Below are 72,089 nucleotides of genomic sequence, written 5' to 3' on the forward strand. Positions count from 1 at the left end.
TTCACTGGTGCCAGTGTATTTATTCTCACTGACTTGACTTGGAGACGTGATGTCGACTGGAAATAAGTTATTATACACTCATCTGCTATCTAAGCAAAGAGTGAAAATCGACATGAACGACAAGGGCTGGGTTATATCCTTTATACAGAAAATTAAAGTGTGATCTGGAAAGTTTACCAAAGTGTGGATAAGCCCATCATTTCAGCTCCACTACATTTACATATCACATTGGTGGAGACAGTTTGTTTTGACAGGGCATGACGTGAGGTGTTTCGCTGTGTGTGTTTGTGCGTGAATATATTTCCATTAAAGGGATAGTATAGTATTGGTGAAGGTGAGGATTGGGCTTTTAACTTTTTTTTTGCGAGATACCAAGAAACCACCTATGAAATGGTACATAGCATACCATTTTACGAGGAATTCAAAGTTTATTTAATGAAAGTCGTTTTTGGAACGGCTGAGACATCCAAAAACAAGGTAAAACAAAGTGATCGTAAAGGGATAAAAGGTGGGCCCCGTCTTTTTAGAGGTTCACTCTGTTTTTGATATCTCGGCCATGTCAAGACCTATTTTCATCAAATAAATGTGAATTTCTCTTGGAATTACATGCTCTTTCATATTTCATGTGAGGTTTCTTGTATCTCATCCCAAAATTTTAGAAACCTGAAGTTAGGTCTCAATGAAAACTACATGATTCCTAATTTGTTATATCTCAATATTTCGCTTGATTTTCCTTTTGGAAAGCACCTGAGAATAATCATCTAATTTTTCATAATTTAATCATTTTTCGTATTTTCTTTAAAGCAATATGCCTAGTGAACACTCTGAAGGCCATATCAATACAAAATATACTTCATGAAACAAGAAGTGTGCTTGCCTATTGAATGTTGTGAAAAATGCTTGTGTTTGTGTTGTATTGAGATGAGTATTGATTGATACATCCATCCATCTGCACAAAACACACATACACACACTCCCTTACACACACACACACACACACACACACACACACACAGTGTAACAATATCATGTATACATGTATATATATTTATTTATATTTACATATGCCAAAGTGGTTCATCATAACCCATAACCTTGCATCGTTTGCATATGTTTGAGCAAAATTATGAAGATCTTGTACAGGTAGAGTATTAGAATTCGCCAAACCCACTAAACTCGTTCTAATGCTGGGGCATCAAACCACAACTGGCATTTTATTCAGGCTCATTGATCTCAAAACACAAACCCTAAATTGGCTCATATCCAGGGATCCCTTTTTCACAGGTCAGAGTTTACTTAAAGAAGGCATTCGAGACCAGCAATAACAGAGTTCTTTGGGGGAAGCTCAGCTGGCCTCCATGTTTCACACCAGGGTGTCCCTATTCAGTATGTATTATTATGGCAGTCTGAGCAAACACAATTTTGGCTGCATCAGACTTTGGATTTGAATAGAATAGAAAGCTTTACATCAAATTAAGACTTCTCTTTGTAATGTATACAAAAAGAATCTCTACGCATCATGTCCTTTTGTATATCGTACACACCGGTCTCTCACTGTGCAGCACGTGGAGCCCCCTGGGATGAGATAGGGAAAATAGCGCCATCTCAGTGGCATTACTGGGAAAGACACAAAACATGCTGCATTTTGTACGTGGTTGTGACTATCTACAAGAGTGTATTAAGTTTTCACATACACCTGCGCCATTAGAGACAGTGTTGATACCAATCTGAAACTTGTGCACCATCCACGCACACTCCAAGTTAAATATGTTCCTGGCAGCAGTGTTTTGTACGTTTACAATTGTCTGTTCAGGAGATGAAAGAAGTAACATCAACTTCCCACCTCCCTGCATCAACCTTGTAGCTTGCATCATGGTTCAAACAAAGCTATGTTGGTGCGTGGACACATATGAATGTTTTGCAAAACTTATTCTGCAGCGTGCAATCTTCTGTAATGAGAAAAGAAGAATTATCCCTCTTGAAGAGAAATGTTAGTGATTGCCCAGCTTGGAGACAATGAGAAACGGATTTGTGTTAGGCAAGGCCCAATTTTTGTGGTTTAATTGCAAAATTTGCGATAATATAAACACCGTAATACACACTGCAAATACCATAGGTCCGAGATCTGATAGTTCAGTAGTCAATCAACCAGACTCGGCTGTGTCTAACCCCCTGATAATTTGTCATTTCCTACCAGTAACCATCAACATGAGCATTCCAGTTTGATTTTGTTTTCCCCCTTTAAAATTATGATGACATGATGAACTGCACCTTGCAAAATTGATATCACTTGTCTGTAAACTTCATATATCACTTGAGCAGGGCAAGCAAACACAAGGTGCCATATTACCACATGTTCACTTGGCATTTATGGCAATTAAAAAGTGCTTCTCACACAAAAACAGCGTAAGATTCACATGGCAACATTACAGCCAGCGCAATAAGGCACAATCAGTAAACATGCACTGAGTTTACCATAGAAAAATCTTTATTTGCAAAATAACACAACAGCAGCATATATTTGGTATCACACATGAAAACCTGATTTTGTAACACACGGAGTTACTGGCTAAAGTTGGAGCGCGAGTATTACGGATATCGCCTGTAAAAATCAGGAAAAATAGATTGCCTGTGTGAATTTAAAGCATACTGTGGCACTGTCAAAGTCCCTCAAACATCAGAAAACACTGTATAAAACATAAGCATTTGCTTTGTCTCTATAACATATTGTCCTGAGCATTTAATGGGTCAGCCAAAATAAATTAACAGTTGACAGGTGAGTCTTCTGTCCACTGCGAGCTGTTCGTTTGTAAGTTATAAATAATAAATCAAACGAGTGCAAACTAACCATTTATTCCCTGGCAAGCTTTTTTGTTCATCACACATATATGTAATAGAAGAATGAAGGTAAACTGTATGTACAGTCAAAGAATTCGTCATGTCCAAAAAATAAAGAAAAGCACTGTGAGAAGAGTGTGTAACATTAGGATCAATCTTGTGCATCATTTGTTCTTTTTCTCTTTGCCCAGCTCCCTCCCTGAAAGCCTCCCTTTAACCTCTTACTCTCCCTCTCTCTGCTTCTCCTATTCTCTCCCTCTCTTTCAGCCTTGACCAGTCATTACCGTCTAGAGAATAATCTATGTGCATCCTCAGATGTTGTTCATGTGACTAGGAATAATAAAATTCATTGGAATGTAGTTCAGCATAAATTATAGATAGTGTCAAAAAGAGGCACTGTTCTCCATTATGTTATAGTCTGTGAGCAAAAATATCTTTGACATTGAATAGTGTACGACCAAATTACATAAATAACTATCGAATATTGTCCAATAGATGATGACATGGAGCTGCATCTCATGGGCTGAGGTCCGGTGAGGTGCTGCGACTTCGGCTCAGCGCAGAACTGCGGACGGACCTGGCACTGTGGACGGAGCTGGCCACCGAGGCTGAGCGGTCTCGGTGCAGTACCTCGGAGTGGACGTTGGGTCTCAGACTGCCCACTCCCAGGATGGCCAGACTGGACAATGGAAGACGAGATGTTGCACCCAGTCCTCTGAATGAAAAAATCAAATGAAATGAAATGAAGATACCCCAAACAAAGCTGATTGAGGTTATCAAAGACACCTTTCTACTTTGCACTGTGACTCGACTCAAAGAGTGTAGTTGAATCAGGCAATTTAGATTTTGTTTTGATTTATTCTTTGTATGGGCACTGCTGTATGATCACATCAATTTTTAGCAATTTCATCAAACACAGACATCTATGGCATTACACAGTATGGCTATTTTGTACAGTTTCTGTAATTTTTACTACACATCTGAAATATCATTACTTGAGCTACATATCAACTTCCTGACAGAATGATTGCCAAGAATGAGTATGAATAAGCAAAAAGCTTGATTGTTTGGTAACTGCTCATACAAAGGGATATTCTATCCCTGTTGCAAATATGTTTAAATTGTCTTATCAGAAGACGGTAGTTACATTGCACAAAACTAGGCACAGATAAATGTAAGAGGAAATTCAGACTCTTAAAAACTACAATGACCTCTATCTTTGTGAAAATCAAGTGTGGAAATCAATCAGAGATCATGATGAATCTTCATTAGATTGACTTAAACATCTGCACAAGTCAAAGTACCTCTTATTTTTACAAGTGCGGTGTAATGTACATCTCAATGCATAAGCTTTTTGTTTTTTATGCCTGTATTCCTTTTCATTTCCAACATGGATCCACACTACTGATACTAAAGACAGAAGAATGACAGGAAATGTTGGATTCCATCAAACACCACTCTCCTCACCTGTTTGACCCTGTGAACTCTGACCTCAGCTTGTCCAGCTGAGCCTGGAGCTGTTTCTTGTCATGGACCAGTCGTCTCTCTTTGGATGACCTTTCAGCCAGCTGCATATGATATATCAATTAACACATTAAAAGAGGGTATCAGATGTTGATCGACAATCACTCATACCAGACACCATGCAGTGGCAGGGAAAAAAATACTTTGTGGGTAGATTTACTGATCCCATTATGGTTTTATTATTTACGTTATTATATCTCATTGTAAAAGTGGAAATTTTTGCAACGCTGAAATTTTCGTGCATTTCCCACAAGCAGAAGCTACAGCAAAATGAAAGCATGCAACTATTTTTGTTTTAAAAATGTACCAGTATTAAACGTTTTGATTCTGCAGAATTAAAAACAAACATAATTCATCTTGCCCAGCCCAGTGCATAAATCACTTGCAAAAAAAAAAAAAAAAAAAAAAAAAAAAAATCAATTTTTACAGTATCAAAAATGGTTTCAACCCTTTGCTAACAGAAGCGAGGGTCACTTCTAAAGGAGCTCAGAAAAAATGGAGTAAAATGCCATCTTTAATGTATGTGACTAGAATGTACCATACTGAAAACTCAACATATACTGGTACAATGGATTTCATAGTCGCATTGCATAGGATTCCCAGTAACAACGTATCCTTGCTATTGCAGTTAGAAATTTTACTTATATTCAGTTATTAAACTTTTCATCATCATCATCATCAGATAATCACATATTGTAAGTCAACACAACTAAAAAGTCCAAAACTCTCTCCTGATATTCTGTTATGTTATCATGTTGACTTCTGTGTAAGTCGACAAAATTTCTCTGGTTCCATGCATGTTGACTTATGCAAGGTTTACTGTATATCATTAGGTACAACTCCTCCCAAATTGACTATCATGCTGAATAGAGAGTGCATTTCTTTCTTTCTTTTTTTTTTTCTAGAAAAACGAAATTAAATGAAAAGTCCCAACCTTAAAGCAAAAGTAGAATGTGAGAAAAAGTTTGTCAAGACTTTTGTGGTACCACTGTATACAGACAAGATATGTAAATTGATTACTAATACACAATCGCAATGAAGCATCAATCTTTGCCAATACATAGCTAACTAGATATATCGCTACGGCTACTGATATGCCTCCGCCATAATGCATGGTTCTCCTAATAGGTCTATAGTACAATGTCTTGACAATGTGTGATGACAGTTTCACACAATTGGCAAAATATTAAAATGACAGGTTTGACACAAATGTGCTGAATGTTCACTTTCCTAGAACTAGGTTCAATTGGATGAATGATTAAAATGTCAGAGTGCAGGTATTTGTGGAACTGATGATTTTTACTTGACTTTTGACCCTTTTATAAGTTTATGCATTGAGTAATTTTCAAGGTATTGAGAAAAAGTATAATTTCAGTATCAAATGGGAAAATAGCATTTTATCTAAACCTGGCCTTTGACCTTTGACCTCACAGTTCCAAAGAGAATCACTGTTAGGTTGAACATGCATAAATATGTAAGTTTCATGATGATACCTTGAGTTACTTTCGAGATATGGAGGAAAAAGTGCAATTTAGCACTTTCACTTGACCTTTTACCTTTTGACCTTTGACCTTTTGGCAAGAAACTTCCCCAAAAATATATATTGGGTAATACATGCCATACATCAAGTTAAAAAAAAAAATAAACCTTCAGGCATATTGCATTTTAAGGAAAGTAGTGATATTTTGAGGAGTTGACCTTGACCTTTGACCCCCTGACCTTTGACCCATGACCCCCAACTTCCCTAGATAATCACTGCCTATCGGTACAAGCATATATACTAAGTTCCATGAAGATACCTTGAACCATTTGCGAGATATGGAGAAAAACATGAAATTTCAATTTTTTTTTTCCACAAAATAACCTGTGACCTTTGACCCTAAAATCCACACAAAGTATTATCCCCCAAGGATATACCCTCATACCAAGTTTGATGTAAAACCACCACACGGTTCTTGAGATATCGACAAAAACAAAACGGGACGGACGGACGTACGGACGTACGGACGGACGGACGGACGGACGGACGGACGGACGACCCGAAAACATAATGCCTCCGGCCACTTCGTTGCGGAGGCATAAAAAGATATATGTTTCATGATGGATACCTTTTTGGTAACTTCTGTCGCTTGCTGTTCGGAAGCCTCAACTTTCTGTCTCATCTTTCTGTTCAGATCCACCTGATTAGCCAGCTCTTGCTCTGTCTGGAAAGTCACAAAAGAATAGACCAGTTCGCAATTCCACTTTGCGCATGAGCAGAAAAAAAATGTCATTTGTACCAAATTCACTGAGATAAGCATCTGTGGTGGGAAGATTATTCATAATAAAAATGATGCTTATGAATAGTGCTTTCCTGCACATCCACCAGACACAAAGCCTGATATTTGGCAGTATTGATAGAAAAAAAAAAAACTTAATGGCCCAAATTCACGAAGGTGGTACAAATGAAACCATGGTTTAAACCATGGACAAAAACCATGGAGCGCCAAGTGTCGCACGGAATATTTCGTCACGAAATTGGTCATTTCGTCGACAAAATGACTGTTTCGTTAACGAAATTATCATTTCATGGACAAAATGTTCATTTAGTTACAAAATGTTGTCATTTTGTTACAAAATATTCATTTCATCGACGAAATTACTGATTTCATACCGAAATATTCTATGCGACACTTGGCGCTCCGTGGTTTTTGTCCATGGTTTAAACCATGGTTTCATTTGTACCACCTTCGTGAATTCGAGCCAATACATTCAGGGGAAAGCACTAAAATAAATGCTTCCCCAGGTGTTAATAGAAAGCTCTTTCTGGTCATCTGCTCTGTGCAAGCTTATTCTTTGTTTGAACATAAATTTCATAAATTGTTATGTCAGGCAAGCTCATGCACTATGCTGCTTTCAGAACAAGTGATGTGCCTAGCCAACTGCGAAAAAAAGAAAAGTCATTTGCACCAATGTGCACATGAGCTAATTACAACATCTCTTATTCTGTCTGCTGTTAGGCTGGGTCTAACGGAGACACAGCAGTGCCACTACTGATTGAGTACTGAAGTGTGACGTTATAAACCATAAAATGCCATGGAAACTGGGTTTAAACAACCTCACATAGCCCAAATATATGTGAACACAACGGTTGGTAACCATGATCATCCAAAAGACGGTGACATCATGACTTAGATATTCTGTTACTATTACTGTAGCTGAGGATTCAGCGTTGATAGGTAGTGAAAGTTCCCATGTTTCACAGCCTAGGTGATGCTGCTCCGTCATTCAAGCCCCCATCCCTGTATGCATCAATCTATTATCTCTAGATCATCTTCTCTCATCTTCTCTCGAATCTCAGACTCATTTTGAAATGTCTGTCCAGAAAATGAAGAAACAGACTGGCCCTTATGTAACTGGGACACAACAAATTACTGTGATCTAAATCCACATATTTGTTTCAACATGTCTCACACAGACACTGTATTCACAAATGAACTTGGACATTGAAGTTATATCTGCTTCTTGGGTTTGACTAATTCAGCATATCTGTCATACTTTAGTCAAGTGCTCGCTTAATTTTACTAAAATACATCATTTTTGAACATATATGACAAAATAAAGTTAAAGGCAATTTTGAGCACGAAAAAATACATCCTAAGCGAGAGACAGACAACAAGAACAGAATAAATTCAAACTCAAAGTGGGAGAGCAGGAGATATTACAAAAAAGGTCTCAAAGCGAATGGAGAGTTGGAGTCATTGCATACTGTGATAAAAAGATGTGTACTTGGTGATGATGGGTGAAAACTCACCAGTAGTCTGTGCTCCTTGAGTTGAGTCATTTGGTTGTTGAGATCCTCGTTTCTCTTCTTATGCACGGCGAGCTGTGATCTATGGTGGAAAAACATGATGGCTTGGTGAAATTCTGTGTCACATCTCGGCAGACCAATACTACCCACCTCACACTGCACTGTCATAACATTCCCCATTTCCATGGGCTTGTATCCACGGATCAAGGTACACAACATCAATATTAGAAATACTTCTGGTTACTGATTTGAATTTGAATATCTACTCAATTGTAGAAGGTGACAGTGGGAGAAGAGTGTAACAGCTTAAAACTTGTTCTTAATACTGTTGAGCATCAAGAAGGTAGTGCCAAAACACATATTTTGTTGTTTGATTTTTTTGTTGCAAACCCTGCGTGAACTACATTCATCTGAGACCACTACGCAATGATGGGGGGGGGGGGGGATCCACAAGGAAAACCAAAGCTAAAACCAAAATTGTTTGGGGTTTTCTCACGCTAAATTCTTCTTCTCAGAACAGTGATACCACACCTGACACTCCCTATGAATATCTATTATTGAAAAAAAAAAGTTGATATTGCATTGCATTCATCACAACAAGGGCAGTGAGATGGCTCAGTTGGTAGCGCGTCTGCCTCACGATCAAGCGACCCGGGTTCGAACCCGAGTCTGGACTAAGCAATGTTGTGTGTAAGCATACCGTCTCCTCTAGCAAGAGGCAAAACACTCTGTCCCTCAGATAGGACATAAAATGGAGGTCCCGTGTATGAGAGAGTAACAACTCATGCACGTAAAAGATCCCGCTTCATTCATTCATCGCAAAGAGCAGGGTGTTTAACCCGGTGAAGTGGTCCCACCTCACATCCAACTGGACCCCATGGAAGACCAGCTTAATGTAGCTGAATATGGGCTATCCAGCCATCTTCTCAGATGGAAATGAACAAACAAACATCTCAACCCTAAATTTTGACTCTACAGAACTAAATGTCAGAGGCAATGGATTACATTCAATGGAGCTGCAAGCAGCAGTAACTCTGCCAGAAAGATTGTGAGGACATGAACATGATTAAAGATGCAGACTTCACAGATTGCTCTATCTGTGAAGTCCTAAACCTGAGACGCCATGACACCAGTAAAACACTTGTTTTTTTATTCATTTTGATTTTTGCCATCTTTTACCAAAAAGTATGTCTATTTTCGGATGTACTCATTGCTTTGACATATCCCTTTCTGTGCGAGGGATTTTGGACAGTATGTGCAACACTATTGGGCCCAGCAGTACTCAGAGCACAAAAGCATGTGACTCGGATATGTGTGTGTGTGTGTGTGTGTGGGGGGGGGGGAGGCTTTCATGCTTATATATATAGTCTGTAATTACACATTTTGTGCAATGAGTGCTGAGTCACATTTGTGAGGATTTTTTCTTCCCATGACGGCCTGTTTGCTGTGGTAAATAAAGTGCAGACAATTCAAGCCAGCATAATAATCAACAATGTCTTTTATGATGCAAACAATGAAGGAGGTCACCTACCCCCCCCCCCCCCCCCAAACACACACATTTCCCCCTCAGTCGTGTAAACCAGAATACCTCCACAGCATGCTTCTGATGTGACTGCACCCAATAACATATGTAATTCAGGCTTTAAAAAAAAAATGCATGCATGAATAAGGGATTTACTGGTATACCAGGAATAAAGCAGGTTGTATCCAATAAGACAGCTGAAGAAAAAAAAGAAGGACCTTACCTTAATTCGTTACTCTTGGCCTCAAACTTTTGACCAAGTACTTTACATTCCTCTTTCCATCTGTATGGGAAAAAAAAATGACAAAAACGAAGGATAACATGAAAGAATCAGCTCAATTTACACAGCTTCCAGACCACTCATTTCCACACAGGTGGTACTTTCATGGCTGAACAATGACTCAGAATGAAGCAATGTCACAATGCATGCTTTGACTGAAAATATTTCTTCTCCTGACTGTCCATATGCCCTAATTATACCTATCAAAAGGTAAAGATTATGCAGGCCTCTCAAAAAATCTATCACAATGGTCTCCGCGTCAATGGGTGGTACAGAACTTACTGTATACGCCAAATATTTCACAAGGTTTTTATCTTCGCGAATTTCGCGAGTCAGGTGCTAGTCGCGAAATTAAAGACACGTGAAAATATTGACTCTGATCCTGATGTGAATGTGACGTACGCATGTACACTTCTCCGTTCAGTACAGGCCGCCACGATCGCGAATTTAAGCACTCGCGAAATCGTCGGGAATTCCAGATTCGCGAAAATTTAGACTCGTGAAATATATGGCGTATACAGTATATTACGGAGAATTCACCCCTCAATGTGCCGGTGACTTTAATACGGTTCACTCACTTCTGACATAGTGCTATGTTCATGTTCATGTAAAAACACATAGTGGAAGACCACATAATCATAATCATACATATTCATTGTGAGTGTATCTAAAGGTAGAATTAAAAGATATATTTTTATTTAAGCCTTTGGTATTTATATAGGTGTTTGCTTTAGGTGCTAAATTCATAAGCGATTCTTAAACCGGAAACACATTTTAGAAGATTAAAGTTCCTGTTTCCTTCCTCAACTGACAAACTGTTGTAGATTTCTTCCTGATTTTGTGCAGATTTCATGAATATCACCAGTTCCATTTAAAGGGAAGGTATAGTTTCGGCTGAGATAGGGATTCAGGTTTTAACTTTTTTTAATAGAGGTAATTAGAAACCACTTATATGAAATATTAAAGAGCATACAATTCTAAGAGGAATTCAAAGTTTATTTGATGAAAATTGGTTTTGAAATAGCTGTGATATCCAAAAACAAAGCAAACAAAGTGGTCCTAATAAACGGTGGGTCCCAAATATACCCACTATATCATCCCTTTAAATTTTCTCAGATCCAGCATAGGCAGTACAAGTTTGCTAGGACATGATTGGTTAAAGAGTGATGTGCCCTCTCAGTTTACACCCCAGTGTTCCCAACCCTCTGCAGGCATGACTGGAGACCAAGACATTGACAGGGACTCACTTGGCACTCATCCGCTGCTGGGATGCCAGCATCTGTCTCAGCTCTCGGCTGGACTGCCGCCCACTCTCTTCAGCCCCCTCCAGCCGGGCAGCATACTCCGTCCTCAACAGGTCCATCTCCTGCTGCAAACCTAGTATCTGTGTGTGTGTAGAAACAGGGGGTGTTTCATAAAGCTGTTCTTAAAGTTAAGAACGACTGAAGAACAACTGGAACATGCTCTGATGTGCTATACCTATCAGAATTTCAATAATTCAGCGCAAGAAGTGATCACCAGTCATTAAGCCGTTCGTAACTTTGATAAGAACAGGGCCCTGTTTCATTAAGCTGTTCGTAAAGTTATGAATGACTGGTGATCAGTTCTGATGTGCTATACTTATCAGAATTTCAATAATTCTGCACAAGAACTGATCACCAGTTCTTCGTAAGTCAAGTTACAAACAGCTTTATGAAACACCCCCCTGGTGTATAAGCATGGCCACTGATATTCAGGTCTGCATAAAATGAGGATGTGTAGAAATACATACAAGATAATATAGTCCAGCTCTTTTTCAATCCAATTCAATTTCATTTGGATGCATAAAACGGTTCTTTTATGGTCACATCATCCACAAAATTGATTTATGGACGAATGGATGGACAAATGGACAACCCATAAACATATCTGCATAATATCCACATTATGAACAGACTTGACATCTGTGAATGCAATTTCAAATTAGCATGGATAATTTACAAGGAACGATCAAAAGGTCACCTTTTCACAGCACAAGGAAGCATGGAAGCTTTGTAGATCTCCTTAGCAATTGTAATATTTTTGGAAAAGAAATATGTGACCGTGCACCTCAAAACGAACATAGTCACACACACTGATTTTGCGTGAGGACTGAAAATAAGTGAAGTGGGTCAACCTAGCCGAACTTGACTTTTTCATATTTTCTGAAAGAGAGGGTCTTCTTTTACATTATGCTAAAATTTGGTATCATAAGACGGGCAGGAAAGTGTGTTTTTTATCAGTTTATCTCGAACAATTTTGGTAGAATAGTGTGATTAGGTGTGTCTTTAGAATCCCTTTTTCATTTCTGAAAAACCTTGTCCACACTCTTCACTTTCAACTCTAATAACTTTTGAAAGGATAGTGCTACTGCTTTGAAAGTTGGCATTAATTATGGACAGAATGTGTTAATGAGGCATGCTTAATTTCAGTTTAATCTAATGATCCCTTCATTGTTGTTACTCTGGTGGTTTACTTCCTGTTTTGTGTCCCATTCATCACACAGCCAGCACGGTTTGGTAAAGACTAAGCACTTGAATAGACACTGTACTTCAGAGCCTCTTTTCTCAGTTCCCACTTTTCCTGAGTTTGTGCTTTCTTTCCAATATTTAGATAGGTTAGGAGAGTCCATTTGATTTGAGTTATACATAATTTTAAAGCTTAAAGTCTGCTCTTTCAGAAAATGGTCTTAACTAAAAATTCATGTCTGGCGACTTTTTGTTTGTTTTGAGGTGCAGGGTCACATATGAAGTTATAAGCTCTGAAATGGCATAATTTCTATTGTGAAGTGACAATGTTCTGGTTGTGCTAAAAAGGGAAAAATTAGATGCGATCACACTCTGCCAATGCCTGCTGCACAATAACTCCACACTACCAGAAGTGCTCAAGTCGACATCAAAAGTGTGACTCCACTTGACCTCTGCATGTTGCACATGGATGCGCAAGAATATCTCATTCATTTGGGTAGCATACTGCCAGCGGACAGACCCGATCACTAGCAACAAAATGTTTGCAGTTATGTACAATACAGAGAATTGGGGGCCGATGAAGGACAGGGAGGATGGAAGTCTGGGGCCCGTCTCACCTCCTTGGCCGACATCCTCTCGGCCTCATCTCGCTCTCTCCTCATCCCCAGCATCCTCTTCTGGAGCGTATCCATGTCCTCCGTCAGCCTCAGTTTCTCCTCCGAGACGGCCATGCATTCCCTGGACAGCTTCTCCAGCCTCTCCCGCAGCTGGTCGGACACCAGCAGGCTCCGCGTCTTCTCCTCCTCGTGGCTGAAACAAAGAGAGAGTCTCAGTAGATTAGGGGAGGAGAAGCCTGCCACTCTCTAGTGAATCATGTCGTCGGCTGTTGTTACAGCTTCAAGCCTAAACATGTCACATTTGTGTACACTCACGTCCATTGCAGTGCCCCCTTTGTGTTTAACCCTTTGGGTGCTTCAAGTGCAATTTGGCAAAGAAAACCCCATAGGCATGGAAATCTGGAGATCCAAAGTGCGTTATCATTTTCAACCAAGTGCCATGTCTAAAGGCTGGCAAATATATATATTTTCAGATTCTGATGTAAAATCTGACAACTCCTGTGAGTGAATTTGGCTATTGACTGACACCTGGAAAGGACATGGTAAACAAGGCAGATCATCTACTGGATTTATGACTTTTGTTCAAATCTAACAGGGCATAACGGTAAGCATTTCCAAACACAAACATCAGAATTTGAATCCTTCTTTTAGTGGGTTTTCATTGGCAAGATATGTTAAAGTTGAAATGGGCTAACTACTCCCAAAATTTAATGATGTGACTCTTGCAACAAACATGATAAATAATGCTAATTGAATAGTGTAAGTTTCATCAAAATCAGGAAAAGAAATCTGGAAGTTATGAAACTTCAGTAAGTTTCACACATTTTCATAAAACATAAATAAAGGTCACAATGATGTCTTTGACATTTCTTCAACATCACACACACACTCACTGCCCCCCCCCCCCACACACACTTAAACACATATAAAACCTAAAGTTAAAGATGCACTCCCATGTATGCCAGAGAATTTTTGTTAACGTGCCCTGGTTGCCTGTATTACTTTTACTCGATGGTGCATGATGCCTCGTCAACTTTGCGCAAAGTGCAATGACCTCAGGGCAGGACTTACTTGCGTTCCTGCCTCTGGATCTCTTTCTCTAGCTGCTGAGCCCTCAAGGTAGCCTCATCCTTCAGTCGCTCCAAGGCAATCACTCGGTTCTGTAACTCATTTAAGCGCTGATCACCGGTGGTTGCCGTTCCCTCCTTGTACACCTACACAAAAAATCATTTCCTGTCTTGTTACACCATGATCAATATTGAAACATAGTCTACACCTGAATTTTAGAGTGACAGGAATATCAAAATCATATCTAAACAGATCAAAATCAGGGGCTTGTATTATTCATATACATAATGCCATGATTTATTCATTTGGTACTGTACCAGCTCTAACATTCTAGATTTGATCATGTCCACTAAAAGTACCGTAAAGTTCCGTGTATAAGACGCACTATTTTTTCGTCAGAAAACATTGAAAATCGGGGGTGCGTCGTATACACGGGTACAGTCGAATCACGGAAAAAAATCTGTCATGTACACCCAATTTTATAAGGCCAACTTGGGGCCATGTATGCCCATCGACGTTTGGAAGGTAAGCAATCACTAAAACTTACGGATAAATGAGCGATCTTTCAATCGGGACACACACAAAAGCTGCAAATACGAGATAAACTTACGATCGGCCTTGTGCAGTAACGATGTATCAATCTGGCCATAGACAACGGCTGTAACAGCACTGCTGTATGCTACTGATGTCAGTCTACCAAGCTACCAACAGCCAACCTAGTAGCTGGAATACGCGATGTACAGGTATCATTACTAAATTACCAATACCGTAAAACTTATCAATGTACTAGTATCAATATGGCCATAGACAAAAGCTGTAAAATACGGAGTAGGATCGACACTATGTCACCGTAAATATGAACGATGTGTGAAGCATGCATGCACATCCGTGTCGTTCGTTTGCTCTTCATTTCACGAGGCCAGCTAGGATAGCATAGCTACACTGTAGCTAGCTAGCTAGCTAGCAAGCCTTTGGCAGAGGCAGGAGCTGCAGCAGAGAGGCTTTTGCAATGGACTCGCGTGCACACAGCGATTGGATCGTAGCGCGCTTGCCCGTTGCGCGCTGTGTGTGCAAGTCCATTGCTCTCTGTGTGCGTGTGCTGAAATTATAGTGAGCTGCCTTTTGCAAAAGGCTAGCACTGTGCATACAAGCATGGTACAAGAGACACACATGTTACTGGTAATCCCTCCAGGCTAAACAACAGTGAGTGTAATTACCGTACGCACCGTACATCTCGCCGTATGATCCCTCTGCTACACTTGTTGATGTTTTTCTTATTTTTCGTAATGAACCTTCCAGTCTGACATGCGTCAATACGCGAGACACCCTCTGCCATGTATGACAGCAAAGATTGTACTGTACACTCATGAGTACGATGTGCATGACACATGTACCATGATTGAAAGGCCAAATAATAGAAAGTGAGTACCGAAACAAGTCTCGCATTTTGCGTCTTCCATATTTTGCCGATGTCCGATGAATACCGTTAAAAGAAAGTATAAAAGGAAACGAAAAATAGAGCAAATACATGCTGCATTCTAGGGAAATTTTGAGCTGAAAAAATATGTATGACACACGCAATATTTGCGTGGAATTTTTTTTTTTTTTTTAAATTTTAGGTCCGAAAGTAGGGGTGCGTCTTATACACGGGTGCGTCTTATACACGGAACTTTACGGTATACTTTGATCTGCTTTTCCAGACGAGTGGGCATACTTGCAAATAAATTCAAGAAATGTTACGGATAAAAGCCAACAAATAGTATGACAAATGATATATGAAGCATACTGTACATGAAACTACACATATTGTCTGAAATTCTGAAACTTACATCACAATGTCATGAAAATCTTTAAACACAACTCAATGAAGAGAGTTGAAAAGGCCAGCAGTAGCTGGCAAATTGATAATTTTGATTACAGTGAAGCTTTAGTAATCTAATCTGACCAAAAACTTGAAATTTTCAGTTGGCAATATGAAGTTCAATGAATACATGCTTGGAACTAGTACATGCACAAACATTACACACCATGTAAATTAACAAAACCAACAAATCTTAATAGGAGAAACTGTCTAGACACATCAGAGCTATAACTTATGACGTTCAAGACTCGGTGGAAGTTGACTACAAATTAAAATATCAAGAGCTGGCCTTATTTGCCATCACATGAACCCTCGAACTGAAGGTGAATTGTATAATTTGGGACACATGTACACAATCCTAAGTTAAGCATAGAACTAGAAGAGGAAAATGCTGAGATCACATTAACACAAGAATTACAGCAATGATCTAGCTGCAGGCAAGTCATAAAACTCCATATGACTTCATTACCTGCTCCAACTCGTGTTCCACTGCTCTCTTCTCCCTGATGGCGCGGTCAATTTCTGCCTGCTTCTCTGCATTCTCCTGCACAACCCAATGAGAAACAGCAATGCAATGGACTTTGTAGACTGGCTGCAGTACAGTTCAAAGAAATATTCCATTTGTGCATTTATGACTATAGATCTTCATACCATCTATGCTTGATAATAAAATGACAAGGAAACAAGATAAAAACAAGTGAGAAATAATGGCATAAATAGTGAGTCGACAACCAAGTTTATTACTCACATTTTGAGGCAACGATAAGAATGAATAAAAAAAAACACACCTGACAATGGAAAAATTAAGTATAAAATCAAAACATATAGATCAGTTGGTGGTATCATCTATTGCACAAAAATGTGTTAGAAGTTATGAAACTAAAACAGTGGCATAAATATGAAGGCATCACTGATATATAAAATTAGGACAATTTCGACTGGAAGTGTAAGACTGATTATATTTTGAATTTTTTGTGTGACAAATTCAAGGTCTGGTCCTTTGGAGTCACTTTCAAAACCTCATGGCATGTACAGACTACACACACAGACACAGACACCGACACGGTTCTTCAGCAAGGCAAGAGCTCTGCTCCGCCCTGCCCGCCAGTGACAGATGACAGATGGCAAGGGGAGGGGAGAGAGGGAGACCTCCTCCGTCTTACCGTCTCCAGGGCCTGTATCTCCTCCATCAGCTTCTCCATGTTGGCGTTGCACTGCTTGCGGACGCCCACGACCTCCTGCCTGGTGCGCCGCCCCGCCTCGTTCACCAGGTTGCCCAGGGCCTCCTGGAGTCTCTTGACCTCCTCAGCTCTCTGCTGCTCCCTGATCAGAGCCTGTAGTGGGGCAAGGGTGGGGGAGGGGCAAACCACCAAATGAAGATGATGGGACAACTACTATTGGTCTGGAATTCCACCTTCGATTTCTAACAGGAGCACATGTAAAGTACATATGACTACTAGAATTGCCTTACGACCAAACTATGACTCAAAATTTCTTACAGCTCATGATAATGTGGGGGCACTGTGACATAGTGGATAAGACTAAACTCCCAAATGGAGGAACCATCATGTCCATCTCAACCCAGGTGAATAAATTGGTACCTGGGAATGCTAGGCCAACAATAATTGCAGTGCCATCTGGTAGAGCAGTGACAACACTGAAGAGGTTACTCTGGATAAAGAAGATCTTCTTCCTCCTCCTCCATCATCATCATCATCATCATCATCATCATCATCATTATTATCATCATCATCACCATCACCATCACCATCATCATTATCATTATTATCATTATCATTAAAACTTGTAATGTTTGCTCACCTGATCTTTCTCTAGAAGGGAGTTCTCTGCCATCTGAATGCTTTCTCTCACTTGGACTGTTGCTTCATATTCTCTTGTTTCAGCATCAGTACTATCAAAAGTCAAGGATGATACAAACAAATAATCTCCCTATGAATGTGAAAGCAGGCGACGAAACAGATGAAATGTATGTGTGAGTGCAGAGAGATGACATGAATGAATGATACAGGGGATATCCATAGAAAAATATAAAACGATTAAAGCTTATTCTATCATTACAGCAAACTATCACAATATCTTGCTTTTAAACACTCCCAACATACCCAAATAGCTTGATATATAACTTACTGAACATGTGGTAAAGGGTGTATTGTCATCAACTGATCTTAAAAGTAATTTATCAGTGAAAGATGCTACCACATGAATGATGTACATCAATACACATACATCTGTCGCCATGGGAACCGCATCATCAGGTTGAGACCTACCATCTCTGATGCAAGGCTTTGACCCTGTCCTCCAGCTCCCTCTTGGCTCCCTGCAGCCTCTGGGCCTCTTGTCCCATCAGCTCCAGTTGATGCTCCATCTCCTTCACCCGGTCCTGCAGGCCCGGTATCCTGGTCTCGGCAGACTGGGCGCGGCTCTTCACTTCCGCAAGCTCCTTATCCTACCCGGCAGACATCACAATCTAAAATTTAGCATTTTGTGGACTGCTTGACAGTGATTTTTATTTGCTTTGTTTGGCAGACATTACAATCTACACTCTGGTATTGTGTGGTGAATGCCTGACAATGATTTTTTTTTTTTTTTTTCCATTGGTATTGTTTGCCACAAAAAAAAGATAAAATAAAACAAAGAAAAAAAACTTAAGCCCTGCCAATTGAGCTCTCTGTGTGTTTCACACAAGACTGCCTTCATATAGATTGCATAATGCAGTTGTTAATGTGTGTCACTATACACGCAGTGACAGGATAATTGACAATTCTACACAAATAACCAATGATAATAATAAATAAGGACCAATATATTTTCAGCTGAGATAGCTATGTTCAGCATCATTTGAACTTGCGCTGGCACAAACCTCTCTCTGTCGAGTGCAGGTTACCTTTACTGAGGTTCTGTTGCTATGGGTTGCACATCAGTGAGTTGCACAAACTAGGAAGTATATGGTCCCTGAATCTGGCTCTGATTAACTCTGATTAACTTGCCGATTTACTTCTTTCCATGTAGTGAAGTATTCTGTAATGTCCGATCATGATGATGGATAGATCATACTGATAGCAACAAGACTGTAGTAGCATGATTGGAACCCGCCAGACCTATTCACTCTGCCAAATCTTATGGTTTGTAGTGGACTGGTTTATCCATTTGACTTGAATTCGAACACATTTGTTTGTGCATCAGTACAAGACAATCACAAAAATGTGATCCAAGTTTACTGTAGTTATATATGTGCCTATGGACAAAGCTTTCAGAAGGGTGGACGTGAGAAAAAAATCTTTGCAAGCAATGGGTGTTCAAGAGAGGACCGGTCTCGCCCGCTCACGCCCTTCTCGCATGTACCTTTGACTGGAGTTGATCCTCCAGTTTGTTCTTCATGCTGGTGAAGTCGTTCAGCTGGATGGATGTGGTTCTGAGGTCAGTCTTCACGGTTCGCAGCTGGTCTCTCAGGCCACTGAGTTCTTGCTCCTGTGTGCTGGCCACCTCTTGCAAGTGTCTGTTGGCCTGTGGAAGGGATTAAATAGTGGAAACATAGCAATCCCATCACGCATCAGCAGCATGGCAATCCCATCATGCACCATGCATCAGAAAGATGATAATCACATCACGCACCAAACCTCATCACAAACCGTATACATCATATCACAGGTTTTCCTTTTTTGTGTGTGAATTTTGCAAGAAGGGAAAATGGTAACATAATCATATCTGATCATTTCCTTACTTTGTTTTAATTTGCTTTCAATATTCATTTAAAATACTATAGAAATATCAAATATTTGCTGACAATTATTTGTAATATGCTATTACCCAAACATGTGTGTTCATATTGTGATATTAAAATATTTGCAACTGGTTCTTACCGACAGTAGTACAAATGTCAGAAGGGTGGTGCATGTATCTCGCAAAGAGAAACTTAACCCCAAACTTAACAAGCTGTTTGCTTACTGTCTCCAGTTTGTAGATGTTTTCCGTGAGCTGCTGATTGTCCTTCATGAGGGCCACACCCCTGGTCTGGATTGCCTGGTGGGTAGACGCCTGGGCCTTGGATGTGCCTAGCACCTCCTGGTGGCAGAGGGGCGGAAGATGATTGTGTGTTCAGTCATATTCTTACTTTCTTCCAATGGTTTAGAGTCGTACAGTAGAAGGAGCAGCGAAATGCTCCAAGCATCTACATAGTACTATTATATACTCCTGGACCTCCATGGATCGAATGGTGGCTGCTGATAATGCAAGTATTTCATGTCACTTGAATGATACAAATTTTCTGACAGAGAAGAGAAAAATCATCATCTTCTATATTCATGTGGGGAAAGTCTGCCAAACCTAACACAGATTTAACTCTTTATGTGCTGCAGTGGAAACCCCCTGTGTGCCATATTATTCTAAGACACCAATGTAGCCATGCTTTGGCAAACATTCTGTTGTTGTTGTTTTTTCCAAATCTATGAAACTTTCATTGATTCCTGATAAGCTGGACATGTAGTGAGCACAGTTGTAAAGAAAATGCCAAGCCTTGTCCAAGTGGACAAGGCTTTTCACGAGCCAGGGGGCTAGATAGGGTCTACAAGGACCAAAGGAGACCTCGTGGCTACTCACTCTGTGGTCAGCGGCCAATCGGTCAAGCTCCTGGACAGTCTCCTGCCACATGTCGTTGGCTGTCTGCCGCTCCTGAGGCAAGACGTGAAATGTTGTGATTAAAGATGGTTTGTACCTTTCCTAACTTACATGTCAGCTATCAATGTATAGGTAGAGAATAGAGTTAAACTGTGTCAGCCTCGTTCACCTCTCTCTCTCTACATTCATCAGATCATCCAGGGATTTGGCAAATGGTTGCCAATACTATTAAGGAAACCATAGCACACTGGAAGTCTTTCTTTCCTGCTTTGAGGGATACCGCTGGTTAAAGGAAATTTAGTATTGCAATTTTGTGACATCTTGATATACTGTTATGCAATCAAACCTTGTACAACAACTGTATCATTGATGTAGAACAGAACTAAATGAGAAGCAGACCAGATATCACAAAATCAGTACACTTAGATTCATTTTCACTGACAGGGCATTACAAGCAACAAGAGGAATGAGTACTAAATGTTATGCCTAAATAGGCTGTGATACAGTGCACTCCTGTTATAATGAGCACTGCTATAAAGAAATTTCCTTTACAATGAAGCTAAAATTCAGGTCCCCAAAATATTGTCTATACATCTTTATACCGGTATATTTCATTTGTACACTCATAACCAATTTCTAATATAACAAAAGAAAACTGCAGGTCACGAGGACCTTATTTTAACCCGCTGAGGACGAGTCCCCGAGTATACTTGGGCAAGTGTCTACAGGAAATGCGTGTTGTAGCAAAATCAAACCGTCCTCAACGGGTTAACGTTACAGGCTTGTCTCATAAAATGCTGCACAATACCTTTTCTAAGAGTTCTATCTGCCTGCGCATGTTATCAATGAGTTCCCTCTCAGCAAGCTCCTCAGCCTGTTCCCCAAGGCCTGTCTGTACAGCGGCCAGCTGGCTCTCAACTGCCGTCTTCAGTTCCTCTCGGAGACTGGAAGTGAATGATGAACACTCCTCTCAGAAGTCATCCATGCTATTGCTCGATTTTGTACACTTACAGTAGCTTTGAGAGCAAAGGGCCTTCACATAGGACACAGACAGGTGTAACCACTGTAGGTGTTTAACCCATAGCATGCTTTAATTAGGATTATTGGCTTTCAGCCAGCACCAAGGTGCTAATTCTCTAGTGCCATATTTGATGTCCAGAGACTTTAGATGATAATACTGTATATGGTGCAAGCAGTCGACTCTGGCTTTAAGGCTTCTTCATTAGTAAATGAATAAAACTGGAAGGGTCTGGAATTACCACATTCATGTGATCACTCGCATGTACGATATTGACACGTGAAATGACTGTTTGCAAACTGCACAGATACAGGAATATGTATGAGAGGTTCAGTTTAGGTTCTGTAATTTCATTTTATTCACTTGTTTTTCTTGATTAGCAGTATGTATGGCTAGATGAAGTATTAGACTTTTCAATATAAGGAGCTCAATAGATGGTATTTACAACATGCTCTTTTTCACACAAATAGTTAGCCTTGGACAAGTCAACAAAAGCACACACATGCTTGTGTATCTGCATCAAATGCTCTATCATTCGAGCCAGCTCCCCCTGACCCGAAGTCCCACAGGTATGAACTGATGTTTTTATGAACTTAGTGCCAGAGGTTACATGAACAAAATAATGTCTTTAATATGCAACTAACCACGACAGTACACAGTGATCAGCTCTCGTGAGCTGTTGGTACATGGGATATGGTGAGGCATGATGTTACTGTACCAGGATGATACTATGACATCATGAAAATACCAATCAGATTCCAAACCATCATCTAATGCTGCTTTCCTGTTGTAGCATTGGAAGGTTTGCATGGTGATTTCTTTCATATTTCACATGGTTTCTCATTATTTCACTCAGAAATGTTAGAAACCTTAAAGGCACATAGTCCCGGTGGTGTAGAGCTTATATGAGGAACATAGATTTGCAGTACCACCATGTGCATGTAATCCTTGAAGGTACTGTTGCTTGGCAAAACCCATCTCCTTTATTTTCCTTTTATACGTCAGAGTCATACTTCAAAGTTACTTAACCCGTTCAATACAGAATTCTGAAATCCCCATAGACTTAATACACAGGCCACCAGGTACCCGTATGGAACGGGTTAATTTTGGAGCGACATCTTAAGATCCTTTGGACAGTACTGGTTCTCTACACAGAAGTGACATGAAAAGAAATAAGAAAAGAGGACTACCATCACACAATTGAGTGAGATGAACAGCTTTAACGGGGCAGGACCCCTGACACAGCTCTGTAAACTGAGTTTGGGTTGTATAGTCACTGAACATACCTGTCATTTTCCAGCACAAGTCGGTCAACTTTTCCACGCAGATCGTGAAGTTCGGCCTGCATGTGGCAACATAATCAGGACACAACAGTCACAAAAGGGGCCTGATGCATAAAACTTGTTACCTGAGAAAAACTCAGGATGATTTTTTAACAGAATTTTTCCTGTGTGAAGACAATGGCAGAATTATGCTAACCTGAGTTTTCAGTTCTTACCAGAGTTTTTCTTGGGTTAAACTTTTATCAAGTTCAGCTAGTCATGGTAATAGAAAGAAAAAAACAACAACACACACAACAATTAGTTATAATGAACAGACAAGCTGAGAGCAATGCACCCAGCACACAATCATGGTAGTATAAAAGATATGCCTCTCATTTGCCTGAGTTGGCATCTTGGGCAAGGCCCCCATACTTTAAAAGGGGGATGAACCCATTAAGTGGCTTAAGCAAATGCAACAATACTGGGAGAACACATAGTGAAATTTGAGGAAAATCTGACAATCCCCTCAAAAGATATAAAATTTAAAGTTTGAGAGCTGCCATTGCTGGATGAAAAGAAAACAGCAAACAAAGGACAATAGCAGATCCTGATGTTACGCATGGACAAGAAAAAGAATTCCATAAATTTCAGTTTATATGAAAAGTACACATTTCCTCCATAGTGACATATGTTAATGTTTAATATATAATTCCCACTGTTTTCTCAAAGGGGTATGTCAAGCACTTTCTAATAATGCTAGCAAAATAAACATATGCTCATTGTTTATATTTTCTTAATGTCACTATTGATACGTGACATCACAAAATGTTGAAGTCTTCTCAACCAGCAATGAGGGCACCAAAACTTTTGAAATTCTAGACTTTTGAACTGATTGTTCAATTTTCCTGTTAACTTCACTGATGTGTTCTGCTAATCTTGCTGCATTCACCCAATCCATATATTTGGGTTTTATTTTCCTTTAACACACGGTTGCACATTTGCAGTGAATTTCTGTTGCCCCAAGAAAGCAGATAAGTGGGTTTGTAACTCTTTAACTGTGGTGGATGGACACAAAGAACCAAGGCGGGGTTTCCCCCACAGCACTACAACTTGCACTCTCACCTTGTAGACCCGAGTCTGTTGCTGCATCTCACCAATCTGTCGGTCATATTCAGTGATAAGCGGACTCAGTATCCTGAGGGTGAAACAAATCAAGTACAATGTATATCATTGCCTCTCTTGTTCATCAACAGATACAGTTGTATCAGTAAATTCTCAGATTCTCTTTTGTACACCAAGTCCCCTCAGCTATCCGGATTGTTTTGTACCAGGGTATCAGTGAAAAACATGCTAGATATTCTAAAGTCTGTAACTTAGTAAGCAATTTAATTTTCTAATGGCCTAGGGAAGCACATTCGGCAGATTTATCTTCAATTTCTATCATTTTGCCAATCTGACAAAACTCCTCATGTATTTCAAATGCAAGTAGATATCTTAACCTGTGAAAGAAAGGCATATAGAAGCTTCTTCAACATGCATATACATGTATATATCAAGCACAACATGCCAAGCTATTTCACTGGCATTTTGATAAATATTTCCACAACTTGACCATGATTCAGACAAACTGTCTTTAGGTGAAACAGGAGTATATGATCCACATTCACTAGAGCCTTTTCCAAACTTCAGGTCAAAGCGCAAATTAGAAAGCACGTCCAGCAAATCTGTCAATCAATGAACAAAGTTCAGTTAGGTTACACCATTCACGGCCAATCCAAAGTTTACCTGAGGCCATGTCTCATAAAGAACACATGTATCAATAATAACCTACAATCTTTTCCAGGTCACATTTTGATACTCACGTTTGATTCGTCAGCCATGGTGCAGCAGTGTCTCCACGGTGATACAAACTCTCCTGGGACAAGAAGAACATCATGAACTTGTTATCAATCATTTTTTTTTTTTAAAAATAAAGAATTCCCTCTTGCAATTACATCGTATAGTACTCTTTTATTTTATTATTATTATTTGTAATGGTATACCACATGTACTGTTCAAGTCATGAATATTACTCTCTTCCTAGCATGGTATAACCCCTATCATAACATACATTTGTAATTGGCCTAGCTAGGAGTGACTTAGCATTTTCAAATTGTGACTTTTATATTGTAAGGGGAACTGTGACAAATAAGTCTACCTCTTAACTCACAGCTTCTGGGAGTCCAGACTGCTGCGTATGTAATCTACAAACTGTACCTCAAAAATTGCCATACATGGGAAGAAAAGGATTAAGTTATCATGCCAGAGAGTCCTTTTAGGATTTGACACATCTTGAAGATACTGTGAACCTGACATATACATGCACTTGTAACAGTATTAAGACATATAATTAGTACAGAAAATCAAACTTTTCAATGGAGGGTTAAGAATTACATGAAGGTCAGCAGCTGGTGAAAACAAATAAATATGGGCGAATACCATAAACATGAAGACTACTTCACACATCCATCATTCAATACAAGTGAAATGGCGATGTCTTAAGGGACACTTTAAAATATTTGCTTTGGTTGTGTGAGAGTGAAAGGGGTCATCAGTATGAGATCTGGTGAATCTCTTCAAGACACAACTAGGACTTGATTTTTTTTTACTGCAAAACTAAGGCAAGCAGTTTATTTCTTCAATATCTCACCAATGAATCATACATATCTGGTCATTTTGTGCACATGAAAATAAAGAAGCACTCGTTGAAGATGTTCCAGTCATTGACAAACTTTTACAGTTTTTGACAGATTATCATTATTATTTTCTTTTAAGAGCCTGTAGTGTTCTGCTGGATGATACACAGCCATAACTTCCTTATATTCTTCGATCAATTCATTTACCCATTTTTACTGATTTGCTGGTTATCATTTCAAAGACAATTGCTGCTACACATGAGTGTACATTTCTTCATTCTCAAGACCTACCCTCTCGCTTTCTTCCATGGGGCCATACTTTTCTTGATAGCGCTGGACAACAGCACTGAGGCGATGAACTGAAAGTATGGAATCAGAAGATAATACAGAATTATACACAAGGTATCAAATAATATATCGTGAACCATGCCCCAACAAAGAAAACATCATCATGTGAGCTTCGTTGACACCATGGAGCTACAGCTCCATGTTGACACCAACTATTATCATGCACTTAAAGACATCTAGTAGTGTTCATCACAAAGTAGCCTTTTGGCAGAAATTCACATGCACTTTAAGTTAATGTACACACTTCTTAGAGAGACTGTTCTCTCAAAGTACAGTTTTCAAAGATAATCTATATTGTCTGCACATTGAATGTATTAATACCGTGAATCTTGACATTATAAAGTGTATAACTGAGTTGACAGTCCTATTTTCTTTTAAGGAATATGTAAATTCATATTTCTTGATAATGTGTAAAAAATAAATAATACACTTTGTTAAATTTCTGTTACAAAGTGTCAAAGCCTACCACAATTGTAATCATTATATATGAAAGAGATTCAGGCTCCCAAGTGGTGGGGTATGGGGGGGGGGGGGGGGGGGGGGCTGAGGTGACATAATCCACCATAAGAAAGTGACACTAATGTATGCCCTACTGACATAATCCACTATAAGAAAGTGACACTAATGTATGCCCTAGTTTCATATCCTTTTAAACAATTATACAAAACCAAATTGCACCAAAATCACAGAAAAAACCTAATGATAATAGCTTATTTCCAATCACTCACATAAATTTGCACCAATCTGGTTATTGGTACAAATGTAAGTTTTCAAACAGGAGACGTCAACTTTCATGTCGCACACTGCAATCACTCACACAGAGTTACACAGAGTTGAGCGATGACATCGACATGGCCAATATTATCAACACTTCCCTACAACTGATTTGGTTCAATGTCTACACAAGTACGGTAATTTGAAATAGGCTATTGATAAGTATTTCCTATGATTTTGGTGAATTTGGTTACACAGCATTATGATACATCACAGTCTCTCAACTTTAACTTTTTCCCCCTTGTGCCTTACATGGGCCACCAATTTTAAATCTTACATTGTGATGGTCTGAAAAGAATGCAATGGCCCATGATACAGGGAAACATAGCAACTGATTTTGAATCCTAGTTGCCCTTTCAGGCCACCCAAAGATGAACTTTTTTAAAGAATCTGGTGGTCCAGCATCAATTTTTGGTGGCCCTTGCCCACCACTACAAAATGTTGAGCCCTGCACATGGACACGAAAGTGTGGTCCACTTTAATAGCGCCTAAGGAAGTCTTGCCTCATTTCTTTTGCATTACAACTGCTTGACAAATGGTTTACAAAATGCACTGCCTTCTCAACACTGCTTGCAGGTGGGGGAAAATGGAGACTGAGGAATCCCTCCGACGTACTGTACATGGTTGCAAATTTTGATTTTTTACCTCCTCCAAGCGAAGAGGTTATGTTTTCATTACTGTTTGTTAGTTTGTCTGGGTGTGCGACTAAAAAAGTTGTGCACAGATTTGGATGAAACTTGCAGGAAAGGTTGAGAATGACTCAATTAGAATCAAGGAACAGATAATCAAATTTTGGTAGTAATCCGGAAATTTGTATGGATTTTATGTAGGATTTTCAATATTTTGGCAGGTAGGGTCAATGAACTTGGGATTTCAAGCTGCAGATTTTTGAGGTTTTCATATGCCCATTAAAGTGCGTGCTCCATCTAGAACATCTGCTCGGGCTAGGTGCATTTCAGTTTGTGCAGGCAGCATTTTAGAACTTGCAGCGATCGCTTGTGAAGTTTTGAGTGACGACATGATCATGATTCATTGATCAATTGAAACTCTTCATCAATATTGATGTTTCTTGATGACCAATTTCGTTCAAATTTAAGTGAGTGACTTAATAAACTATTTTAGTAGATCTAAATTCTAAAGTAACTGGTTAGACCCAACGTTTAATAGACTCCAACTCCAGTCCAAGTTCTGTTATTTTGGTGCAATTTGGTTCCATAGAATTCGAGATACCCAACAGTTAACATAGAGAGTCTAGTAGTAGTGACTAGAGGACGTAGAACTAGCTCTAGGCTAGACAGAAAGATCCGTCTGTCCGGAGGACTCTTTTTATATTTTGCCATTAACGCTGTCCTCCGTAGACAAGGTAGGGAGGGGATCCGTGAAGCCAGACGCAGTCTCCGCGGAACATTCCCCGACGGACAGATACAGACCGATCTTTCGGTCAAGCTCTAGGCCTACTAACCTTTAATAGAAGCTCAACATAGTACAAAAGTAAATTTAGGCCTACACTATTTCACACAAGTTTAAAACATAATTATGATAAAAGTATAGCGCAGTCAGTCATGTCACAGCAGTGCCAGTACTAGTGCAGTGCAGTGCCAGGAATTTCATGCCATGCTACATCACATGCATTAATTATTCACTTTCACGGGTTCTCCTCCGAGGAGCAGAGAAGATTACGTGGCATTCAGAAGACTATCATAACGTTAGTCTTCGCGGGACATATTCCCGCCCGACGATTTACTTAGTAGATCCAGGGTCTAACAGACAAATGATCTTTCTCGATCTCTAATGCGCAGTCGTGAAGTAGCCATGATATAGTGCATGATATAGTGCAAATGTATCTCCCCTTTTCAAGAAAGGTGATAGATCGAATCCTGCAAATTATCGTCCGATCTCCCTCACTTCAATTACATGTAAATTATTAGAGCATATTATCTATCATCATATAATATGCCACCTTGAACAACATAATGTTTTATTCGACAAACAACACGGGTTTAGGAAAGGGCTTTCCTGTGAAACACAACTTACTGGTCTTATTAACGATCTTGCAACAACTCTGGACTCAAAGGGGCAAGTGGATATGATCATCATGGATTTCAGTAAAGCGTTCGACACTGTTCCACATGAACGCTTACTACTTAAACTTTCCAGTGTGGGCATTAGAAACAACATCTTAACCTGGATTAGAAATTTTTTAACACAACGGCATCAGAAAGTAGTGCTGGATGGCAAGTCATCCGCAGAGGCCAAAGTGTTATCAGGAGTTCCTCAAGGCACAGTTTTAGGGCCACTCCTTTTCCTTGTTTATATTAACGATCTACCCGGAGGAATTAAGTCAGACATACGACTTTTTGCTGACGACTGTATTATTTATAAGGAGATCAAGTCACCTGAAGACCAATGTAGACTCCAACAGGATCTAAATGATGTCATTGCCTGGGAAAAGAAATGGGAAATGAATTTCAACAAATCCAAATGTTACTCTATGATGAGTATTACACACAAACGCAAACCTCCCAAGTTCACATACAAGATGAACGATATGCCCCTTGCTGAAGTGGAACACTACTCATATCTGGGAGTCGAGATATCTAAAGATCTTACCTGGTCGCGTCATATACACAAAATATGCAACAAGGCAAACAGCATGCTGGGGCTCTTGAGAAGAAACATTCACTGCTGCTGTCCTCCTGAAGTTAAGTCAATTGCTTATAAATCACTGGTATGCCCAAGATTGGAATACTGCCATGCCATCTGGGATCCTTACCACAAGGTACACATATCATCAATTGAAAAAATCCAAAATAGAGCTGCACGATTCGTATCCAGCAATTACAACAGAGAGACCAGCTCGTCTTCCCTGGTCCAAAGACTTGGATGGGAGACCCTTGAAGACCGTCGTATTAGAGCCAGACTTACAACCATCTACAAAGAAACCCATGGACTGATCCTAACTGCGACCAGCAGCCCCAACGTACAACGTACAGTGTTGGGGCTGCGCCGTTTTGGCATCGATATTTTAATGTTGTACCAAACGGGTGCCGTTCCGGCGCTGTATTTCCTTAATTTTTCAACAAAAACTACTGGGAATACTTACATGGGTCGACTAAACCTAAATGATTCACATCGGCGACTGTTTGATGCATTTCATTGCTTATGATGCAGAAAATGCTGTCTTATAAGGCAAATATCTTCAGCTCACCGATGCTCACTAAAACTCACAATCACTTGCACATGCGCACACAATGCATTCAGTGCAGTGCATTGACAGCTGTATTACTCGCTACATGATGCATATTCACCGTGCGATGATGCATTATTCATATCCTTCTGCGTCCGTAACGTTGACGTCATTGTTTACGCATGCGTAGATGCGTACTGATGGATATACACGTTCAAAATAGCAGCAAAGCTCTCCACTAGGGCAGACCGCCTACTCCTAAAAAATGTGGAAAATTATGCAGTTTCCAGATAAATTGGTGAGAAGGACCAAGGCAATGGGGTAGTGTATATTTCATTTTATATTGTCACTGTGTTTATGATGAACATTTAGCCATGGTTTATTTGTGAAGTTGCCGTATATGTGGCAATAGGGAGTTGTTCGTGATTCTCACTTGAACGAAACTGCGGGGTAGCCGCCAGGACCCCGCCGCAGAGCGGCGGGTCTCCGGGGCTAGGACTGATCCCAAACAATGTAGAGAAATTCACCCACAAAGGAAACTATCATACTCGTCGACTTCATGGAGAATTTTCCTATGAGAGGCCTAAATTCAGCAAGGATTGTCTTAAGTATTCCCTCTACACTCGCACTATTCCAGAGTGGAATCTACTACCAGATAGTGTGAAAACGGCCCACAACCTTGACAAGTTTAAAACAGATCTATTAAACATAGATGTGTTTAGCATAACCCAAAAAGCACACTTCAAGATTTAATTGTTGCTGCTGCAAATGACCTCGACCACTGTACCGTGATAGCCCACCAGGGCGTTGTGTGCAGTATACAACCAGAACCAGAACCAGAACCAGAACTTGTACGAAGACCCCCGGGCCCCTTCCCCGGTCCCTCTTGCTCGAATCCGCTTGTTTCTGCAGAGTCGTAGTACCGTACGCTACGCGTACAATGCATAGAGGGGCCGCGGAGCGGAGCGGACTGAGCCCTGCCCTGCAGTTGCAGGTTCTAACGTTATTTAGTCATGCTATCTCAGTGCAATTCAAACTTACCTTGATCTCGAAGGAAATCGACTTCCCCGAGATCCATGGCAAATGCGCGTGGATCGACGTATTAACTTTGAAAACTTAATGATGTATCTCGGTTGAATCCATGGTTTTCCTCATTGCTTGCTAGTCACGGCCGTACAAATACGTTCATTTGAAACATTCCGCCATTTTGAGGTGACAGCGTACTTCGAAACAGTTGCTATTGTGACGTAAATGTATAAGCCACGCCCCTGTGTTTCTCCCTTTGGGCCGGATGCATAAAAAATTGCAATCATTGCTTGTGAGTAGCTATAGCCCGATGTTTTTGAATCCGTAAATGCATAAAAAGAAGCAATTATCTATTGCTTGCAAGCAAAAGCTTTTGGTAGCAAGCACAAGCAAATGAAACTTGCCGCCCACAAGCAATCACTAGTTAGAGACCAAGCATTTGCTTAAAACGCTTTTAAGAACTTTTGCTTTTTGCAGTTCAATTAATTATCATCACAAAATCAGTGTTATAATATAATTTGGGCGAAAAAAGGAATTTCTTGCCACGAGAGAATATAAAGAAACAGAAGTCATAACGGTAATATTGGCGTCTGAAGAGCCTGCTTCCAAAAGGAGCTAAATCCGTTGAAAAATGATGGATTTAGCGCCTTATGGAAGCAAGCATTTCATATATTCTCAACAAGTTAATAGTGAACAAAATATGAACTGCGTGTTTGACACCAAAATGCAGCATTTTAAGGACAAAGATTTTAAGGGTCATGATCAACACACGCAAGTACGCAGCACTGGTATTCGTGTAGGTCTAAAGTGATCAGTGTCGTGAGGTTTATGTTGACACGCCCAAGCATGTAACTGTCACTGCATCATGCATGTTTATTCCGAGAATCTCTTGAATGTTGGATGAAACACGAACTTATTATTATACAGTAGATTGACAATTTCAGCCTTACAAGCTCATACTTCAGGTGCGGGTTTCCGTGGCTTTGTCTCCATCCACAAATTTAAAGCAATTAAGATCGCAACTGCTGATCTAACTTAACAAACATGTCGGAAAAAAGGAACCAGTGAGACTCGAACCTGTCATCTACTGCTTTCCGGGCTCTACCGCCAGGCTGTCCCTGGTTGCCGGCAGTGATATGACACGATGAACATGGAACAAATGCCTAAGCTCCGAACTTCCGACATTGTTATGTTAAAATAGTCCAAGGCGGACAAGGAATATTAAACGAAAGAAAGCTAATAGCTGTGTTCAGACGGAGGCAGTTTTGGTCGGAGTAACTTCGGAGGAAGGGTCGGAGGAAGCTTGGCCGGAGTAACTTCGGAGGATAGGTCGGAGTAGTGCCCGCCTGAACAAGGTCGTGGTAACTTCCTCCGATCGGAGGAACTTACCACGACCTCTTCCTCCGAACGAGATACTCCTGAGTTTTCTCAGGAGTATCTCGCTACTACGACTAGCCGGTCGGAGTAAATTGCCCGTGCGGACAAGCCCTCGGAGTATCTATGAACTTATTACATACCTTACGACCTAGGTAAAACTTTCTGGGTCAAGTCGCAATGTTGACACTTTGCGAGTACACGTGTGCGTGTAGTGCAATTCTAACCTAGTCGATCGCGACGAAGAAGCTCGTGCTCATGCAGAAATTTCCATCAACAAGAATGGAGGAGACAAATGCCACTGCTTAAAAAAAAAACAACAACAACAATCGCATGGTCGACGTGCGCCGCGCTACCACTTCCGGAAGTTACAACGACCCTCGCACATAAATTGGTCGGAGTTTCTTCCCACGACCGTCGTGTGGACACAAGGGTCGTGGTAAGATATGCATTAATTTGAATTTTAATTTCCGTGCCATAAATTTTTACTCCGACTAGAAATACGTCTGAACATGGCTACTATTCAGTATATAAAATGAAGAAACTCGCACCAGCTGAACCTTCACCCCTCTGAATAATATCTGTCTTATGTCATCCTTTTTATGAAAAAGAAAAACGTTTTTGTTAATGAGTTATATAGGGTAAACGACAGTCGAAAACGAGAGACTGAAAATGTGAACAAAAAGGGGAAACTAACATTTAGCCTAGAGGAGCACTCCCAAAGAGCAGATCTCCACCAAGCAGCCATAATTGATTAAAATATCGCAATTTCGTAGGCAGTATCTTCAACACGAACATAGCACCTTTACGTATTATAAAGACATGATCACGCATCAACACATCGGATGAAAATCTCATCAACCATCTTGAGTTATTGGCAGATTGTACTTACTTTATGTCCTTCATGGCCCCTATGACCTTTAACATGTGACGTGATGGCCTACATGTAATCATTTCTTTCTTACCCCTTGTCATAGGCGCCGGAAGTGGGGGGGGGGGGGGGGGGGGCAGGGGGGGGGGGGGGGGGGCAAAACGCATTTTTGCCCCCCCCCCCAAAAAAAAAAGCCCCCTTCCCCCCCCCCAAAAAAAAAAAAATAAATGAACAAATAAATAAAAATAGATATGTATATAAATGAATAAACGCGAAAAAAACATAGCTACAAACGGCAGTTTTTGGAATGTAAAATGTCAAAATTTCCAAGCTCGCTCGCTCCGCTCGCTCGCATTCAATCGCTATGCCATTCTCCTGATGTTGCTGCCAGTAATTGCCAGCAGTTGCGCCTGGGCCGCCAACTCCCCCCCCCCCCCTTAATTTCCAAGCGAAAAAAAATATATAGCTACAAACGGCAGTTTGGGGACTGTAAAATGTCAAAATCAATCGTCAAATTTATTCGTTATGCCATTCTCCTAACGTTGGAGCCAGTAATTGCCAGCAGTTGAGCTCGGTGCGCCTCCCCCTTAATTTCCAAAGCGAAAAACATAGCTACAACGGCAGTTTTGGACTGTAGAATGTCAAAATTTTCAAGCTCGCTCGCTTCGCTTGCTCGCATTGAATCATTATGCCATTCTCCTAATGTTGCTGCCAGTAATTGCCAGCAGTTGCGCCCGATGCGCCCCCCATTAATTTCCAAAGCGAAAAATATAGCTATTAATACAAACGCCAGTTTTGGGACTGTAGAATGTCAAAATTTTCAAGCTCGCTCGCTTCGCTCGCTCGCATTGAATGGTTATGCCATTCTCCTAATGTTGCCGCCAGTAATTGCCAGCAGTTGCGCCCGATGCCCCCCCTTAATTTCCAAAGCGAAAGATATAGCTACAAACGGCAGTTTTGGGACTGTAAAATGTCAAAATTTTCAAACTCTCTCGCTCCGCTCGCTCGCATTTTATTGTTATGCAATTCTCCTGATGTTGCTGACAGTATATAATTTGTCGTTTCACACCGTCATTCCATAATCCATGTAAGGAAAACTTGCAATGTTGCTCAATGACTGCGTTGTTGAATGTATCACATTCCGTAATGTATTGTAGTCCCATTATTGCGCACGCACACACGCACAAGCATACACACCGTCAAAATTACTTTTCCACAAGGTGCCCACCCCCAATGTTTCGACCCACCGTACGCCACTTTGCATATTATATATATATATATATATATATATATATATATATATATATATATATGTATACACACACACACACACACACACACACACATATATATATATATATATATATATATATATATATATAGATGTGTGTGTGTGTGTGTGTGTGTGTGTGTATTGTGTAACATAATTTGGTTTCGTTGTATGACTTCGTCGTGAAAGGACGTGTTCTCAAGCGGCCCTCCACCACAACACGCGTTCGATACCGTATAAGCAAGGAACTTGCTAGAATGTCTCAGCCACGCCCCTACACTCGGGCTACATCATCAAAGCAGCACACGCCAGGCGGCGCGGGCCCGGGGGACAGGGCTTCCTCACCGCATGGTCAGGGCCCCAGCAATGCAGAGCTTCAAAGGGACATTGCTAATCTTTCAACCACCATTAGCTCAAAAATAGACAATCTGAACCATCAAACAGACACGAAAATTGACAAGTTGAACGAACAGATCAGTGACATAAACAAGCGGTTCACTGAAATCGAGAAGTCCCTCGAGTTCAATGATGCTAAAATTTCGGATGTGGAGAAGGAGATACCAAACGTGCGCAGTGTTCTGGAAAATGAAATAAAAAAAAACTAGAGGAGAAAATGACGCTTATGGAGATTTATAACAGAAAGATGAATCTTCTCTTCTATGGGGTCCCAGAGCAGAAAAACGAAAACATTCTTGTGACGCTCCAAAATGTCTTTGACAAGCTTGGGATGGAAGACGGCAGAGCCAAGAATATCAAGTTCGCGAACGCCCACAGGCTACCGGCTCGCAGGGATACTGGGAGACCCGAGGAACCGCAACGCCCGCCGCGCCCCTCACCGATCATCTTAGTTTCTCTCCATGACAGACCGGGATGAGGTGCTTTCGGCTTTCGAGCAGCAGCAGCGTCAGCCCCAGAGAGCGGCGCCGGACCAGCGAGCGCCACCGCCATCTCGCATCACTGTGAGAACGGATTTGCCGCCTGCACTCAAGATTCGCCGGAGGATTCTAGCGAATGCAGCATACAAACTTCGGAAGGAAAAAGGTGTTTCGACAAGAATCAAGCTGCAAGGAGTCAAATTGATTCTTCAAAGCAAGGAAAAGGGCACAACTGGTTGGAACTTGGTTGAGGAATAAGCTGAATGAGGAATCCGCAAGTATAAACAATTCCTTCATATTACTCTGAATGATTTGGAAAAAGAAATTAAAAGTTTTTACTCCAGAGAAGTGTTTTTAAGTGTCGACTGTCAAATTGATTTGAATGTCTTGCGAAAAGGATAGAAAGCGCTTGATCAAGAATGTAAACTTTATCCGTTAAGTCTGTTCAGTTGGAATCTCACAAACATGGCCTAATTTTTTTTTTCTCAGCCCTAGAGTCTATGATATAATTAAAGGCTGTTTTTAACATGGAGGAAATATAATGAGCCATTTCTTGTTCTGTGCAAGTTTTGTGTTATTCATAAGGCTGAAATGACTGGACGAAAGAAATTTCCCAGAGTATGTAACTCAATTGCACCAAATTTGTTTCAGTTTTCTTGGCAGCCGTAATTTAAAGGCTGTCGTTAATATAGATGGTATATAGCATGCCATTTCTTGTTTTGTGCAAGTGCTGTGGCATTTCAAAGTCTGGAGAAGAGGTTTTCCAAGCTGAAGAAAATAGCTAATTTTATCTAGACTATGTCATTAAAGAAGAGGTATGGAATTTGTCCCAATAAGAAAGGACGGGACTGGACCCTGGGAAAGAAATTTCCCAGAGTATGCAACTCAATTGCACCAAATTTGTTTCAGTTTTCTTGGCAACCGAAATTGAAAGGCTGTCGTTAATGTAGATGGTATATAGAATGCCATTTCTTGTTTTGTGCAAGTTCTGTGGTACCACGTATTCAAAGTCTGGAGAAGAGAGGTTTTCCAAGCTGAAGAAAGTAGCTAACTTAAAAAAAAAAAAAAAAAAAAAAAAAAAAGGTTGTAAGGCTTGGTACCTCGGTATCTAGACTAGAGGGGGAAAAAAAAGGGGGGGGGGGGGGGTTTAAGGGTCAAATGATTGGACGAAAACCAAATTTGCTTTAGTTTTCTTGGCAGCCGTAATTTAAATGCTGTCGTGCTGTTTGTGCAAGTTCTGTGGTTTTTCAAAGTCTGGAAAAGAGAGGTTTTTCAAGCTGAAGAAAATATCTATGTTATTAAAGAAGATGTTTGGAATTTGTCCCCATAAGAGAGACCTCGGTATCTAGAGGGAAAAGGAAGAAAGAGAAAAGGAGGTTTTAGGGCTCGGTACCTCGGTACCTCGGTATATAGAGGAAAAAAAAAAGTTTTTAAGGCTGAAATGACGGGACTGGACCCTGGGAAAGAAATTTCCCAGGGTATGCAACTCAATTGCACCAAATTGTTTCAGTTTTCTTGGTAGCCGCAATTGAAAGGCTGTCGTTAATGTAGATGGTATATAGAATGCCATTTCTTGTTTTGTGCAAGTTCTGTGGTACCACGTATTCAAAGTCTGGAGAAGAGAGGTTTTCCAAGCTGAAGAAAATAGCTAACTTATAGGGGGGGGGGGGGGAAAGGGTTTTAAGGCTCGGTATACCTCGGTATCTAAAGTAGAGGGGGAAAAAAATAGGGCTTTTTAGGGGGAAATGACTGGACGAAAGAAATTTCCCAGAGTATGTAACTCAATTGCACCAAATTTGCTTTAGTTTTCTTGGCAGCCGTAAATCAAATGCTGTCGTGCTGTTGTGCAAGTTCTGTGGTATTTCAAAGTCTGGAAAAGAGAGGTTTTTCAAGCTGAAGAAAATAGCTAATTTTTTCTATGTTATTAGAACTATCCAGAGACAAGGCTGGGTCATGCCCCTTTTTGGTGCATGGTCGTTAATTCTATGGCATAATTATGAAATACTGTGCAGAATGTCACATGACAAGTTTCAAGGTTAAAGGTTTTGGTTTTTTTTTTGGTGGTAATATCACTTTTGGATGAATAAGAGGGCAGACGATGCAGACAACAGGACATTACTGAAGGTATGAGTAATCAATAGAATGGTCTCTTATGCCTGTTCTTTTTTTTTCTTTCGGCAGACGTAAAAGCTGACTTCAAAATCAGACTACTCCTCTTTTACATCATGAGCATATGATAAGCAGACAAAAAAAAAATGGCCATATAGGAACACCATTGCTTTGAAATATATTCTATTTTGTTCTTCACCTTTGACGTGAAAATCAAGCTAGGATTTTTATAACTAGGAAATGTGTTGAATATTGCCTAGGGTGTATAGGAGAGGTTTTATCTGCCACATCTTGGTATGTGATTGGGATGATCCTAATGAGTAAACTTATTTATTGTGGTGTATAAGTTACTTTACCTGAATCATGCACGGACCATGTCTCACTTCATGCCCTGACAATTTCGTTTTCATTTCTGGAATTAATGTGCATACATTTTTTGTAAGTCATGGGAAAAAAAAAAAAAAAAACTACTGAGCTTTGTGAATGTGATTTGTAGAAGCTGTGAGATTATTATGTTCATTGACATTTGAAGGGGTCTTTATAAACTTTACAACTTTGATGCTTTACTCCCCAAACATACAGCGGGTGTGAAGTAGCTCCTCACATGTATGTTAATGTTCACAAACCAGATTTTGGAGTCAAGAGTTTGGCAGTTATTAATTCATTACCACATTGCAATAGATGCTCAAATATGCCCATGGTTTGCTATGCATGCAAATTATAATCAAGTCTGTGGGGTGGAAGATGGAAGTTGGTTATTTTGTATGCGTAATCATGCCCTTGGAGAGAGAGAGAGAAAAAAAAGTTAAATTCAAATGGTTCTCTAAGGCTACCTAATTGTGAATGAGAGTTTTGTCTCAAATTTGTGGAATTTTAAGGCCCGTACTATATGCAAACTTCTGAGCCCTGCTCGTAGCAGTTTGTGAAATGGTATGCCCATTTATGTTTAAAGGGATTTTATAGCCTCAGCTTGCTGCATTATCCCCAGAACATATACAGCGAGTGTGAAGTAGCTCCTCCTCACATGCTATGATCAAGCCAGGTTGGGGCGCCAAAAATGTGGGCAGTGCATTCATGCATTACTATACTTTATTGCAGTCTGCTCAGACTTGTCCATGCCTTGCTATGCGGGCAAATTAAAATTAAGTTTGGTAGGTGAACTTGTTTGGAAATATATCTGGTATGCATAGTCCTTTTTTGTTTCAGTCAATTTCCAGTGGATCTCCAAGTCCAGCCAAATATGGTTGAGAGTTCCGTCTCAATTTGTGGGTTTCTAATGCCCTTTGATGCTGAAGAGGGCCCTAGCCTGTTTTTTTTTCCTTTTCTTTTCTGCTGTGCAGCGGGTATAAAGCAGCTTCATATATAGCATGTTCACGGAAGAGCTAAATTCTGGCGCAAAAAAGGGGGGTTCTAGTGTTCAGGCATTACCATCTTGCAGTTAGCTCAGATGTGTTACATGGTGAGGTATTTTGTATGCAAACTACATTGTACAGTTGAGGACGCGGCGAAAGTCTTTTCTGCTGTGCAGCTGGTGTAAAGCAGCTCAGTACATGGCATGTTCACGGTAGGGCTAACTTCTGGCGCCAGAATGTGGGCAATTGTTCAGGCATTACCATATTGTAGTTTATAGCTCAGATGTGTTCATGGTTATGCATTTTGTATGCAAACTACATTGTACAATTGAGGATGTGGTGAAAGATGCTTAGACACTTATTACTTAAAAGGACTGTGTACAGTGGTGGTTGGGGTGGGGTTTCATGTTTTGAACATTACTACGTGAGATAATGGGAGGCCTCTTGTGGGGTGTGGGAGGGCGTGTGGTTTTGAGAGGGTTTCAACGTTTTTTTTTATGGGAGTTGGTTTTCGGGTGGCTGAGATACCCCCCTGGATATCTCAGCCATCTCGAGGCCGTTTCTCGTCGGTTAGGCTTTTGGTACCCCTTGGAATTGCATGCTCTTTGGAGTCTCATAGGGTGGTTTCTGGATGTCTCGCAAAACGCTAAAGGCTGAATTCTCGCCCCGACCGGGACTGTACACACCCTTTAAAGGTTAATGGGTTGTTTTTTTTCTCTCTCTCTTTTTTACGTCAAATTCTTATGGACTTTCAGTTCACCTATAGCACCGCAGATGGAAGTTCCGTCTCAATTTGTGGAATCTAAATTGCATACTTTTATTTATATTCAATAAAAGGGAGAAAATAGTTTCTTGGCAGTTGTGCATGACGGGTTGAATGTTTAAACAGACAGTCCTGTAGTTCTAAACTGGACTGAACCAGTTTCTTGCAGATATTATGCATACCATGAATGTAAATTTTCAGGCTCTGGGGGTGGTGCTTAAGTGTGACACTAATTTCACACAACGTTTGTTGCCCATTGATCTGGGTTTTGGTAGTGTGTTGCACCACACCCAAAATGTACCCGGTACGGATTCTTGGTTCGGCAGGTTTCATATTCATTATGCATGACTTGAATAATCTGTTGGCAGTTAATATAGGAAGTCATTATCATCCACCCGGGTCAAATCAGTGCATGCATGTTACGCAGGAATTTTTTTTTTTTTTTTTTTTTTAAGGTTATGTTGGGGTAAAGTATACAGATTTTGTAGAAACTCATTTTCTGTACGGAGATGCATGGTGGAGGGCCGCTTTCAATCATCTCCTTGCGTTATGGAAAGTTGGTTAGTTGTTTTGGTTTGGAGGTTTATTTCTGTAATGTTTGAAGTTGTGTACTGGGTAGGTATATGTTGTACATGGGTATTAGGCTTCTGTCACCGAATTAGAGATTGGGATAATTTAGGCTGTAATAGGAGGGAGGGATGGGGGTATGTTAGGGTATATGCCAGGGATTGTAAGGTTAAGGGCTTTGGTGTGGTTCGATGTCTGATACGTTGTATGGGGTGTTGTTGTGGTTGTTTCTGCTCACATTCAGAAGCATGTATTAAATCGGCAGTTTGTTTGGATAAAAACAAGCCCCGTATTGATTGTAAGTGGAGGTGCCCGGTATCAAAGTTAATGATGTTACAAGATTTTCAAAGGAGATTGTATGGTGTTTGGGCAATAAGGTCACAACATTTGGGAATAATTATTTGTTTAAAATGGCGGGTTTAACTTTAATTTCTGTAAATGTTAGAGGTTTACGGAACAGGAAAAAAAGAAACAGAATTTTTGAATGGGCTAAAAGTAAAGGAGGGGATGTCGTATTGTTACAAGAAACGTATAGTTCACCCGATATCGAAGATTTGTGGAAACGAGATTGGGGAGGTGAAATGTTTTTTAGTCACGGCTCAAGTCACAGCAGAGGTGTTCTAATTTTAATAGCTTCTGGTGGTAATATCAAAGTTGATCAAATAAAAGTTGATGATATGGGTCGTTATATTTTTTTTAAAAGGAAACATTTTCGACTCTCAGTTGTTATTAGGTAATGTTTACTTTCCAACAAGAGATAAAACATGGGAACAAACGGAATTTCTGGGAAAAATAGATGCACTTATATCAGATTTCTGTCCTTGTGAATGTTCTCTTATTCTAGGAGGAGATTTTAATGCAATTTTGAATGAAACTTTGGATTATATAGGGCCTAAAACACCTTCAAAGAGTAAATTTATAGAGAATTTGAATTTTTTTCTTAAGAAATATAGTTTATTAGATATATGGAGGAAAAGAAACCCGGACAGTAAGCAATTTACTTTCAAACAGTTAAACCCTTTAGTACAAACTCGTTTAGATTATTGGTTCATATCAGACCACATGGTGCGATTAGTAAGAAATTGTGAAATTATGACATCTGTTACTCCTGATCATTCCGGTATTAGATTAGAATTACAATTTGTTCCGGAAAGTTATAACTGTAGGGGTAAATCGTATTGGAAATTTAATAACAGTTTGTGTAATGATAAAGAATTTGTAGAAGGAATGATAACGGAAATAGAAAGTATTATGAAAACGTGGGAAGATGCATTTAATGATAAATTAGTTTTTTGGGATTTCTTAAAAATGAAGATGAGTGAATATGCAAGAAAATATTCGAAAGGAAAAGCAAAGGAAAGGCGAATGAATATTGAAAAGTTAGAAAAGGAATTAAAAATTTTAGAGCAAGATTTATTAACTGCTGCTGCTTTTTTAGAAATAAATACACAATATGTTGAAAAGAAAAAAATGTTGAGTGAATTATATGATAGATCATTGGAAGGACTTAAAGTTAGATCACGAGCAGCCTGGTATGAGAACGGGGAAAGAAATAAAGAATATTTTGAACAATTATTAAAATCAAATAAAAAGAAAACTATAATATATGAATTATATAGTGAAGATAATTCTGTTATAAAAGATAGAAATGAAATTTTGAAGTTAATTCGAAATTTTTATGAAACATTATATTCAAAGAAGAGGGGTGCAGTAAAAGAGGTTTTAAATGAAAGTTTTTTTTTTTTAAGTATTCCAAAGTTAAGTGAGGAAAGTCAACAATGTTGTGAAGGAAAGATTACTATAGATGAATGTTATGAAGTTTTAAAAGAAATGAAAAATAATAAAGCTCCAGGTAATGATGGGCTTTCGGTGGAATTCTATATCATTTTTGGCCATATTTAGGCAGGCATTTAGTTGAAGTATTGAATGAAGCGTATGATAGGGGTAATTTATCAGTATCACAGAAGCAAGGGACCATTACATTAATAGAAAAAGATGGTAAAGATCCTCTTTATATTAAGAATTATAGACCGATTACACTTTTGAATGTGGATTATAAAATTCTTTCAAAGGTTTTGGCGAAGAGAATGAAACAAGTTTTGAGTGAAATAATACACATGGATCAAGTGGGATACATGGAAAACAGAAATATTGGGGAAGCAATTCGATTAATAGATGATATGATTTTTCACTGTCTGTCACATAATATAGGTTGTTATTTAATAGCTGTTGATTTTGAGAAGGCCTTTGACTCGGTATCTCATTCGTTTTTATTAACCGTTTTGAAAAATTTTGGATTTGGCCCTTCTTTTTGTTCTTGGATAAAGACATGTTATACTGATATTAGCAGCTGTGTAATGAATGAGGGGTTTTCAACCGGTTATTTTAGAATAGAACGGGGTGTGCGTCAGGGTGACCCATTATCACCTTATTTATTTTTAGTAGTTATTGAAATTTTGGCACATGCTTTGAGAAATGAGACTACTTTGAGAGGGATTGATCTTGGTGATTTTGAAGTAAAGCAGATACTGTATGCCGATGATATGACAATTTTTATAAGAGATAAAGAGTCAGTTAGGTTACTACAAAACTTATTTCAGATTTTTTCGGAAGTCAGTGGTTTAAGGGTTAATATGGATAAAACGAAGGTTTTGATTATTGGTAAGGATGAAGTGAATGTAGCACAATTTCTGTTTGGAAGTATAGTTACAGAAATTAAGATTTTAGGGATTACATTTGCTTTAGAAAGGAAGAGAATGGAGGAAGTTAATTATAAAGAAATATTAAGTAAAATTAAAAGACTTTTAGGTTGGTGGAAGCAAAGAGATCTCACCATCATGGGGAAAATTCACTTACTTAAAACTTATGCTTTATCTAAATTGATTTATGTGGCGTCATCCTCTGTTGTTCCAAAATGGTTATTTGATGAAATTCAAAAAAGTTGCTTTGATTTTGTGTGGAAGGGCAAGGATCGCGTCAAACGAGCCATTATGTATCAGGATTACAAGGATGGTGGATTGAGAATGATGAATTTTGAATTGTTTGTGAAAACTCAGAGAGTGATGTGGGTAAAAAGACTTTTGTATGGAGAACGAAATATGAGTTGGAAAGTATACTTTGATCACAGTTTTAAAGCTGTAGGAGGTAGAATTTTATTTCTTTGCAATTATGAGACTAAAAAACTTTCACTTAAGGCACCATCGTTTTATTTAGAAATGTTAGCTGCCTGGGAAGATTTATATAACTGCAGAAGTTTTGAAGAAGGGAAAATTAATCCAATTATATTTAATAATAAAGATTTTTTATTGAGAGGGAAAATGATATTTAATGCAGATTTATATGAGCGGAAGGTTTATCACTTAGAACAATTATTTGATAAACAATCCATAAGACCAATTAGTTATTTTCAAAGTTTAGGTTTACAAAGTGAAAATATTGCTTATGTATGGAGTTTTTGTGAGTCCATTTTGAAAAGTGGGAAATATGATGGAATTTTATGCAATTGGTATGAAGTAGATGTCAGTGATTTTAATATACCTTTAAAGTTTTTTGGTCAAATTACAGATTTAAAAAAGATACAATCCAGGAAGATTTATTCACATTTCGTGTCTCTTTTAAAGCAGTCTTACTGTTTAGAAATTAGAGATGGACACCAAAAATTTGTTTTCGCTGATAAAAGTATGAGAGATATTTTTATAAGGCCCAGAAGTTCAACTCTAATTGGAGACTTAAGAGAATTTCAATATAAGTTATTACACGGGGCGATTTATACTAAGGAACAGCTCCTAAAATTTGGTTTTGTGGCTGATAATTTATGTTCCTTTTGTGGAAAAAGCTCTGAAACTTACTCGCATTTATTTTGGAACTGTGAAAAAGTTAAATCTTTATGGCATGATTTCATTGAGTACTTTCAGTTAGAAGAGTTACGTAATTTAGCTTGGCGGGATATACATATTGGTTTAGAAGGAACTTCTCACAGAATCAAACTGTACAACACTCTTATTCTTATAGTTAAACATATGTTATATAAAGCGAGGTCACAGTTAATAACACCGACATTGGTAGAATTAAAAAAGGCATTAATGCAATGTCGAAAGGAAGAGAATGATATTGCCATAAGAAGAAATAAACCGGGTTTGCATTTGCTGAAATGGGAATGTTTAAAAAATTTGTAAAGGATTAGTTTATTTATGCACCCGTACTTCTCCCCTTTTGTGTGTGTTTGATTACTGACTTCTTTTCTTTAGATATTTTTGAGTTCAGAGATAAGTATTGTGTATATAGAATATACATGCAGGTATGTGGATATGTATATTGTGTGTATGATATGTGTATGTGCATGCATGTATTGTGTGTATGCAGCATATATCCTAAGCATAATTAGCATAATTATTATGTTCTGAATGCGAGCAGAAATAGCTGTGTGTTGTGGTGAGTGAATGTGTGTGCAGGGGGTGTGGAAGTGTGTTTAAGTGGATGTGTGTGTGTGTGTGTGTGTGTGTGTGTGTGTGTGTTTAAGCGGATGTGTGTGCAGGGTGGGTGTGTAAATGGGTGGGTGGATGAAAGGTGGATGAGATGAGAGGTGGATGAGAGGGAGTGTGTCTGTCTCGGGTAAGGAGGTGGATGTAGTGTAGAGGGTGGGGAGGTGGTTTAGAGATGAGAAGGACGTCTTTTTTTTTTTGGGGGGGGGGTTTAAAGTTTAAAGTTATGAGTAGTTGAGGGTTGGGTATGGTGGAAAGGTGGGAATGAGGGTGGTTTATGTTGTTGTTGTCATCGTTCTTTTGATATAATAGAAATTTCATTTCCTGTTTTTTTAGTGTTTGGCTAAATTGCTCACAAATACATATATGAATTCTGCTTGTTTGTTTTGTAGTTAAAAAGGAATGATCGGATAATTCATTCTATTTCCTCTCTTCTGTTTGATATCTGACTTAAAATGAATTGAATGATTATTCTTGTTTTATGTGTAGCCCAGATGGCTACTAGCACATATAATAAAGAATAGACTAGAAGAGGATAGAAAGTTAAAGAAAACAGAAGCATTACAGTTGTTTTCCAAGTCACCCTGTGACGTCAGTATGAATCAGTCTTTTCCCCTTCTTGGAGTTTATGAAACCCTTTATTTTGCTTCCAGCTAGACTTCCTTTTTTTTTGTCAATTCTCCTCTCCCAAGAAAAGTTATTGGTCCTAGGAATTTATGAGTTTGACATTGGCTATTTTCTCCAGCTAGTGGTCAGTTCTCCGCACTCTCCATCCCCAAAGCCCCAATCCAAATTACGGGAATGACGTGTTTTTGCCCTCTGATCCCTAAAACATGAATGACCCTCTGAGCTGGAAGGTCGTTCTCCAGCCAGAACTTCTCCTTTATTTTGATGTACTTTAGTGCAGTAGGTCAGACAGGAATTCCAAAGACAAATTCAGGGACAACAACCCAGAAAAATGATGACGATGACGTTGGACGTCATAAGGACACTAACATTTATTTGTTTTATGATTTTATTATCCAAGAAACAATAAGTCTTGACCAGTGTTTACAGAGAAAGAGGAAATAAAGAAACCAAAAGACAGTGGGCGAATTAATCAGAAATTGAGATGAATCAGACGAAATGGAGTTCCACAGAAACAAATGGGAGGGGCTAATGTAAGATCTGACCAATAAGAAATTAATTTCCAGTGAAGATCACACCCCAAAATAAGATTTAGCCAATGAAATACTTTTAGGGAAAGGATTCCAATAGTAAATTTATTATAAAAGACCATGTTTGAGGAGAGTTAGATTATTGATAGAAAAGAGGGGACACAACAGAGGAGCTGCGTGATTACAGAGACCACAGAGATAGAGTCAGAAGATCCCCTTCCTTATCCATCATGCTCCCCTCCATATTAATCAACTAAACTCTATCAACGCTGCGAATGTGACGAGGATCTTGGTTGGACTGCCAAGAGTCAACGAGCTAACTGGTGAACAAAGTATAACTGGTTGACAACGACAAGTTGAGAAACTTTACACCACGACGAGACAGAACTTTGGTTTACACCAACCTGGGGTGTAATGAACTCCAAATAGTCGACTGGTACGTGTCAGTAGAGATGTTGAAGCGTCCTGTCAGGTTGCCACAACGTGTACGGCAATGGTGATGAATCGTTTAAGGAAGCAGTGAAAGCAGACCGGTTAACAGACGCCCCAGCCCTTGGACGAGCTCGATCGACATGCAGGCGAGAACCTCATCCCGCGACCATGCCGACGTCGAGAAAAGTGGCCACACCCATTAACATCATTATATCCCTACTAACAAAATCCCTCCCCTTCCCTTAAGAAGTGTTAAAGAAGTAAAGGTCTCCAAAGGTGTAGAAGAGTTAAGTGATCAGTGATGGGTTCGATTGTGTAATTAGAAAAGAAAGTTGTTTATGATTAAGTATCTGTTTCAGACCTACGAGAAGGCAGGTCGGTGAATAAAGATGCTATTAGCAGCACTGACATTCTCTATGTAAATTTATTCTCCCGCTTTTTATATTCACTGTTGTTGTGAAGCAATATTTAGTCTCTTTCTAACTTGTGGAAATTTGTTGATGATTGGTGTCTATGTGATTAGCTAACCCCCGACCAGTACAGAGAGAAGCTAACAGACCAGACCAAAATTTATCCGCCTCTGTACAACATTGGTCGCCCCTTGAGACAGTTAAAGGGGTGTGGGGGTTGCACGGAACTCACCGACCTTCTTTCCCGTTTATCAGCACGATGCTCTTTAGTATTTTGTTTTAAGTGTAACAAATATACGTAGAGTGCACCTCTGAATTGGTATAGTGTTGGTTAAGTCCTTATATTGTATTGTTGTTGTTGTTGTTTTATCCAGATATTTTGATTTAGTTTTTATTCATTGTGGCAATATGGCAAACATGAAGGGTGACTGTACTGTGTACGTTAAAAATCTCCCAGAGAAATGTGACAAAGATTTGAATGATTTCTTTAAAATGGACGTAGTTGAGATTTCCTTTGGGAAAGATTCGTTGACGGGTGAGATGACTGGGTCTGCATACTGCAGCTTTAAAACTGCACAGGATGCAACCCAGGCACTCGCCCAAAACGGCAAAGAATTCAAAGGAAGAAAAATAGAAGTATGTGAGATACCCCGTTCCGCTCTATTCTTAAGAGCAACATCCCCACTAACCCCCCAAAATGCCCCGTCCCCTAGTCCTAGCACTGCCCCCGTAATTCTCCAAAACAGTGCACGGCTACCAAATTTTTCGGGAGATACAAAAAGGGGAGGATCTGACGTCACATTTGAGATGTGGAGGTATGAGGTTGAGTGCCTCCAGAAAGACCATGATAATATGTCACTAGGGTTGATTGTTAGAAAGTCACTGCGTGGGGAAGCAGGCCAGATTGTCCTCCACATGGGGCCGGATGCCTCAGTGGATGAAATCATAGCAAAACTAGAGGGGCTCTACGGGACAGTCGAGTCCGGTGCTGTCCTCCTGCAGAAATTGTATGACTCGAAACAACGGGAAGATGAGAGCATTGCAAGCTTTTGTGCCCGCTTGCAACTCTCATTTGATAAGGCAGAAAAGAGAGGGGGAATTCCCGCGCAGGCACGAGATCAAACCCTGAAAGTTGTGTTCTGGAGGGGACTGTCGAACCAAAAGGTGAAACAGGCAATCCAGCACAAATTCGAAGTCGTGAATGCATTCGATGAGTTGATTAGAGCGGCGCGTGCGGCTGAACAAGAGGCCATAGATTTTGCTAGTTTTCATGCCACAGCCCCGAGTCCTGTAACAAAATCCCGCCCCACTCAGAACACCCGGGTAGCTAGCTCATTCTCTGCCACAAATGTGTCCAGCAAAGAGTCTGAACTGTTAACGAAAATTGGGGAGCTGACTGAAAAGGTAGCCAGTTTGGAAAAGGGAGCTCAGAAGATACCCCAACCACAGGCCCAGTTCACGCCCCAAACTCCAATTAACACAGGTAACCCCCAAGCGCCCCCACAAACCCCGTGGCACAATAGGTGCCGCACATGCGGCAAAGCAGGGCACTTGAAACGTAACTGCCCTACCCATGTCCCCACAAGTCCCCCTCAAATTTCCTGGCAGAATAGGTGCTATAGTTGTGGAAATGTAGGACATTATAAACGAAATTGCCCCACTCGTCCCCCTATCAATCCCGTGCAGTCACATGCCCATTCCTTCCCCAGGTACCCCCATGGCCCAGTCAATGCCCCGGCTCCCTTTCCCTCGTCTCAGTCCCAATACATTTCCCCACTCATGTCCCAGCCAGTAGATCCGTATTTAAACGGAATAGGACCTCTGTCGCGGGGCGGACAGTAGGTCAAAGTCAGGGTCACAAGCCGAAAGGGCCCAGAACAAATGCCCATAAAATGCCTAAGCTTGTCGGAAATCCAATGGAGACTAATGCAGTTGTAAACGGTAGACCATGTAGATGTTTGATTGATACCGGCTCTCAAGTGACCACCCTCCCCTTGTCGTACTATAGATCACGCCTTCGACATATCAAGTTACAGGATTTGGATGAGAACTTGAGAATTGAGGCTGCAAATGGTCAGCCAGTCCCTTACGTAGGATACATTGAAGCTGACATTGAACTCCCCGGCTCTCTACCTGGTGATGCTAGAATGACTGCCCCTATTTTGATTGTAAGAGATACTCCTTACAACAAACGCGTACCCCTAACCGTTGGCACTAATGTAATCCTAGTTTGTATGGAAGAAGGTAGAGCAACTCGAGGTAGGAGCGTAAACAGTGGCAGTGTGAACCCAACCTGGCAGGCTGCATATCGTAGTCTATCACATAGTGTACATGTCACGCCTGACCGGAGTGGGAAAGTAGGCACGTTCAGACTGTGTAGTGGCAAAGCTGTGTGTGTGCCTGCAAATGAGATGATTGTTGTACAGTGTGAATTGGTGTCTGCCCCCATTCATTTTGAGTGCAATGTGCTTGTAGAAACTACATCTAAGCGACAACTTGCTAGGGAGATACTAGTCGAGTCTGCCGTGGTGACAGTAGGTAAGAGAGAGGGACGTAATGTAGCAATAGCCCTGAAGAATCATGCCCCATACCCAGTTTGGATCCCTAGGAAGACAGCTGTGGGGGATGCATATTTGTGCTCCGTCCAAGGTCCCGTAATGTGCAATAGCCAGACTTCCAGTGGTAGTAACCATGGGAACGGGAAATCCCCTCCCAGTGCGGATGAAGTGCTAGGTTCCCTAGATTTCTCCCAGTCCCCAGCCTCAAGTGATGAGATTGATGATGTGAGACATGTTTTGAGAGAATACCCCTCTGCATTCAGTACGGATGAGTTTGACCTAGGACATAGTACCATAGTCGAACATAACATTGAACTGACTGATGACCGACCCTTCCGTGAACGATACCGCCCGATACCGCCTTCCCTGTATGACGAAGTTAGGGCCCATTTAGACACGATGAAGCATTCAGGAGTGATTAGAGAATCCTTTTCCCCATATGCCAGCCCCATAGTCTTAGTGCGAAAGAAAGATGGCTCTCTAAGATTTTGTGTAGATTTTCGTAAGCTTAATTCAAAGACAATTAGTGACTCCTATGCCCTCCCCCGCATTGACGAGACTTTACAGGCTCTCAATGGTGCGAAGTGGTTTAGCTCCCTGGATCTGCGCTCTGGCTACTGGCAAATAGGAGTCGCAGAGAAAGACAAGCATAAAACTGCCTTCGTCTTGCCCCCTCCCCTAGGACTATGGGAGTGCAACCGTCTCCCCTTTGGATTGTGCAATGCCCCAGGTACATTCCAACGAGCTATGGAGCGTTGCCTTGGCGACCTGAATCACAAGATATGTGTCGTTTACTTAGATGACATAATTATCTTTTCCAAGACAATTGAAGAACATAAGGACAGACTACGACAAGTACTTGACCGACTGACCATGCATGGATTCAAACTTAAACCCAGCAAGTGTAAACTCCTCCAGAGTAGAATTAAGTACCTAGGACATGTGGTATCGGAAGACGGTATCGAGACTGACCCAGACAAGATCGAGACTGTCAGGACGTGGCCCAGACCAGTGCGTACGCGCGATGTGCGGTCGTTCCTCGGATTTGCGAGTTATTACCGGAAATTCATCCGTAATTTCTCACAAATTGCGAAGCCCCTAAATGAGCTTCTCGGTGGCCCCCGTAAGAGAAAAGGTAAGACCCCCCAACACAAGCCCCCTCCCTTCAAATGGACCTCCGAATGTGAATCGGCATTTCAAACAATCAAAGAAAAGTTGATGAGTCCCCCTGTTCTGGCCTATGCCGATTTTGAGAAACCATTCATCCTCCACACAGATGCCAGCACTTCAGGCCTTGGCGCGGCACTGTACCAACTAGATGATTTCGGAAAAGAAAGAGTCATAGCGTATGCAAGTAGGTCCCTCAGCAAGAGTGAGAGCCATGCTCCAGCGCATAAGCTCGAGTTTCTAGCACTGAAGTGGGCCGTAACTGACAAATTTCACGACTACTTGTACGGCAACAAAGTACAAGTACTGACCGACAACAACCCTCTGACCTACGTGAATTCGACAGCAAAGCTAGACGCAACCCAACACAGGTGGTTAGCTGCGCTGGCGAATTATGACATCTCCATTAAATATCGATCAGGAAAGTCCAACACAGATGCTGACCTACTCTCCCGTTTGCATGATGGACGAAATGGTGAAAGTGAGAATGATGTGAACGAGTGTGGCCACATTCAGTCTGATTCATTTGAGGCTATTTGTAATTATGCCATGCATGTTAATGTTGACGAGGACCCGTATGCTGAGGTAGTAGCTCATGCAGGTAATGTAGTGCCCCCCGAACTCCAGTCCCCACCATTCCCGGATCCTAACTCCCAGGTGAACCCCCCTGACTGGGCAAAGGAGCAGCGGGATGATGATGTAATCAAACGTGTGCTCCACTACGTAGAAAAGGGACTTCCCCCGTCTGCTGACCAGCGGAATGCGGAGAGTGAGAGAGTGAGAGTGCTGTTGCGAGAGTGGAAGAAGTTAGTGGTGCATGACGGTGTGTTATACAGAGTGAGAGAGTGTATGGAAGGAGGGAAGACAAGGCAACTTGTCCTCCCTGAAAAGTACAAGAGAGAAGTGCTCAAGAGTCTCCACGACGACACAGGGCACCTGGGGATAGAGCGTACTATTGACTTGGTGAGAGAGCGGTTTTATTGGCCCCACATGGCCAATGATGTCACTCAGTATGTGAAGACGTGTGGGAGATGTGTGAGAAGAAAAGGAGTCCCCGAGTCTCACGTGACTGCCCCACTAGTAAACATTAGGACTACCCGGCCCCTAGAACTAGTGTGTATGGATTTTCTCACTTTGGAAGAATCCAAAGGAGGGTACTCCAATATTTTGGTGATAACTGACCATTTCACACACTACACAGTAGCTGTCCCGACCCGAAATCAAACCGCACACACTACTGCCAAGGTGCTGTTTGACCATTTCCTCGTGCACTACGGTTTCCCCTCCCGCCTTCACTCTGATCAGGGCAGAAACTTTGAATCGGAAGTGATCAGACACCTGTGTAAGCTAGCTGGTATTGAGAAATCCCGCACTACCCCATACCACCCCCAAGGGAATGGCATGTGTGAACGTATGAACAGAACCATTCTCGGTATGCTAGGCACCCTAGGAGATGATCACAAAGCCGACTGGAAGTCGCACCTAGCCCCTCTCGTCCATGCGTATAACTGTACTCGGAATGATGCTACGGGGTATTCACCGTACTACCTCATGTATGGACGCCACCCCCGCTTACCCGTGGATGTTTACCTAGGGCTACATCCCAGAGATGAAGGGAGAGCTGATGCTGGCAAATATGTAGAGGACCTAAGGAAACGCATGGATTATGCGTATAAGCTAGTATCTGAGAGGACTGGTAAGCTAGGCGCTAGGAACAAAGCGAAGTATGATACTAGACTACGTGAGAACACAATCGAGCCAGGTGACAGAGTTTTGGTAAGAAACGTGGGTATCATTGGGAAGCATAAACTTGGAGACAAGTGGGGAAAGTACCCCCATGTAGTAGTCTCACAACCGAACCCCGAGATCCCCGTGTACAGAATCCGCCCTGAAAATGGAGTAGGGAGAGTCAAAACACTCCATCGAAACCTCCTCCTCCCCTGTAATTTCCTCCCCAAAGTTGAGGACCCCGCCCCCAGTGTGCCGAAACCCAAGCAGCAACCTGAACGCCCCCAAAGACATGTGCCTCAGGTAGAAGTAGAAGAAATTAATGATGAAGACGTTAGCGATAATGGAGAAGTGTCTCTGTGGGTGACGCCACGCCCTATCGTAGTAGATGAGGCCACGCCCCTAGGGAACAATGATGCTGAGGTAGATCGCGAAAGCAATGATAATGATGTGACTAGGAATGTTGAGGATAATGAACCTGTCACCCCCGAAAATGAAGCAGACAATGTTCAGGAGAGGGATGATGTAGAAGTTAATATTGAGGCTGAAGAAGTTAATGTTGAACCTGAAGTTCAGGACCCTATTCCAGCTCCCCAAGAAGTTTCTGAAGAGGATAGTCAAGTTCGACGATCTCGTAGAACCTCTAAGCCCCCAGACAGGCTGGGATATTCTCATTCACTGAGTGCTAATTACCCTAACGTGGAGAATGATTTGCCTGCTGATTCAACGTGTAACAATTCATTGTTTGAAATTGGAAGCTTTCTTTGGAATGCATTTGCAGGGAGAAATACCCTACAAACCCCAGAAGTGATGGTAGTATAATATTGTGTTGCGTTAAATATTGAAACGCGCTTGTTCATTTTGAAGATTATTTTCTGTTCGGATTATGGTCCAATTCAGGCAGGCACTTGACGTTGTACCTCCTTTCCAAATCATGGAAGATGTCATTTTTTAATGAACTTACGTGGTCAGCGTGTTGTTTTTAATTTGCCCCCTCGCTACCTTTTTCTTATATAGTGCAGGCAGTCGCCATTGAATTTGCCATATTGTTTGTTACTTACGCTTGTATATAAAGTATCGTTGTGAAACTGTATTGTTATGCAATTCTAGCTGAGGAACGTATGCTAGATAAAATTATATTCTAAGTTGTGTAGTATGTATCACATAGCGATTTGTGTATGACTGACAAAGGAAGGTCAGGAATTTTAAATGTGTATCTCAAAAATCTGATGAGATGTTTCTGTACAGTTGACGTACATGAATGCGGATCAAGCGATCTGTGAGTTAGGGCATTAGAAAGAGAGTGTCCATAACTTGTTGAATTTTGATATTGTTACTTTATCAGTTTTGCGTCATCTAACCATGACCATCTCGATTTGAATTGTTGTGTATGTGCTTTGATTTACTCGAGTTGAATAGTCTGGATCGGATGTATTTAGCAGTCTGATAATTTTGTGTTGTATGTTTCATGGCAGCAAGGCCATGGTGAAGGGCTATTGCCAAAGAAAGAAAAAGCAGCATATATAGGCTTATGAGAGGAGTAAGGACTATCGAGTTTAGGAAATTGTTAGGCTCTCCGAACCTGCCTTATACTTTACAGATGAGGAATAACCACCCATCTTTTGCGTATTTCTTGAACTAGTGCCATGTAATGATGGACACTTTGATGTTATCATTAATTCGCATATGATGTGTTTTTGCTATGGGGAAGAGTTATCCCAGGACGAGTATTGTGATATATTATGTTTGAATTGTTTAGTGTGATGCTAATGGCATTACATTATGTTTAAGAATTTGCGAAAGACTAGACTTCCTTTTTTTTTGTCAATTCTCCTCTCCCAAGAAAAGTTATTGGTCCTAGGAATTTATGAGTTTGACATTGGCTATTTTCTCCAGCTAGTGGTCAGTTCTCCGCACTCTCCATCCCCAAAGCCCCAATCCAAATTACGGGAATGACGTGTTTTTGCCCTCTGATCCCTAAAACATGAATGACCCTCTGAGCTGGAAGGTCGTTCTCCAGCCAGAACTTCTCCTTTATTTTGATGTACTTTAGTGCAGTAGGTCAGACAGGAATTCCAAAGACAAATTCAGGGACAACAACCCAGAAAAATGATGACGATGACGTTGGACGTCATAAGGACACTAACATTTATTTGTTTTATGATTTTATTATCCAAGAAACAATAAGTCTTGACCAGTGTTTACAGAGAAAGAGGAAATAAAGAAACCAAAAGACAGTGGGCGAATTAATCAGAAATTGAGATGAATCAGACGAAATGGAGTTCCACAGAAACAAATGGGAGGGGCTAATGTAAGATCTGACCAATAAGAAATTAATTTCCAGTGAAGATCACACCCCAAAATAAGATTTAGCCAATGAAATACTTTTAGGGAAAGGATTCCAATAGTAAATTTATTATAAAAGACCATGTTTGAGGAGAGTTAGATTATTGATAGAAAAGAGGGGACACAACAGAGGAGCTGCGTGATTACAGAGACCACAGAGATAGAGTCAGAAGATCCCCTTCCTTATCCATCATGCTCCCCTCCATATTAATCAACTAAACTCTATCAACGCTGCGAATGTGACGAGGATCTTGGTTGGACTGCCAAGAGTCAACGAGCTAACTGGTGAACAAAGTATAACTGGTTGACAACGACAAGTTGAGAAACTTTACACCACGACGAGACAGAACTTTGGTTTACACCAACCTGGGGTGTAATGAACTCCAAATAGTCGACTGGTACGTGTCAGTAGAGATGTTGAAGCGTCCTGTCAGGTTGCCACAACGTGTACGGCAATGGTGATGAATCGTTTAAGGAAGCAGTGAAAGCAGACCGGTTAACAGACGCCCCAGCCCTTGGACGAGCTCGATCGACATGCAGGCGAGAACCTCATCCCGCGACCATGCCGACGTCGAGATAAGTGGCCACACCCATTAACATCATTATATCCCTACTAACAAAATCCCTCCCCTTCCCTTAAGAAGTGTTAAAGAAGTAAAGGTCTCCAAAGGTGTAGAAGAGTTAAGTGATCAGTGATGGGTTCGATTGTGTAATTAGAAAAGAAAGTTGTTTATGATTAAGTATCTGTTTCAGACCTACGAGAAGGCAGGTCGGTGAATAAAGATGCTATTAGCAGCACTGACATTCTCTATGTAAATTTATTCTCCCGCTTTTTATATTCACTGTTGTTGTGAAGCAATATTTAGTCTCTTTCTAACTTGTGGAAATTTGTTGATGATTGGTGTCTATGTGATTAGCTAACCCCCGACCAGTACAGAGAGAAGCTAACAGACCAGACCAAAATTTATCCGCCTCTGTACAACATTGGTCGCCCCTTGAGACAGTTAAAGGGGTGTGGGGGTTGCATATGGATTATGGATTATGTCTCATAACTGTAGGAATATCTACATGATTTATGACAGATGTTATGTAGAATGTGTGTAATTTTTTTTTGAATTGTTATATTCTCAAAGGAAATGGAATTAATAAAAAGATCACTGAAAACAAAAAATAATTATGTATGGTCTATCGTGAGCCCCCTGCAATATTTGCCCCCCCCCCCCCAATCCAAAACTGCTTCCGGCGCGCCTGCCCCTTGTACACACCCTGCAAATTCGGTGAAATCCGATCATCTGATCTTTGATCACTATGATCTTTGACCTTTTACATCACGACCCCCAAAATAATTTGTTTTTCTTATACTTCATTATCAACACACGATGCGAGTTACATGTAGTTCATCCCTTCCTCGAGTTATCTTCTACACTATCAGACAGACAGACGGACAGACGAACATACGGATCCGAAAAGGTTCGTCACAGGTTGCAAGAAAATCCGTACACAGTTTACCTTGTCGCAAATAAATTTTGAACATGTTCAAAATTTCTTTGCAAATCTATTTTTATGCAAACAGTTGCAAGCGTCTGCAAAATCATAAAAACAGTCGTAAGTCTTTGCAAACTGTTGTAAGACGGTGTCGCTGAAGTTATACTTCGCCAGTGCTACCGACACGTGACCATAATTATGGTTACCTTGTATAAAATCTGAAGGGTGTAATTATTGGTCTAATATTATTCAAGAAACCCACTTCCGTCTTGTCGCTGCTTCGCGAGAGGGACCTGTCATTATTACCCGTGCATTGGCAGTCACTCATTAAACACATTGTGGAGAAAAAAACATCAAGACCAAAAGAAAGCTATCTAAGTGGTATCCGAACTATATACATATTGTATAGGGATCTCCGCGCTAGAATTTTTATGCACTACAGTGCCCCACTCGAATCCACTTTCCAGTGCATTTGAATGAAAAGTATATTAGTAGGCCTTTCATAAAGATGGTAAAACTAATCTGGAAGCATAATTTCTTCGAAATCACAATTTACAATTCAAAGGCCCTCATTCATTGAGCTATTGAAATTGACTATTAACTCAGCAAAATACATACACATACACATACACACAAACCCACACACATTATAATTATATAAAATGTGTATATATATATATATATATATATATGATATTCATGTTTTTTCCTTTCTCCCGTACTTGTACTTCTAATGTAAAAGAAATGATAGATACAATGAAAATAGATAACATCATTTTACCATGCCGCTGAAGGAACAAATGGCTATACGACAGTCCAAGATGATATATATATATATATATATATACATGTATATATATATATATATATATGCATTATATTATGTAATTACATATATAAATAAACACTGATAAGGAAATTATTTTAATCCTACATTTAAATTGAACGGAGATTAATTATTGCCTCAACATTTTAAATTTCTTGTCTCCAAGATTGAAGATATAAGCTGAATGATTCTTGGGCGTCAAACTTGTGACGTGCTTCCATTAAACATATTGTTTTCCGTGTTTTCAAAATGATTTTCCATCCTAGCAAAGTAATATATTGGGCTTCACGTATACACCAATATTCGTAAAGAGTTTTCTGTTTGTTTGTCTGTTTGTTTGGTGGTATGATTACGATTTTTTTATTTTAACCCGGGTGATCAAATTCTGGGAAAAGGTGATTTAATATGTTGTGTATAATCCAATTATGTACTGTATCTGAGCGTATAATGAGTGCTGCTTCATGTCCAGTTCGATATGGAGAATGCACTCGATAAAAATGATCCGATTCTGCACTACCTTTGACATTGCTGGATATAAAGTAGATTTTATTTCCCATTCACCGCTTTATAAAAGGTAACCTCGAGACCAACGGTAATGTACTATATAGGCCTAACCGATCAACCCAGGGAGGATAAAGACATACTTGTATGTACTATACTTTAACGTATTAAACCATTATGCATCACCGAACTTCGTTGTATTCACCGAATAAACAGGGTCAAAGTCATGTATAGAACCTCTACTACGACATAATTGAACATCTGCCTTATTTGATCGTGCGTCATGCGTAACGACATTAACCCTTTAAATCTGCACCAGGACTTTTGGAAAACGTACACAACGCTATTAGTTTTCTATGCAAATCGGCACTTAAAACACTGTATAAGGCTTAAGCACACTGGACGCACACTCAATCATTGATACAGAATAGAGATGTAAAACTATCAAGTTCATGCAAACATGGGTGTTACAAGATCAGAGTTGCACAAGTACTAATTCAAGTTGATGAACGTGATTCCATGCAATACATTACATCGCAATTCTACGAAAACAGCAGAGAGCGATGCCCCAATAATAGACAATTAATGTTCAATAATGATAAAGAGAGAGAGAGAGAGAGAGAGTACATGCGAAACCAATAGTTATGCTCTGAGCAAAATACAAGTATATAAAACATAGAGTACGGTTATACTAAATGTAGAATAGTTGTATTTCTACGTCTAAGAGATAATTATTCTTCATCAGCTCTGATGATTGGCTGGAATTTGTAGTAATATCTTTTATGTTTCAAATGCACAATCTTTAAGGCCTAGATAATAATGAAAAATGACATTTTTTCATAATGATGAAGAATAGAGATGTAAAACTATCAAGTTCATGAAAACATGGGTGTTACAAGATCAGAGTTGCACAAGTACTAATTCAAGTTGATGAACGTGATTCCATGCAATACATTACATCGCAATTCTACGATAACAGCAGAGAGCGATGCCCCAATAATAGACAATTTATGTTCAATAATGATAAAGAGAGAGAGAGAGAGTACATGCGAAACCAATAGTTATGCTCTGAGCAAAATACAAGTATATAAAACATAGAGTACGGTTATATTAAATGTAGAATAGTTGTATTTCTACGTCTAAGAGATAATTATTCTTCATCAGCTCTGATGATTGGCTGGAATTTGTAGTAATATCTTTTATGTTTCAAATGCACAATCTTTAAGGCCTAGATAATAATGAAAAATGACATTTTTTCATAATTATTTCAAGTTGTTATTATGTGAAAACTAGAAATAATGACTTGCATCTCGGAGCTCTATAGCGACATATTACAGTTTAACATAACCCGGTATTGTAGAGCTCAATCATCACTGATCAGCAAGTTCGAGGGACGCTAAATACTATTCAATGGTTTGATTTGATCGATTTGATTTTATTTCATTTCTGTATTCCTTTTTCAACAAGAATATAACACAGAGTCATTTTATCAAAGTTAATGAGTAAAATTTGAATTTAACAGTGGAAATACTTGGAAACTGGTTAATAACTAACTTGATGTACAGTTTTTTTTCTGTTGATAATACAAAACGAAGACAAACAAATGTCATTCTATGCACATTAAAACTTAACATTTCAAGTACTTGTGGTTCAAGAGTTCAGGATGATTCTTTCGACTCTCGTTGATACAGAGCGACGTTATTCTTATTACGGAAGATACTTCGAGTTTCTTAATCAACAAAGGTCTATACCACATATCCATAATCTGATGTGTGTATTTATGTGTGTGTGTGTGTGTGTGTGTGTGTGTGTGTGCGCGCGCGCGTTTATGTATGCAGGTGTCTTCTTGTTATGATTAAATATAATCACATTGTTCATGCTGATTTTATCTGTCGGAAAGATAGTACGAGTATATCCATTCGCTTAATAATCATAATGCAACGACAATTCTCACATTTCAAGCCTCTTCATAAGGCGTAAGACGGCCAAGAGCCGCTGCGCGTCCCGCTCGTCATTCTCCATGTCATTGATGTGCTCGAAGCCAATCCCATCGTTGTCATCCTCGTCGAAACCGACGTCGCCACCCTCAGTCAGCTCATCAGGGAGTTGGTTCTCCAGTTGCCGAGCCTCTACAGGCTGGGCCTTTTCGTAGTAGCAGTAGGTGATATTCACAACGCCATAGTCAACGATACCTGGATACGGGTGTGCGCCAGATTGACTGTCGATGTTTCCGTTGTTTTCCGTGTTTTCGAGGATGAATTCTTGTGTGACATCCATGCCAAGCACCTACCCGAAGCAGGCAAAATATAAGGAAAAATCATGAGCAATGAATAATACTGATTCGCATGGAACGTGAAAATTCAAAATCATGATAATGACACTAAAAAAAAAAAACACCCTGAAACAACAAAAGCAATGGCGAATACAGATACGCACGAAATATATAAATGAAGAGTTAGTTTGCAAAAACCGATAAGTCCATATTTGCCAAATGGAGATATTTGCGATTATAGGTCAAGAAAAATAAAGAGAATAATAAGAAAATTTTTACTTCTTTTGACCAAAACTGAAGAAATATACCTTTATATGTAGTTACAAATATATAATTAAAAAGGTATTATTTTGTACTTTATGACAGAGATCGTACTTCAAAATCTTCAAAAATGGACTTTTCGGTTTTTGCAAACAAACCCTTCAAATATATATGTATATATTCATTTTATTGTGTATGTTTACAGACTATCATGAATAACAGCTGTAGCTATTTATCTATGTACTAGGTCCCCCTTTATCTATCATAATGTTTATAATAAAAATCATATTCATAAATTATCGCTGTTTTCACACTCGCGCTATTTGTGCTTGTGGAAGCTATTGCACCTTTGGTGTCCCAAGCTACTGAAGGCTGAGTCACACCATTCCGGGCAAGCTACGCGGGCTTGTGGCGAGGAGGTAGTTTCCAGCACGTAGAAGATTTTCAGCGGGCGAACAAGAATGTTTGCAATTTTCATTCATGCCTTGTCATACCGTACGGGGGAACTTCTGCGGCTTGACTTGCGGGGAAACAAATATGCTCCCCGGAGCTCTCAGCAGTTGGTCCGCACCTGACAGTATCTAGCGCGTAGTTGCCCGGAGGTGCTCACGCAAGTCCGATTTAACCGCAGCCAAGTTTTGAGCATGACCAAAACTTTTTCCGGGTGAGTCGCGGGAATGCTCGTATAAGAGAGGTCCACGCAGAACGCCAGTAGGAGACCCTTAATAGCGGCAGTACTTCCCAGGCAATTCCCACGCAGGTACTTCGCAGTTACGTACGCAGCCAAGATAATGAAATTCTGTGGGATTTCAGCCATTCCATTAGAGGAATTCCTTCACTGTGTTGTCAGCCCCCACGCGACTGGTACAAAGGTCACACAGTATACTCGCAAGTATTTAAGTAGAACGCGTCCAGCAAGTACATGTGCTGACTCGCACAAATCCTTTTCCGCCCTCAGGAATGTCCGGTATGCTAGAAAATCCCTACACGTAACAAGCCCGAATAGCTTGCCCGGAAAGGTGTGACAGGGCCTAAACACGGTTGCGGGTAAAAAAAAAATATGCGTGCGCACCTCCGGGCGACTACTTGTGAGATACATGCTAGGTACTGTCATGTGCGGATCATCTACGGGGACCTCCGGGTAGTCAAAATTGTTCTTTGCAAGTCGCACGCAAGGCTGGTGTGACACGGCCTTTAAATATGCTTCTAATTTGGGGTGGTTTTTTTTTTTGGGGGGGGGGGGGGGGGGGAGGGGAAGGGGTGATAGGAAAGTTCTAGGGGACCAACTTTCACCGTGAGGCTAAATTCTTTTCGCAGCATTGACAAATAATCTCAAACAATGCATTTAAACTGATCGGTACCCGTGGCCGTAGCCCCCAACGTACATGTACATGGATACAGCCATGACGTAACCCTGACGTACCTGCTGACAATTTGCCGTATTGGCCAACAGGTAGAAAGGTTTGTCAATGGGCAGAACGATTGGGTGTTTGACATCTCCATCTTTTCGGCAGCAGAAAAGGAATTCACTGTTGTAGTCGAATACTCCGTCTGGAAGAGTGCCCTCTTGATCGTTCATATTGGCGGTATCTTCGTCATCAAACTTGATTTTGCCAGAATCAAAACCTGCAAGAGAAAATGATTGCATAGTAAGGCTCAGATCTCGTCGTCAGAAGTGGGCTTGGATGACTAAGTGCTAGGGGCTTGCTTTGGTGCCGTATGCATAAATATAGATTTACATAAGTACATTTAGTAATCATATTTTGTATGCGCAATCTATATAACGTACCTACAGCCTAATGCCCACTGTGTCATGTGCACTTTAAATAGCAATCTACAGAGATCTTGCCCGAGCAGGAGCGATCTCCTGCAATCTGGGGTGAATTTGCGCAGTTGGCACCCGACGGTCGCACCTGATCGCAGTAACACGCATCCGCAATGGCATGAGGTCGCTGGCGGTCGCAAGGTTTTGTACATAATACGCAATTTTCAAAAATGTTGCGACCTCAGGCCTCAGTCGGGCGCACTCGCATTTGTTTTTTAGTGATCATGCCAAGATCGGCATCGATCGCGTGTCGGGCCGGGTCCCACAGGTGTGTTTGTTGACGTTATCTGTGTACTGGACATTATCACGATTAGCAAAAATATGGTGAAAAGGATCGAAAGTTGGTTACAGACAATATGAACATTTAAGAGAAGAATTATTGGTGTGCAATACCACATTAATGGAACAGAAAAAAAAAATGTATCTTCATGGAATGCCGACATGGATGGTAAATGCAATTTCATTTAAATTAACTTTATTGTCATAATTCTCCATGAAATAAAAAGAGAAAATAGATTTATTATCTAAAACAAAATAGAATTAGGCATGATAATCAGCTTGGATGAGCAATAGATTTTATACTAACATAATTATAGAACAGGGTCAATCTATGAAAATTTGAATCGAAGTAAAACAGACAAATATAATGTGTGCAGAGTCCTTGCATCAAAAGATTAAGAAAGTGAGATATGATTTGGAATACGCTGAGGTTGCACCTATTTCATTCGAATTATAGTTGAAGAAACCAGTTTCCAATTCTTCCTGAGGATAATGCATTTGTACTCATTATTGTCCTCGGCTACACATTACCTTTGAATGATCCCATCTTTGCTTAATATACAAACTCAACTCATCAAAAGATGCTGTCGGGTTTACCAAAATCAGAAATGTGATAGACAGCTGATAGAGTTCCAGATATACAGAGCGTATAAAAAAAAGTAATTCAACTTTGGAGGGATGCCATTTCTTAAATGTCAGCTACGAAGAGCATAATGTTGGTTGTGAGAAAAGGGGAACTTTTCTTCTTGATGGAAAATTATGTTGACAATTGTCATGCATGACTGAGCACATGAACTTTAAAGACAACAATGACAAATTGCACTTTTTCCAAGTTTGCGTATTATCGTGAAGGAACAATGCATGTCTCACTGCATGGATGAGATCTGTCAATGAAAGTTGCCAAATAGGCCAGTGTGTACGAATGCAGGTTTGTGCTTAGGATTTGTGTTTAGGGTTTGTGTTTAGGTTTTCTCCTAACATTACGGTCTATAACCTTTAACATGGCCTTTTGTCCGATAACTTAGTCGCTCCCACAGAGGCCAACCCACACAGTCTATTATGCCCCAGTCACATAGACATCCCGGACCACCCCGGACCATCCCGGACCACCCCGGATCTGATCCGGGGTGATTGGGGAGAGATCCGTGTTGACGCCGGGGACATCCGTGTATGTCCGGGGACATCCGGGGACATCCGGGATGCCAACACGGCAACTTTTGGATGTCAAAAAACATCCGGCGTCATCCGGGGATTGCCGTTTTGGCAGAGCAATCCGGGATGGTCCGTGTGGCTGCCGTGTAAATGCCGGGAAGGTCCGCGTTGATGCCTGGAACGACCGCGGAGGTGCTGGGAGTATCCTTGGCAGTCCATCACTTTTTTTTTCACATCAAGATCACACGGACCCACTCGACTTCCCTCTAAATTGGGGGACATTTTCAACATCATGCTTTGTCAGATACGTTACCATCATTTATCGATTCTTGAGGTCTGATTTATTAGAGACAGGAACAAAGGAAATTTGAATTCATGTGTACTTTTTGCATATAAAACTTTTCCAATTTGATTTTTACCGTCTTCCGTGTAATTACAAAATTTCTGAACTATATTGAAAAAAAATATTGTGGATTTATGTTTGTTTGGTTCTCGTATTTCATGTGTATCTCAAAGTTTTATGGACATTCATGAAGAGTTATCTAATCTTCTATCTATGACGAGATCATTCTTAACGATTAGAAGTGCGCTGTTTTAACTAGAATAGTCACATTGTGATGTTCTTACAAGTTAAAATGAATTTATTGGCATGATTGGCGGTTGGGTCTGAAACGTACCCGCTAACGGAACTTCTAATGCGTCAGATACGTTACCACACTGGTCTTCTTCTGATCCAATATGTATTTAATCTGGCAGAGATATTACCTGATATTTTCTATTTAAGAAGTGTAATACTTATTCATAATGTTTTATACAAAAACAATGAGATTATTGACATGATTCAATTGCAGGTAAAAGTAAAATTAGGGTAACGTATTTTAAGCCGATATAGATTATACTATGTTCTTGATTTCTTGTTAGCCTTCACTTTATAAATCACGATCATTTTCATTACAGATTAGATGAAGGCTGACTCAAAAATGTTTCCATGATATTTGTTTGCGTTTAAGCTTGTAGTTTCACATCAGCATTGCCATTCTTAATCAAGAAATAAGCATACAATCAACAATCTTCTATGATGCTACCTTTGGTAACGTATCTGGCATGTGGTTTTAACATGACTTGGAAAAAAAAGGACCCTCTGCATTTGGAATGTTTCTAGAAAAAATAAATATGAGCTTTCAAAAATCACTCATTAGGCGTTTTCACATCAGCCCGATAAGAATCCAAGCTCGAGATATTTTTCGCAGAAAATAGTCAGCAAAATAGCGCGCTATTTCGAAACATCGGGCTGATGTGAAAACGCCTATTGATTGTTATATGTATTCCTACGGGATTAAATTTTCTGAATTGGTAAAAAATTAATGAAATCTGTGATGCTGAATTCAAAATTTGCTCGCTTTTTCTTCTGCAGGTGTGGCACGTGTGTAGCTGCCGTGTTGGTCCGTGTTGCTGCCGTGTAAGTCCGTGTTGCTGCCGTGTTGGTCCGTGTAGACGCCGTGCTCTACCTGCATGGACCGTGTAGATGCCGGCTTTGTCCGGCATGGTCCGTGTTAGCGCCGTGTAGATGCCGTGTAGATGCCGTGTTAGTCCGGCTTCATCCGTGTAGCTGCCGTGTTGATGCCGTGTTTACAGTCATAAATGCTCGTCGACGCTCCATTCGGGGCAAATCTATCCCGGATCTCCCCGGATCATCGCACGCATGATCCGGGGATTTCTGTGTAGATCCTTGAGCATCCGTGTATATGTGACTGGGGCTTAAATTTTTCTCTGTTCATATTCAACACATAGCTCCCAGTGACAAACCGTGTCTTGAATATGATGAGAGTAAAATGGATGATCGACAACGTGGCCATGTTGAAGGTAATGAACCATAAAACATTAGAAGAAACCCCAAAACACGAATCTGCAGTCGTACAGGCTGGCTTGATAATTTGACCACTTCCACTGACAGAGTGACAGATCTCATCCATGCAGTGAGACATGCATTGTTCCTTGTGAACACACACTGGGGAACACAATGTGAACACATTGTAAACACACTGTGTCCTTTCCAGTAGGGTTAACACAAGAGTATACCTGTACTACTCGACCCTGAAACAGACTGACTTTGGCCTTGAAAGCAACCCTGGTCGTATAGTCCAGTCTGGCCTAGTTGATAAGAAGGTACCCATCCCGATATCCCATTTAAAAATATGAATTCAACATACAGGGAGATATACACCCCCCCCCCCCTCCTCGACGACCCTTCCAATGGGATGAGCACTTATCTCTATAGGAAACGCATATGTATAATATTTTCTATACAGTGCGTATCAGCAAAAATAATCCAACTTTGGAGGGCTACTACCCGTATTTCACTTTCAGCTATAGAGAGAGGGCAATGTTGGTTGCGAAGAGAGGCGAAAGCTTCCTCCTTCCATTGATACCTAATTATGTTGACAGATGTCATGCATGAGTGAGCACATGATCTTTAACTGACAAATTGCACTTTTTCGAAGTTCGAGCGGGTTTTGTGAAGGAACTGCAATGAATGTCTTACTGAATGGATGAGATCTGTGAAAGCGTGATTGAATTAACAGGCCAGCCCGCATGGCTGCAGGTTTGTGTTTTTCTTACATTTTATGCTCCGTAACATTCAACCTGGGCACATTGCTGCTATCTTGGCCACTCTCACAAAAGCTAACACATTATCCATTTTCCCTCTTCATATTCAAGACATGTTTTGTCGCTGTGAGCTAACTGTTGAATATGAACAGAGAAAAATGGACTGTGTGGGTTGGTCTTTGTGGGAGTGACCAAGTTATCGAAAAGGAGATCATGTAAAGGTTATTGACCATAAAATGTTAGAAGAAACCCTTAACACAAACCTGCTTTCGTTAAGGCTGGCATATTTATTTGGTCAAGTTCATTTCATTGATAGAACGGAAAGAAGAGTTCAAGAGATTGTGCTTTCCATAGCTGACAACCATGAAACAGTAGCCCTATGAGTTACCTTTTTTTTTTCTTTCTTTTTTCGATACGCACCGTATATAGAAATCAGTGGGGATCACAATAAATGTAGTCGCTAGGGTTTTGCATGTCTACCTCTGACTTGGACTTGTATTTTGGAATGAGGTGTCGGGATAGGAACACAGAAATTGTTTTATTTTCGTGGATGGGAGACTGGACTACCCTCGTCGCTGTAGCTAGCTGAAATGCTTGCAGCTGTTAACACGAGTCAAGTTATTCTCTCCTCTTCTGGATGAGGAAACAAAACAACTTATATAAAATTTTTGTATGCCAGTGAATGATTCATAATTACACTTTCTTAGTAAGTGGATCCAGGCCACCGGAGCCACTTTTACAGAGGCAAAGATAATTAGGCCTATCTTATGCATAGACTTTCATAATCCTTCCATCGCATATCAGAAATCTAAATTTGCTTATCTTGATATCTCGCAGTCGAAGAATGATCTTTTTTTTTTCTTTTTCTTTTTTACAACGCCGACGCATCTAACTAGTTCATTCGTGGACAAGTCATTCAGGATGGGCTTGACCACGATTGAAACTTTTTGCAATACAGTCCATGTTAAGACACAGTTATAATTGATAATTATCGGCCAAATCTTTTCTATCAGATTAGTTCAATAGTTCAATAGTTCAATAGTTTATTTATTTCCATCATCACAAGGAAAAGAAAAGAAAAAGTTGACATAATCCAAAGTGATACAGTTTTTTTTTCATTTCTCTTACACTCGTCCGATAAAGGATTTTTTCAATACAATATAAAGTATATTATACACGAATGATGTCGTAAAAAAAAACAATGCACTTTGTCATGGCAACAAAAATAGTAAATAATCACAATGATGGAAAACAGTGTTCCACTAAAAAAGCCACGCTTGTAGAACGTGGAACACTGGAACAAAACAACAACAGCACCAATTTGTTATACCAATAAGACATATTCATTTTAAATTCTTCTATATACTATTGTACATTTTACTCATTGATATAATGATGTTGATACTATGAACAATACTTACTAGGATTTTAGGATGCAAACATATAAACTATATAACATATCACATTTGTGGCACAGACACTATGGGGCCAGGTGTGCCAGGAAAATTGAACGGAAAGGAAGATATGCAATCGGCCACAAAAAACAGAACGACGACAACAACAACAACAATAACACAATACACAGAAATAAAAGAATTTGAGGAAATGCACTCAGACAGATACTGGACAACGAAGAACGAGGAAAAAGGAGCAGGGAAGAAAAGAGAAGGAAAAGGAGAGGGATGGAAAAGGTCTGTGGACACACTACAAAATCTCAAGGAAAAGTGAAACATGACGGGTTTTTTCATTGAACAGAATTAACTGGTATATTTAGAAAACAAATATTTTTTGAGTTTATACTTAAATGTAATTAACTTCACAGATTCTTTTAGATCATTATCTAAGCTATTCCAAAATCTTGGTCCGGTATAAACAAATGTATTTTGAGTGTGTACAGTTCTAACTAAGGGAAGATGAAATTCTTTAGATTGTCTAGTGGGATAATTATGTACGTGACTGTTACGGTGAAATAAAGAATAAAATATTTTGGGTAGATGATTGCAGTTGTAATTAAACATAAATTGACCAAGTTGAAACAAATACAACTCTTTTATTTTCAGAATTTTGTGCTCAAGGAAAAGCTTGTCAGTATGTGCTCGGATATGAAGGTTAAAAACGATTCTGAGCGCCATCTTTTGCAGAAGAAAAAGTTTATCTAACAATGTCGAATATGTATTCCCCCAAGCAAGAATTCCGTAATTCAAGTACGGCAATACCAAACTTGAATAAAGCGTAATCAAAGCCGAAGAAGGAAGATAATATTTCAATCTATTCATTATGCCTATGTTACGTGCAATTACTTTACAAATATTGTTTATGTGACACTTCCATGATAACTTATTATCAACACAAACACCTAAAAATTTAATAGACGAAACCTCTTCTAGAGGAGTAGTGTCAAATATAACATTACCTGGTAATCTATCTAAAGAATTACTGAAAAACATATACTTCGTCTTCTCAATATTCAGTGACAATTTATTTGCATATATCCATTGTGAGACATTCTTCAATTCATCATTCACTGTACTAATCAAAGTATTAGGGTCAGGGTGGGAATAAAAAAGATTGGAATCATCCGCGAATAATATGAAAGAGAGTTTATCTGAAGATCTATAAAAATCATTAATGTAAACTATAAATAACAGTGGGCCTAACAAACTTCCTTGCGGGACACCATATTCTATTTTCTTCATAGAAGAATCAAAACTGTTCACATGTACATATTGAAATCTGTCAGATAAATAACTCGTAAACCATTGCAAGGCTTTTCCGCGAATACCATAATGGGATAACTTAGAAAGAAGTACACCGTGATTAATCGTATCAAAAGCCTTTGAAAAGTCCAGGAAGATGCCTATTGTATGTGAAAATGTATCAAGTGCATGTGTAATCTTTTCCACAAAGGTAAGTAAAGCGTGGGTGGTGTTGTGATTTTCTCTGAATCCAAATTGAAAATTCGTAAATATATTACTCATATTGAAAAATTTTACAGTTCGGATATATACTATTCTTTCCAAAATTTTAGAAATTGAAGTTAATAACGATATTGGTCTGTAATTATTGACATCATTTTTCCCCCTTTCTTATATATAGGTATAACTTTGGCAGTCTTCATTTGACTTGGTACAAGCCCAGTACTAAGTGATAGATTAATAATATATACTAAAGGATCTATTATTTGAAGAATTATATTTTTCAACAAATAATTATCGATTCCATCACAACCTGGGCTTTTCCCTTCTTTCAAATTATGAATAATATCAATAACTTCTTCATTATACGTAGGGTCCAAAAATATAGTTTAAGGATTAGGTATATCTAAAAAATCATAAAATACTTTATTAGATGAAGGGATACTTTGTGATAAATTTTTCCCAATCGATGCAAAAAAATCATTAAAAATTTCGGCCATACCAGCAGGTACATTGCTTGAGGTATTACCCCATCGTACTTCTGAAATACTAAATGCATCGTTAGATGTATTCATAACATCTTTTATTGTTTTCCAAGTATTCTTAATATCATTTTTATATTTCATTATCTGGTTGACATAAAATTTTCTCTTTTGTAAACGCAATAAATTAGTAAGCGTGTTTTTATAAGTCACATATTTTTGTCTGTTTTTATCCGTAGGGTTACTCCTGTATTTATAAAACAAATTATTTTTTCTATTAATCGATCTTAAAAGTGATTGGGTTATCCACGGGAGTCTTGGAGTTCTTTTATAAGAACTTTTCCTTGTGCAAAAGGGAATATGTTCATCAATTTTAGAAGTGATAGTTTTCATAAAATAATCATAACACAAATCAAGATCGGTATTGTTATATACAAAAAACCAATCAATATCTTTTAAACTATTTTGCAAATTAATAAGATTATTGGCCGTACAGATTCTGTCAAACAGATTGAAAAAAGGACAAAATCAAGTAAAGCAATTAATGCAGCTTGCTTGCTTTCTTCTCAGCTGATTAAAATCAAGATTGAAGTCACCACTCAGTGAGTGGTGACTTGAATATCATATTCTTACTATTAATGTCGTATTGTTTAGACGATCATTTCTGAGGCCATTGTCCTCGTCAAGCATTTGCTCATGATAATGGTCTCCTGTATTTCTGTTACATCCAGAGTTGCTTAATTTGTCTTTGAACGACATACGAGATCATAATGTGTGCATGTATGTGAATTAATGATGCCTATCCGTTCCATTTTGCACTGTGTTAGAAAAAAAAATGTCGGATATTTGAATTAATCATCTGTTTTAACTGTCAGATCCAAATTATACTGTGCTCAATCAGTTCGTTCAATTGACTTTGTATTTCATTTATGCATTCAAAAGAAATTCAGAAATGAAATAAGATAAAATCAATCAAAGATAGTGAAGTCACACTCACACACCTTCTGGGCCCCGTTTCATAAAAAGTTGATATGATAACAACTCTTGCTGGGATGTCAATTGTCATGGTAACGACATGAATGCAGCTTCCTGATTGGCTATTGCTATAGGAAGTTGTCATTCCAGCAAGAGTTGACATCCTAACATCTTTTATGAAACGGGGCCCTGGACAGTCGCCTTTCTGATATAAACAGTAGCTGCCTTTCCCGAAAGTCCAAACTGGATCGCGCTCGATTTCGGTGACCTCCTTATTACAGATCGGGTTTTCGACGATGTGATCTGAGATTAGCGGAGTCATATGCTCCTTGATCGAGGGGGTCCACATATTCCTATCAGAGTCTTCCGTGTTTTGCTTTATAATGCCAAATGCAAACGTAAGATGCTCCGTCGATGGGCAATGGTCAACGCCGGGGATGTTGCGCCCTGGAAATGCGTATGTTCCCTTTGGCCACGCTAATGGCACTGTAATCGGTCCATCTGCAGGCAGTTCATGCAGGAGGAATAATAATCGAGGGTTCTCGTGTTAATAAAGGCGTAGTTGATAAATGTCTCTCAGCTTCTGTCCTACATTTATATAATTTTGACTGGCCTTGAGGGAGATACCAGAAAATATTCTTTCAATGCGGGCAATATTTTCTGGTATCTCCCTCAAGGCCAGTCAATATCATGATTATTACGTAGGCCTATCCCCTAGGTAAATTAGGAAAAGTATGTGAATACGGCTATACACTGATATAGATAAAGCCACATTTGACTTACCTGTAGATCATCGCCAACATGTCGAATAGTTGCAAAATTGTTCATCAATGTACATCATTCAACTCCAACTTCCAAGATACATATTATGTAGTTAGAACAGGCGAACTTCAAACCTCTGAACTATCTACACTTTATTTTTGCTTCTGTTTCAATTTGGAGAGTTGTAATAACTGATGGTCACTGTGTAGTTATTGAGCACACAGTAATGGACTCATCATTGTTTGACGAGTAGTGCTGCTGGAAGAGGTCGACCTTGTATGAGTTGATTTAATTGGCGTTCTTCTGCGGTGCGCGTGTCCCGGATTTGTGAATGTCTCCTCTTTGTGATTGACAGGAATGTTTACATGTAAAGTGAATGGCGAAACCCGGAAGAAGGGTGATACCCATTAATATTGCCCGCTGACCTTGACGACCGATCAAAATACTAATTACAATTGCCCCGCAAAACTACCCCTATAGGTAATAATTCTTCATGTTATTTCCAAATGTCACTCGTTCTCGCGTTCATCCGTTTCTCGCATGTGGCGAGTTAGTCTCATTCCTCAGCCACGAGGCCTTGTCAATAGGCTAAGGTGTGGGGTGCATCTTCACACTGTCTTATCAGTTATCTGGAATGGGGATTTGGTGATGAAGGCTATGGACCTGTTAAGGGGGGGGGGGGGGGGGGTATCAATGCCAAAATCGTATAAACTGCCATCCATCACCCAAGGGGAATTGACCCCCACCCCCCACCCCCCACCCCCCCCAAAAAAAAAAGAAAAGAAAAGAAAAGAGGAAATCCAACAAAAAGAGGAAAGTCTGACAGGAAGCAAAATAAAGGATTTCATCAACTCAAAGAAAGGGTTGTATAGGGCTGAGTACTTTTGCGTCACAGGTCAACTAGGAAAAACATTACTGCACTGTTGTTGGTTTTATGAGCTAGTAGCCACTCGGGCTATTAAACTTATCGCGCACAATCAGACACTATTATCAAAATCCTTTTTCGGGAACATTGTGGCGAGCCTATTGAAGGGGGCGCAATGACACCTTTCCAGGACCCCATTGGACCGGGGCATCCCCCCCCCCCCCCACACACACACATACACACCCAGATATATGTATATATATATATATATATATATATATATTATATATATATATATATATACATATATATATATATATATATATATATAATATATATGCTTGCTTCCAAAGGCGCTAAATCCATTGAAACTGATGGATTTAGCGCCTTTTGCATTGTTTTGGAAGCAATCTCTTTATATTATACATTATGAAATAGTGTAATACCTCTTTGGATAGAGCTTGTGCTGCACTTTCTCACGGTTTTACACAATGTCCTTTTAACTATCAGT

General features: G+C 39.9%; 1 protein-coding gene across 1 annotated transcript; it reads right to left on the reverse strand.

Moving 5' to 3' along the window:
• Positions 1 to 4,301: 4,301 nt before the first annotated feature.
• LOC139728062 (sodium channel and clathrin linker 1-like) lies at positions 4,302 to 31,066 on the reverse strand. The gene is made up of 20 exons (XM_071639025.1): positions 30,927 to 31,066; positions 25,868 to 25,935; positions 24,764 to 24,816; positions 24,024 to 24,096; positions 22,926 to 22,981; positions 21,430 to 21,565; positions 20,604 to 20,675; positions 19,953 to 20,069; positions 19,350 to 19,511; positions 18,275 to 18,453; positions 17,808 to 17,898; positions 17,150 to 17,320; positions 16,456 to 16,530; positions 14,129 to 14,271; positions 13,058 to 13,250; positions 11,202 to 11,338; positions 9,898 to 9,957; positions 8,156 to 8,234; positions 6,471 to 6,566; positions 4,302 to 4,406 (listed from the first exon to the last, which is right to left on the reverse strand). The coding sequence occupies exons 1-20, from the start codon at positions 30,961 to 30,963 to the stop codon at positions 4,302 to 4,304; spliced, it is 2,103 nt and encodes a 700-aa protein (XP_071495126.1). The 5' UTR covers positions 30,964 to 31,066.
• Positions 31,067 to 72,089: the final 41,023 nt, after the last annotated feature.

Source organism: Diadema antillarum, unplaced genomic scaffold (genome assembly GCF_040938485.1).
Source record: "Diadema antillarum isolate AM-2024a unplaced genomic scaffold, OU_Dant_1.0 seq00000163_RagTag, whole genome shotgun sequence".
Lineage (NCBI taxonomy): Eukaryota > Metazoa > Echinodermata > Echinoidea > Diadematoida > Diadematidae > Diadema > Diadema antillarum.

Coding starts and splice junctions, on each gene's coding strand:
- LOC139728062 (XM_071639025.1), bottom strand. CDS start 30,963: ATGGATCTCGGGGAAGTCGATTTCCTTCGAGATCAAG. Junction 25,936..30,926: donor CGATTTCCTTCGAGATCAAG/GTAAGTTTGAAT, acceptor CCATACTTTCAG/TTCATCGCCTCAGTGCTGTT. Junction 17,899..18,274: donor AAAGCCTTGCATCAGAGATG/GTAGGTCTCAAC, acceptor GACTTTTGATAG/TACTGATGCTGAAACAAGAG.